The sequence below is a fragment of the Pectinophora gossypiella genome, chromosome 22 (genome assembly GCF_024362695.1).
Source record: "Pectinophora gossypiella chromosome 22, ilPecGoss1.1, whole genome shotgun sequence".
Classification (NCBI taxonomy): domain Eukaryota; kingdom Metazoa; phylum Arthropoda; class Insecta; order Lepidoptera; family Gelechiidae; genus Pectinophora; species Pectinophora gossypiella.
In genome coordinates this window covers 6,720,681-6,792,769 of record NC_065425.1, presented here as the reverse complement: position 1 = coordinate 6,792,769, position 72,089 = coordinate 6,720,681, and the positions used below count along the sequence as shown (strand labels likewise).

Genomic DNA, 72,089 nt, shown 5'->3' with positions numbered 1-72,089 from the left:
ACGTAATATATCCCTCACAGTATTAATTAATCCTATTACGGTACAAAAATTCCAGCGATAATCGCTCACACGGCCTTAGAGAAGCTTATTATAAAAACATACAATCGTGCGGTATCTATCCATTAACAGTGGTAATCTCGAAACTGAAACCGCTTCGTCAGTCTACCAGACAGCCGTTTATACATAATTAATTAGCAGTATTGTTTATTACGTGCGAATATATACCACTCCGTATTAAGGAGTAGAATACGCTTTATAAAAAACATGACTTTAATACTTTGTAATAAAAAAGAAAGAAGCCGGCTCAGGCTTCGCTTTTATAAGATCGAATTCATGTTTGGTACATAGGTACTGGGTAGCCTCAGGCCTGTTGTCTTAAATTTTGTACCGGGTGAGAGCCCTCAGCGCTCCCCATTTGTCCGGCAAAGTAGTTAATGCCATCTGCGGCAAATCTGCAATAAGTCACGTCAAAAAAAAGCTGCAAAGTTTATAGCAACTTCTATAGGGATAGCATTCCCCTTAACCGCGAGGCAATTAAACAGAAATCAGGTAAGTAACACGATATGTCAGTCAGCAGGAAAACATTTTAACAACTGCACTCTTACGCAGCAATTAAGTGCATTTAGCAGTTAATTACTGCAGTTTTACTCTTACATGTGCACACTAATTTATTATTATGTATATCAAGCAGTTTTGGTTTGAAGAATTTTTGGTTTAAGAACTGGTTCGCTACCTGCATTTTACACGGTAATTAAATATTGTATGCGGTTTTTTATTTAGAAAATCAGCGAACATTGGCCCCGATTCCTGCAGACACCGCCTAATTTTATTTTAGGTTATATCCGTCATTTTCGTATCCGTCGAAAAGGAAAGGGACGGATGATTCTCAGCTCTTAATTTTAGGAAGAATGAGTAAATGAATGAATAACCCGGGCGAATCAAAAGGTACGTCGCTGGTATGCATTCCGTTTGACGTGCTGTCTACTTAACTGTGTCGGGTTATTGACGGATGTAAAATTTTTAGACGGTTGGTTTAGATTTGTGCTTAAAATTGACGTGTGTTCCATAAATTTTATGCTTGTCGATTACCCGTCCCTTTCCTTTTCGGCGGATAAGAAAATGACAGATATAACTTAAAATAAAATTAGATGGTATTTACAGGAATTAGCACCATTATGTAACGATACATCAATTTACCTCATCATCATCTCCCTAGCAGCGTGAATCTGTTTTCACAGAGTTTGCTTACCTAACCTGAAGATTTGACAGGTCCGGTTTTTACAGAAGCGACTGCCTATCTGACCTTGTAACCCGCGAAATGAAAACCAGTCAATACTGGTTAGGTTATATACAACCGAAACGCATTTCTCGGGGATTTGGATTTCCTCGCGATGTTTTCCTTCACTGTTGAGAAAGTGATGATCATTACGATCCAAACATGAATTGGATCGTAATGATATCACTTTCTCAATTACCTTAGTCGTCCTTTCAATAGAAATGTTTTTATTCAACACCACGCATTTACGAATAAAATGGACAGATTGGCTAATGACGTTACATCATACATAAAACACATTATAATTCAATATCCAACATCTATACAGATTTATGGTCCCCTACTAATTATACAACGGTGCCTTATCGCGACTTTTATAGCTTCCAAAATATAGAAAAAAAGAAACATTTCAGATCCGGTTACAGTGAGACACAAAATAAACATAAATTCGAGAGAGCGGTCCCGATTCCTTTACAAATTGAACACAAGCCGTCTTTATAGCTCGTAAAAATAATGCGAGATAAATGGCTGAATATATAATTATACATTAATGGATTTAAACTATTAACGGCTACCGGAAAGTCGAATGAAGACATAAAAATAAATATATATGTTGATACGCCGATAAACGTTTATTTGGAATAAAACGTCACTTTCAAAGTGCCGTCTTAAGATCAAGTGCTTCTGGGGAAATAAGTAGATAGTTAACCAGCTTTTTTTTATATATAATGTATGGCGTGTAATATAAGCGCAAGCATGTCTTGCCTGATTGAAACGTTTTGTAAACACAGACAGTATTATTACGGAACGAAAACTAAATATAAACTAGGTTTAAAATAATAATCTGCGCCACGTTAGAAGTCTACAGATTTTAATGAAACCAATTCACAAGTGATATAATAAATCTTCTTGAGGAGCTCGGTGGCGCAGCGGTAAACGCGCTTGGTCTGCGATTGTTGAAGTTAAGCAACTTTCGCAAAGGCCGGTCATAGGATGGGTGACCACAAAAAAAAAAGTTTTCATCTCGAGCTCCTCCGTGCTTCGGAAGGCACGTTAAGCCGTTGGTCCCGGCTGCATTAGCAGTCGTTAATAACCACCAATCCGCAGTGGGCCCGCGTGGTGGTTTAAGGCCCGATCTCCCTATCCATCCATAGGGAAAGCCCGCAGCAGTAGGGACGTTAATGGGCTGGTGATGATGATAATAAATCTACGCAAAGTCTGCGAGAGTGGCGCTGCGGCGGCGAGCCACGAATGAAGCGAGAAACGGACTTTTTAAGCCTAGTTTATCTTTTAGTAAGTATTTCCTTTAGTAATAACATCCACTTTCTGATTCTTCTGTCGTGTGGACTGTGGGTTGTGAGGTGGCCAACCCCATCAACCCAACAGGGTTACAACAGTGAAGGTTATTATTAGGCCGCTATAGGCCCCTGACATGACTCATGTGACAACTACGTACTTACATCAGTAAGTAATAACCAGGATCAACGGCTTAACGTGCCTTACGAAGAACGGATCGTCTTACTTTCTGGACAATCAGGTGATCAGCATGTAATGTCCTAACCAAACTAGGGATCACAAAGTGATAATGTATGAGTTTTTGTGGTTTGTCCTTACCGGGATTCGAATCTGGGACCTCCAGATCGTGAGCATAACGCTCAACCACTGGACCACGGAGGCCGTTCTGATGGAACAACACTATTCGTTATATCGATTGTATGTAGCGTGATTAAAATTGTGTTTTGAACTGTAAGTACATGTAAATGACAGATGTGATGTCAAGTAGTCGCCGTTCGGGGAGTCGCCGTCAACGCTACAGTTCGAATTTTCCAAATGCATCTCGACTGAACCTTAAATCGGTGTTCGAGATAAGACATTTGGGTAGATGCCTCTCAGTTAATTGGTATAAAGAGTCGGTGTGATCAGTTGGTAGCATTCTCATTTGGGTGGCCGCCTCACGCACCTAGCTACTTATACCTACTCGAGATTAGAAATATTCACATAATTATACATACTAACTGGTAGTGGTATCACTTTACTTCATTTCACCCAGTCATTTACATATAAGTACAAAACATCATCCCATAAAAAAGTAATTAAAAAGGAATATGGCGACTTGAAAATCTGTTAAATAAAAAGTAAGAAATATTTTGTTGAAAACGTTGTTAGATAAAAAATTCTCAGTCGCATCCAGCAACCTTCATTACCTGTAAACCTTGCAAATGCTCTACCGTGGTTACTTTACTAATGACAACGGGTGGAACATGCAACCATTTTTCTATTGGAGTAGGCAAAGACCAACGTAATTGAACTTGGTCCTGACAAAGAGGTGAGGAGGGTTTTTTTAGTATCATCAAGGTTTTCATATCTGCCTACCTTTTCAGTTTAGAGAACTCTTTAAGTTCTCATTTTGCTTTAAATCTTCCTTCCTAATTGATACAAGGATAATACTTGTCAAGCCGGGACCTTCCTAATTGATACAAAGATAATACTTGTCAAGTCTGGACGAGCGTGTTAGGTAACCATTACACCACCGGGTCCTCCTCCCTGTCCATGCGAAATTCTTTAGATCTATGTATCGTCATTAAACCTAAGTATAATACTACATATTAGCCAATATATCGGGTTTTTATGTGCCTTTCGAGATCCACACATTACATATAATCAAATTCAGTTATGTGTCATCTATAAGTGTCTTCTAAAACAACCCATTACAACTTAATATTGATAGATTCGGAATAAGAAATCTGTGGATTCAACCGTTCATTTAAATATATAGGCTTAGTGGTCCCTATAATATGCGTCCATTTTTCTAATGCCCTCTCTAATTTCTAAGTAATTATTAGTCAGCTGCTTAGAAGCACCTATTAAAACGCCTCAATCATTAAAGAAATAAAAAAAAAAGTTAGAAGAAATTAAGATTGGTTCGGAATTAAAAATCTTCGGTTACGCTTGAAAAATTGTGGCTTACTATCAAACTAGTACTTATGAAATGTTGATGTAGATTAGAACTGGTTCGGCGGGGACGCGGTTGTGTGCAATTGCGTTCCCGTATCCCCGCCACACGGCGGCAAGGAGGAACACCATTGGGTTTTAGTGGGTATACCGGGTGGCGACACACGGGGAGTCCCACAAAACCACGTCGTCCCCCCGGGCGGCGTGTTATGCGTAACGCATTTCCCAACGTTAAAAAAACAAGATTAGTACTGGTGACCTTTTTGCCGCTAGCTGTACTATAAAGATTTCATAATTATACTCGTCACAATTCATAACCATATCAACTAAGTTGGACTAAAGTAAGACCCAGAAGGGGTGAGGTAAAAATTTAGCTTGTCGCCCGAAACGAATTGGTGGGGGGCGAAGAGTTACCGTTCTGTACGCAGTATTATTCTTTATTCAACGCTAATAGTTACAAAAACAAGCCATTTCATTCATCGAATTCTTTTTAAGTATCCATAAAAATAAAAATCTAAGCGTTTTTTGATCGTTTTTAAAATTCCGTAGGTCACGAGTGCCTTAGAATGGCGGTCGTAAAGTTTTACTATCCGTTTTATGTTGGTTCTAAGCCCAATATCGGTTAACCCTCCGAGAGAGCTTTGATTGCCTGGTATTGAGGAGAAAGTGTTTGGTCCTACTGAGAGCTGTTATTCCTATAATCCTCGTAAGGTCTTTTGTTCGGTGTGTCAACTTGGATTCTAGATTTGCCTCGCAAAAATGCTAAGAAGGCAAGTCTACAATAAGTTACGTCAAAAAAGAAAAGAACAGCTTGTTAAAATCCGAATCCCAATGTGTCAAGAAATCTGAGCCGAGCCGTAGGAGCTTAAAAGAATGACAGAAACAACCTATGTATATAGGCGATCCCTCAATATACTCCGCCACGCTGTTCTACTGCAGGTTGGTGGAGGAATTTGGACTAATGGCCAACTTATACGCAAGCCTTAATCCCGAAGACCTTCGACTTGGCTTAACGATATTATCATGTATCCGATTGTCGATCGTCGAAATGAAAGTAACCCACTTCTTCTTATAGTGTGGGTTGTGAGGTGGAATACCAGCAATATCATCAACCATGGTGTCAGGGTTATGATTGAGCCGCCAAAGGCCCCTGACATGCCTCGTGTAACGATTACTCACTTACATCAATAAATAGTAACCGGAACCAACGGCTTAACGTGTCGTCCGAAGCACGGACAATACTTTTGGACAATCAGGTGATCAGCCTGTAATGTCCTAACCAAACTAAGGATCACTAAGTAAATTTTGTGATATGTCCCCACCGGGAATCAAACCCGGGGCCTCCGGATCGTGAGTCCAAGGTTCAACCACTAGACTATAGAGGTCGCCACCCACTATAAGTGATAATGATGATGTTGATCCAGCCGGTTTCGGCTACGGCGACTGCTTCACTCGACGTTCATGTGCTCGTGTGTGGCTTGGTACACACGTTACAATTCGACTGAGGTCAACCTCTGCCGTGCTGGATAGAACAACCAAACAGCTCATAATAGTAATGGTTCTTGCTGAAACTGGGGCCACACCTTTACCGGTCAGGTTGACAAAGGGACCACGGTATCAATACGTGTTAGGACGTGCCGGCTTCAACCGCGGACCGTGGAGAACCACCTCACTACCACTAAATAGACACTGACTTTCACTGATACTGTGTTTTGTTGCTCTAAGTGCAATATTACGGTTACTGTTTACTATTTTATTGAGCTGTAAAGTTTATCAATACTTTTAATGACAACATCAAAATATTTGGGCAACGCGGTTCTTTGCTGGACTGGGAGAAAACTAACCATAGATGGTGTTCTATCGTGTGGGTTGTGAGGTGGATGGCCAACCTCTTCAAGCCTGGTGTCAGGGTTATTATTGACCCGCCAGAGGCTCCTGAGAGGGCTCATGAATGTGAAACTGAACGCTGTTGAGCTGCTTAAATGCCCGGGATATTTTAAAGTCTCCTAGTGACATAGAATAAGGAATAATACTGCGTATAGAACGGCAACTCTCCGCTCCCCTACTCTGAGCTAGGTTTACCTCACCCCCCTCGAACATAGTTTAGTCTTCAACCATATATGGCGTCAGACGTCACACACACAGATGCGCGTGTACGATAACGTCAATATGTGGTGTCTGTGCAAAACTAAGTGTTTTGTATGAAGTGTCCGGGATGTGGTAGTGATTACCTTTGTCCGGCCAAGTAGTTAATGCCATCTGCGGCAAATCTACAATAAATACAATACAAATACACTTTATTGCACCAAAATAAAAAGAAATAATTACAAAAAGTCTCTTAACTAAGTACATGGCAAATGGCGGCCTTATCGCTTAAAGCGATTTCTTCCAGACAACCATAAGGTGAGGAAAAAGGTAAAAAAAAAATTGTAAGATTGCGGGTACAAACTATACATACAACTTAACAATAAATACATGCAAATAAATATATAACATACTTACAAATAAATTACGTTAAAAGAAAAAAAAGAAAGTGATTACCTCTGTATGTCCTATGCATTATGTTATGTTGGATAGGACATAAGGTTACAGTCAGAATGAGAATCAGTTATCCAACGTTATCCAACAAAAAAATATTATCATGGATAAACTTGATGAAAGTCAATGTAACATTTTTGAATCTACGTCACTTCGCAAGGTGTTATTATGGCTGAGGAGAAGAAATGACATGAAACTGCAACAGCAACACATTTTTTAAATCAATGTATACGATTTTAGGAATTACATACATTTCCTAGGAATTGTATACAATGACGTATACTAGTTATTTAATAAGTAGAGACAAATTACAATGGAACTTCAGAAACTACCTAGTAACCGTATCAACAAGACAATGTAATATAATACATAGCTAGAACAAACCACATACCTACAGTATCCAATCATTGAGTGATCCATTCACGCACTCATTCACTGAAATAGCTTTATCTAGAGGAAGTCATAAACCAATCAGCTCAGTGCCATGTCACGTTCCTACTCTCACTCTAGGACTGTACGGATAACAAATAAACATGTTTGTACAAATAAAAACATAATTCATGATTTTATCCTATTATATAAAATTTTGAATTTAATATTAAGTACTTAAATAACAAGCCACTATTTAAATGCTTCCAACAGGCTGAATACAGAGATTGCAATAACTTTATATAACATCATTTTGTATACCTGTATTCACAAATAAAGATTTTGATTTGATTTGGTTTGGTTTGGTTTGGTTTCATTTGATTTGATTTATTCGCTTAAAAATGGTAGGTACAGTTTACAGGTGGTCAGCATTTAGCATTAGGTCAACATTTTTAGTTATGAAAATTATAACATAACATATTGTAGTATTTGGTTCGTGTACTAGGTTAAAGATAAACTATAAAATTCTGTTTACTAAATAAAGACCGATCCAAAACTAACGAAAAACATTTTCTTTGGATCTATTTAACTTATTTATGAATTTAAATCAAGAAAAACGTAACACAATCCGACATTTTATCACGTTTTCTATGACGTCACAGTGTGCTTTTTCATACAAATTCCGAAGTCATTTCGTGTTTTGTCGTTTAGAAATAGTAACTGATTTGACTAGTTGGAAACTAGCCCTTTGCTACAGCTACTGGACCACGGTAGGCTGTTAGTTCTACATTTAAAAATGTGGACTTTTTTTTTTAAATCGCTAGGGAGGTGACGATGGCGACGGTTTTCAGCTTTCCCAAAGATACTCATCACTATGCAGGTATCACGAGGTGACATGACTGGGTCATTTCTCTTATCAACAAAATGTGAACACATGCTTACCGGTGAAGTATGCTCCTATGACCTTACCGACTTTGATGCTTCACAGATGATGCAATTAAAATTAATTACTCTTTTAAATTGAATACCGTTTAGAGATATTTATAGCATCAATAATTATATTGCTACACATTATCAATCGATTGCATAGTATGTCTCGAGCAAAAAATTAAAATAAGTAATCAAATGAAATCATAAAATATAAGCAACAAATATAACATAAACTTAAGACTACATCTCAATCGGGGTACTCAGATGTACCTTCATCATCACCAGCCCATCAACGTCCCCACTGCTGGGGCACGGGCCTTCCCTATGGATGGGTAGGGAGATCGGGCCTTAAACCACCACGTGGGCCTAGTTTTCATCTCGAGCTCCTCCGTGCTTCGGAAGACACGTTAAGCCGTTGGTCCCGGCTGCATTAGCAGTCGTTAATAACCACCATATGTACCTTAATTACCTTAAATTAAATACATATCCGAATAACCTGCGACTTAAAAGTTGATCTAAACGATTACTCCTTATGCTAATGTGATGGATTATACACTGTGGAAGGGGAAGACCAAGAAGATCTTACTAAATATAAATCAAAAAGAAGGCGAAAATGCCCAGATAGACCAAAATCGAAAATGCTAAGATTAGACTATAGAGTAGATGACTGGGTGATAAAAAAATATAAAAATTCTAATTCATAGAAATAGAAGTTAGTATAAGATGATCTGTCCTATGTTTGGCAAGGACTTTACAGGCTTGAATCACCTGATTGTCTGGGGTCCCGGGTTCGAATCTCGGTGGGGACATATCACAAAAATCACTTTTTGATCCCTAGTTTGGTTAGGACATTACAGGCTGATCGCCTGATTGTCCGATTGTAAGACGATCCGTGCTTCGGAAGGCACGTTAAGCCGTTGGTCCCGGCTATTAACCGTAAAAATACCTCCACCAACTCGCAGTGGAGCAGCGTGGTGGAGTATGCTCCATACCCCCTCCGGTTGATTGAGGGGAGGCCTGTGCCCAGCAGTGGGACGTATATAGGCTATTTATGTATAAGATGATCGATAATCAAACCGCGTTCTTCGTTATGACTTATTTACGAAGACAATTTCTTGTCGCGTAGGTAACGAAACTTTTTTGTTCGTAATAAAACTGAACTCGGTATGCCCACGTTACCCAACCGCCGATACGTTTATCTTAATGTCTCTTTTACGGAACAATTATTGTTACAATATAATTATTATGATCAATAAATTATAGCGATCCATTAATTACGTATGATTGAGAAATGTGTCTGCCGATATGGAACGGAGTGTTTTTATTGCGAGCCACAGATTATTAATAAAATATATTATGCTCTTTCGTGGAATTATTAATTTGTTATTCGAAATGGTGAATAATAATATATAGTAACTAAGAACATAAAATACTTTACAAGATCGTAGAGTAATTACTCGCGTAGATTTTAAATAAATACTTGCTCATATTCAAATTGATTCAAAGTGTTTACTTATATTTTTTTTATTTGAGCTATTCCGTATGGCCAGGACGACACATTCCTTGAGCTTGCCAACTTCGAGAAACGGAGAAGCCAGCCATAAAAAAGAAGCAGCTTGATATCCGTTATTTCCTCCACGCAGATTTAATTTGGATATCGCTGTTAGTATACTAAGTCCGTCCTTGAAAACTGCTCTACCTATTAACCCATACTCGGTATTGACTTCATTCTAATTGAGGCGTGAAAAGGTAAACGTAAAACCAGAGGCACCTTTCGCATTATAGTACTTTCTGATATGATGTATCTATGTGGTATAAAATGTATAAGTTATCGTATCGCGGTGATCAATGTATCCAGTGTGAAATAACCCTTAGTTTATATATTTCCCGGTACAAAGCAAAGTGATTGGCACGCGATAGCCACAATAATCTACTACAAAGTAACCATAGAAAACAATAATAGAGGAAAATACAGTTTCTTCATTTCAACTACTAAGCAATAAAAACCTCATCTCCTGAAACTAGGTTGGCCAATGTAGCGATAAATGAAAGCCCTTTGCACCCACAGTGTGACCATTGACCGGTAATTTCACCATTTATTTTCCCATTTGCATTCCAATTCCGATTGCGATTTGTATTTTTATGGCATTTTCTTTGAGCACTGGCCGTTAAAGTGCTTAGAAAATCAATAGAGAAAAAAGTGAAAACGTTCGGTTCTGCCTATTTGGATTTGGAATGGTGCAGTGCTGCCAACATGACAGATCACTTTGGCATCACTCGGCGGCTTCACGCGCGAATTGTGGGTAATGAGCGTGGTTGGTAGAGCTTTGAGATTGCTAAGGCGTGTGCCCGATTGATGGCGAATAGCGAGCCGACTTTAAATAACATACTCTGAAAAGAATAATTTTATCGGCAATAATTTTGACAATATCGTGAAACCAAAATCTGACAATAATTCTCCGAGAAAGTAGTGAGTAACATCATAAAGAAAAAATCGTTGCCTTCAACAAACAAAAAGCTTTTTGCCATTGTAAAAAAAAACCTAAGTATTTGACTATTAAGAGAGATAAGTCCTAATATCTCCCTTTTTGCATTTCATAGCCGTCTACGGCCTTCAATGATAAGTGCCGTAATCTGATATTTACGGGTGCTAATTATACATACCTATGTGAAGAAAATCCAAATACTTTCAAAATTCTCTATAAGTACCATAGAAATTTAACTACTTATCGCTAAGTCGCTCCAATTTGGCTCCTCCTTACTCGGTGGCCCTACGAATTCGAGGGCCACGGGTCGTTTAAGGCACAAAGCGGCCTCTGTGGCCTGAAAATTAACTGGCACGCAACATTAACGTGATTAATTTCGGTAATTAAGAGCCAGAGACGCGGACTGAGGTCGCTTACTCACGGCGCGACTAAATCGGTACGATTTGGTTTTGTAATTGTGGAATCGTAGGAAGTATGGACATACAAACTTCTGCTTAGAAAGTAGGTATGCCTACTGGAAAGAATCATAAAAAAGCATAGTACTGAATAGTTTAAATATTAATTACAAATTATATCTGCATAATTTAGTTATCTACCTAAACGATTACGTTGTCTTACACTGCAAATGTTGTGTGGCTTATGTTACAGATGTAACTTTTATTTTATTTAGTGTTTTATTATATAAGCTATTGGTGAACCTTTTATAAATAAATTAATAATTAATATTGTATATAATGTATCTGTTCCATTTATTTAGCTGTTCCTAAATCTAGATACAATAAATATTGTATTATAACCTAACCTAATTTTATTATATTTCGTCATATTGAAAATCTTACAGAAATTATAATTCTGTCATGAGATAGTTTCAAATTCATAAAGCACAAGAAACAAAAAGAACAGAAAATAGACAAATAATATGAGAAACTCATAACAGATGACCTTATTGCTCATACTGCATTCTTAAACATTTTAGTGCAATATAACCCTACCCTATTATCTATGCTTAATTACCTAGGTTCTATTATTATACTTACATGTCTTTGTAATATCTCATAATACGACCAAAATTGGCTTGTCTCGCTAATCGTTCTCTTATGAGGTGTAAGCAAACATTGTCGCTCCGTCTGTGCGCACAGAGTAGCGACTAAATGAATAAGTTATTTTTAATTACAGAGTAATTGCGAGCACACGATGTTGCCACAGAATAGAAATGTCCAGTAGGTTCACTATGTATAAACACCATATTTCATGCCGACAAATTTAATTTAAATATCCTATAATCACAGGCACAAGCTTTATGGAATCGAAAGGAATTGGAAGCGGCTATCCCACTGTTTAGTAAAGAAACACTCAGACACAAGTCAATTTAGAAAAAAAACATGAATTGACTCCGTCCTTTACCAAACCTCAGGTTTTTTTTTCTATACCTCATAAAGACCTTAAATAAACTCGAATTCGGGAAATTTCTAGAAACATAATATACGGGTGTTAGTGACATCGTAACAAAAACTTTGAGGGGTGATTGAGGCCATGATTCTGAGATGATATCAAGTGGAATTTTCCGTCGCAAAAGTATGGAATTGAAAATAATTAAAAAAAACACAAAAATTTTCAGGAATATTCAGACTGAAAATTCCACTTGATATCAACTCAGAATCATGGTCTGAACCATCCCCCTCAGTATTCGTTACGGTGTCACTAACACCCATACCTACTTGTATGGCTACCGTATGTACTTGTGTGGGGTGTAAGTGACATCGTAACGAATACTGAGGGGGATGATTCAGCTGATTATTCTGAGTTAATATCAAGTAGAATTTTCCTTCGCAAAAGTATAGAATTGAAAATAATTTAAAAAAGAATTAAAAAAAAACATGAATTTTGCGACGCAAAATTCCACTTGATATTAACTCAGAATTATGGTCTGAATCATCACCCTGAGTATTCGTTACGATGTTACTAACACCCTGTATGTTTTCAGATACTTTTAAATATTTTTTGTTTGCGGCCTTATCGCTCTTAGCTATAAAGTTGCCTTTGCCCAACTTAGAATAAGTTTATCCTGGAAATATCTTGTAAATTTGTGTGCAATAAAGTGTTTAATTATTATTATATGCCTATGGATTCCCGGACTTTTGGAAGGCGTGTGTAGAGGCCCCTCAAGACAATTTAATCTAAATGTTGTGTGACACCAAACAGCAATAATCCTGGTTATTATTATTATTATTAAATTTCGAGAAATTTTGTTAGAAACTAATAAGTTTTGATTTGATTTAATGAGTGTTGCTACTGAATTAACTGTACATTTGTACACTGTGGTGTATCTCACCAGATTAATTTGGCTGTAATGATGCGACGCGGCAATCGCTGTTTCGTTTCAAGTTAAATGGGTCGTGAAAGAACTCGGTAAGTATTGAATTAGTTTAGAACAGTAACACTTGTGCGTTGCATGTTTTTTTTCATATCATGTATGAATTTTTACAGTGTCCGGTTACATACTGTCTGTTGGCGTTCTGGCAACAACCGTTGCCTAGGTATTGTTGATTATATGGCGCATAGCAATAAAGTAAGGTATTTTACATTACTTATTCGTGCGGGTAGCGGAAGTAAGACCTGCGCGCAAACTTGCAAAGCTGGATCTGACGCCATAGCTTGGTAAGACCTTAGCTTGGTTCTTACCAGGGGCGAGAGATGTTGGCGTCAGATCTGGCAACTCCCGTTGCCTAGGTATTGTTGATTATATGGCGCATAGCAACGGGGGTGTAAAGTTAGGTTTTTTACATTATTATAATTTTGTGATCTTTTACTCTTTACTATACGTTAATACTGAGTTGTTCATCTTTGATTTCGCTCGCTAATACTGTCTTTACACTCAGTACTTAGTTTCAATTGTTTTAGATATTTCAATGCAACCATTTCATTTAATGTATTGTTACTAACATAGCTCTTTAAGTATCCATGTTACTAACAAATTATTGACTACATAACATAACATAAACAACCTACGTCCCACTGCTGGGCACAGGCCTCCCCTCAATCAACCGGAGGGGGTATGGAGCATACTCCACCACGCTGCTCCAATGCGGGTTGGTGGAGGTGTTTTTACGGCTAATAGCCGGGACCAACGGCTTAACGTGCCCTCCGAAGCACGGAATCATCTTACATTTTCGGACAATCAGGTGATTCAAGCCTGAAAAGTCCTTACCAAACAAAGGACAGTCTCACAAAGTGATTTCGACAATGTCCCCATCGGGAATCGAACCCGGACCACCAGATCGTGAGCCTTACGCTCTAACTACTAGACCACAGAGGCTGTTCTTATTCGCATATTTCCCAGGGTATAACTGCATCATATCTAAGAGTTTTACAGTCACAATTCTTTGTCATACCCTACCCTAAAGGACTACGTGTCTTTATGTCAACTAAAAGTAGGTAAGATTCGAATTTGAGTCAGCACTAAAACCCCGATACCGACTAAGTAACAACCGGGACCAACAGCTTAACGTGCCTTCCGAAGCACGGATCATCTTACATTTGGACAATCAGGTGATCAGCCTAAGCAAACTAGGGATCACAAAGTATTTTTTGTGATTTGTCTCTACCGGGATTCGAACCCGGGACCTCCGGATCGTGAGGACAATGCTCAACCACTGGACCACGGAGGCCGTTAAAGCCTGTAAGTTGTTAAGACGGGTCCAGGATAATAGCATGCGAAGACAACGCCTGGGACTGCCGTAGTATCAAATAAATGATTATTATTTGTGGTAGCTTGTAATTGGCCTTTATTTACTACTAAGTGTAACATTGTGTGAATTAAGCTGTAAGCTCCCTAAACAAAATAAAATAAAAAATAAAATAAATGATAATGATAAGAAAATGAAATGACCACCTACGAACAAAACAACAGAATGCCTACAGATAAGCGTAATCATCATTTTACATAATCCAAAATTTTACATTTTATTATAGAATTGTTGTCATTACATTATCTTGTTAATTGTCATATTTATGTTTGTATGTAGGACAAACAAATCTTCGATGTAGGTAAATCGTTTGCCATAAATTATTGTGATAAAAATTGTTTTTGGATACATAATGACTGAATGTTACTTTGGAACAAATTTTGTGTTTACAGGATGTTTATAAAATATGATGTGTTCAATTTAACTTCGTAAGGCACTATAAGCTGTTGGTCTCGGTTACTACTTACTGATGTAAGTAACTAGTTATAATCCAAACATGAATTCGAAAATCATTGGTTTAGGTCCATCTTAGGACTTCGTATCAACAGTGGCTGCAAGTTGTCTTTGATTACTTGTGGCTCTGCCCACCCCATTTGGGATTACGGGCGTGAGTTTATGTATGTATGTATGTATGTTGGTTTAGGTCTGTGCTGGATTCGAACCTGCGACCTCAAAGTGAGAGGCAAGCGTTCTAGCAGCTGGGCTACCACGGCTCCCGTTTATAATATATTATCATAAAATTGTCTCTGTTAACATATAAACAGTATTTTCTAAGCTTCTAACGGATGACACCCTCTATATCGCTATCGATACATATCTCGCGACCCGACCCCGTTATCGCGCAATTAAGTTTAATGGATAAATTTAAATTAGCACTCCACACTCAATTGGCTTATCTTCCAGATACTGATGTAAGCAAGCCAGTAAGCACAGTGTTCATATACTTGCTGATAGGTATACTAACAGTATGTCAACACACGTATCATAAACAGCCTATATACGCCCCACTGATGGGCACAGCCCTCCCTTCAATCAACCGGAGGGGGCATGGAGCATACTCCGCCTCGCTGCAAAACCCGCAGTGGTTTTGGAAGTGTTTTTACGGCTAATAGCCGGGACTGTTAAGCTTGCCCTCCGAAGCATGGAATCATCTTACTTTTTCGAACAATCAGGTAATTTAAGCCTGCAATGTTCTTGCCAAACAAAGAACAGTCTCACAAAGTAATTTCGTCATGTTCCCATCGGGAGTCGAATCGTGAGCCTACGTTCTAACCACTAAACTACGGAGGCCGTTGGCGGTGATTTCCCTCATTCAGCGCTTATCGCTATCGGCCCACTAGGGTCGATTAATACTTTCAAATATAATCTTTTTAGACGACGCCCTAAGCTGAGGTTCGCGCCCAACTGGACCTGTTGTCTTAAATTTTGTACCAGATGAGACCCCTCAGTGCTCTCCCTCTGTCCGGCCAAGTATTTAATGTCATATGCGACAAATCTACAATAAATCACATAAAAAGTTTTACTTAGGTTCGTAAATATTGTCCCAAAATTATGTACGATAACCTGCAAAAGTCCAATCAGTTACTTGCAATGTAATAAATTAACTGGTTGCACTTAAGTTAAGACCTCCTGGTTACATGTCGTTTCTGTAATAGACCAAAAACACCTATAAAAACATATTATTTTTTTAATTATGACAACTAATGGTTCATAATAAAATTTCACCACTGTTTATAAATAATTCGCTGTGCTCAGTGACTGAACTTTTGCTCTTTGATTGTACTTGTAATGTAATATTCTACGTAGATGGCGGACTGCCTGCATTTATTTACTGCTCCATCGATTCGTAGCAGTTGATAAGAGTATGAAACAGCGTCGTTGGCTTGGTTTGACCTACCACAGGGCGTATTGTGTATCACTTCTAAGAATGATAGCTGATCCTAGAGTTCTTAACTTGCTAATTGGGCATATAATTATCCTAGTTAGCAGTTGTACATACAGTCTACTTAGTAAGATCGAGTAATTATAGTAAGTAATTATAGAGATGAGTCACTTTAACAGGCCTAAACCAATTATTGTCGAATTTGGTTTCAAAATCATGCTTGGATCATAAATTATCACGTGCTCAGCGGTTAAGGAAAACATCGCGAGGAAACCCACATTCGCGAGAAGTCCATTTTCGGAGGTATGTGACCTAACTTGGGCTGGTTTTCCCTTCGCAGGTTGGAAGGTCAGACAGGCAGTCGCTTCTGTAAAAACCGGTCCTGTCAAATCTTCAGGTTAGGTATGCGGACCCTGTGAAAAACGGGATAATGCTAGGGAGATTGCGATGACAGAAATGAGTATTTGCTGTTTTTGTTAAAAGTGGGTTTCGATGTATCCTAACTGTATGTGTGATGTGTAATATTATAGAGAAATTGGTTAATAATGGCTGAGTTGAAAAGTTCAGATGAAAGAACAAGTGAAGATAGCTTAGATTGGTAACTACCTACTTTCTTTTAGAATAGTTTGTCCTTTACACACGGTTGGCTTCAAGTGTAGATTTATGATTAATAGTTGCTTATCGACCATTTTTATGCAGGAAAGTGAAATAAAATCGCGTGTTCAATGTGAAAGAAATAATTATATATTTTTACTACATAAGTAGAAATAACAATGTACAGATAAAAATTCTCTACACAAAATATTTTACATTCCAACACTGATTCGAGTCCTCTGATCTGGTTAACACAAATTTTGTACTCACATCTATTACAAAATTTCGGAAAAACAAAAATTATTTGGTAAAAGGTAAACTTCTAAATAATATTTAATTTATTTATTACAAATATTAATATCTAATGCAATTAAAACTAAAATGTCTTAATACTAATATTTACAAATAATTTACAGTTCGAATATTGAATTTGTGACGTTCGGTTACAGTCAGCATGACAAACAATATCGCAGGGTATAAAGTTTTTTTTTTATTTAATTCAAAGGACTAAGGACCACCCGTATTCCAAAGCCGTAAAAATAATCGAAATAAGTTTTTATTGTGTTTATTTTTTAAATGTTGCGTTCACTGTTGACTGCTAGTTTGGGTGCTAGGCGAGGGTGATCCGCCGGAGACAGGTGGTTGGACCATGAGGTGCGGCGGCAGCCCCATGGGGGGGAGGGGGCGCGCCCCCATCAGCGGGTGGGGGTGGAAGTACTGCTGTAGCGCAGGGTGCGGGTACAGATGGTGGGGGTGGCGGGAAAACTGCGCCATTTTGAGCTTCTCGATCTCCGCCTCCTGCACACGCTTCGCTTTCGCCCGCCGGTTTTGGAACCAGATTTTCACCTGTTGACAAAAGAGGTTTCTATTAGCTTTTGTTTTACAACCCAAGCCAGTTATTGGCTGCTGGCTAGCAGAGATTGATAAAGTATAATAGCCAAGTAATGAGGAATAATTGAATAATTGACTGTAAATCAAGATTTTCACTCTATACAACTGACAACAATGGATCACGTCAATCTTTTTAAGTACCGTTTGTTGAGAACTTTTGTATTGTATTCAAAGGTGTTACTGATAATCTGTAAAATATATCAGGATAAAATACTGTAAGAAGTTTTGTTATTGGATGGGAAAAAACTTTACGAGAAATTAACGTTTTTTCTCATAGTTTACCGATTTATGAAAGTTAATGTACTTAATGTAAAGGCGTAAACCTTTTTAACTGCAAGTAAAAATTAGAATATCTAAATAAGACCAGCTTCCTCCGTTAAAAGCAGTTTACGTCGATTCTTAGTATTATTGGTTGCAAAATGTTACAGGCGTTTCTTCAGAACATACTTTAGTGACAGCAACTTGACTTAGCTTTCATACCACAGCCCAGTGTGAAAGGTACAATAGAAAATAAGAATAGGCTTATGATAGAATAAGTTTTTCTTGTATCGTGTAGGTTGTGAGACCAGCGAGCTTAGCACCGTAAGCGCGCGACTCTTCCGCGCGCCGACATACGTCACCCGTCACTCTCTCACAGTACTGCACAGAAAGAGACAGATGATCTCTGTCGCGGCGAGAAAGAGTCACGTGCTTACGGTGCAAAGCCCGCAGCCTCACAAGTTCCTAACCCTCGCCAGTCGCCAGTCGTCGGTGTCAGTTACTGGTAACTGACGACTGAGGATATTATTGAACCCCTCACAGAACCAAGATACGGCTCATGTAACGACTAATTGCTTAAATGAAAATAGTAGCTGCGCAATAGTTCCCTCCAGCAACTTAACAAGCCTTCTAGAGCGCGGAAATATCTTCCTTTTCAGACAATCACGTGATTCAAGCTATACCTAATATCGTAAACAATCAAGATTCAAAAATCTTCTTACCTGGGTCTCAGATAACCCCAACGATGAAGAAAACTCGGCGCGTTCAGCGATGCTCAGATATTGCTTGTCGACGAACTTGCTCTCTAAGGCCCTGAGCTGCTGGGCGGTGAATGGCGTCCGAGGCTTGCGGTTGGGCTTGTGCTTCCTCAGGTTACACTTCAGTTTCGGAGGCTCTCCGTTTGCATCTGTGGGCAAAGGAGAAATTTCGGTTATTTAAAACCATTTCAGGTCGATTTAAATTATACAAGATCGAGAAAAGTGCTGTAAATTGATTAAGCTCTAAATATTGCAAACGTGGTTAAAGAAGACGAAATTCTTAATCATATATATTTAGCATCCTTATTTTCTTTTAGGAGAGCGGAAAAAATAAACATCTCTTTCATTATTATTTAAAATTATATTGACTGATTTTATGAAGAACTCTTTGACGGTGAAGCAATATTACTCGTATGTGTCGTTGTCGCCTGGTTGATGAAATGTTGTCATCATGTCATCATCTATACAATGAACCACGAGTCACAAATATTGTATTGAAAAACAAATTAAGCTCGCAAATTGAAGCGAGTCACTTCAAAATTACGCTCTATCATATTTCATTACTCTCTTTCAAAGCTAATAAAGTATTGAATATGTATGAAGAGGAGGACATTAAGAATACTGTCCGAGCTAACCATAACAACTCAATACAATAAAGGATACCGAATGGTCGGAATGCCGATTCATTCCTCGACACTGGTTTAATAAATCGCAATAATAAAACTCATATAAAAATAAAAGGCAGAAAGACGCGAACTCGGTTCGAAGCTGATAAAAATCTATAAGAGGCTATTCTTTACTTATATAGCGATGAAAACAAGCGTATTAGTACGCAAATTGATTGTATTTATGGCCACATTTAGTTGGAAAAATTTGATCGACACCCACGCATTGTCGATTGGAGATGTCGACAGAGATAACGCTTTCGTCAGTAGCTTGGTATGCTCATCGAATGGGCTGCTGGCCATGTCGTTGTGGCTTGTCACATATATCTGTTATCGTGAAATTTTTGTCATTACCGATACCGTTTTAAGTATATTTTGATTTCATCTTTAGCTTCTTCTGTTATTACATTATTATTTATTTATTTAATAAATCTTAATACTAAATATACAATTTAGCAATGCCCTGCAAAACTGTTTAAATATTTTGCAGGAGTCTCTAATAATATATCAAATAGTAATATGTAAGTATATCACAATAAAGTGTAAGTAGCAAAATAATTAACTCAATTAACAATTTAAAGGTTTTATAGTAGCAAGAATTAGGACACGAGTCTAAAAGGTATAAGGGTATTTTTTTTATATTTTTGTTGATTCAAGACGGATGTCTTCAGGCAAACTATTCAGAATATAGGGTAGAAGGTGTGTTACTTATATATGTTGTTATATTGTTCGTTTGAGCGACGTTGAATGATAAAGAACATTATAAAATTAACCACTAACAAGATTATATCTTTGATAGTTAAATGGAATGAATGATTTTGATTTGGCTCATCTTCGGTTATCAAGTTTTCTACATTTTTTACGTTTCGTCGTTACGTAAGTCGTGCATTATCTCTAATCACATCTTAAGGTGCTCATTTGAGCTGTTGTTAATCACAAACGTTAATTACTAATGCTCGTATTAATGAATCTATTAAAGTGTCCAGTAAACTTCCACGTAGCAAATGAGGTCGTACAGAATGGTGCAATCCATATTAATTTCCCTTCTTAAAAGGAAATTAAGTAATTACAACACTGTAATTTGTTCCACGTCCGTGTTTGGTTTGATTATGGTCGGTAATTGGATCGCTTTGTGATATGATAATGACCGAACTTTATTAGGTAATCAATCAGATTAAGAACTGGCTGAATTTTTTTATCTCTTTTGGACAGTTTTTATTAACGTGATCCCCTAAAGAACAAACTTAGAATGAAAATGTAATATGCGTTATTCATATTTCAAGCGTTTAATAACTAGAAAGGGTTAAAACACATTAGTCGAAACGTATGAAACTATTGGCTGGATTTCAGGATGTGATAATCAAGTACTATGATAGTACCTAGTAATATCAGCAGTCACATTTCTTTCAAATGTATAAGTTATGGCTAAGCCAGCAAGCCAAGGAATTATGCGCTTGAGTGTATGTAAAAGTACTTAATCAGAGCTGACAGTAACTGTTCTGTTCCTATCTCTTATTTTGACCATTGAATCAAAAGTCGAAATCGACTTGAAATATACGACGTCTTAAATTGACCGTTTTAATTGACTATAACCTACATAATTTGCTATCAGCTAATTGCTATTCTGAGCTAATTAACGCTTTTCATCGTTGATTGATGGACGGACACGTGCTCGAGAAACTTTCGAGAAAATTAAATCAGATTTGTATTTATTTACGCAAATCATTCAGACCATAAAAGTAAATTTAATACGCTATTCAAAAAGATAAGTAATTTAATTTATTATTTTTGAAATGATTTATTGTTATATTTAAAATAATTTGAAAATAATCGCTTTAAATCAATTTAGTAAAGTTGAAAGTGACATAAATATATTTATGACTCATAATTTAATTTGTGAATTATAAATTAGGTACTTATATTTTATTTTAATGTTTAGTAATAGTTTAATTTCTATTTTTCTAAAATCAAGTTTGGAATCGAAATATTCAAATTCTGAAAATAAGTATATATAATTTGCAGTGACATGATTTTTTTTGATAAATCGCCTTATTACTTCTTTGCGGTCATCCAGTAGCGGACTCATCAACATTAAATGCATTAGCTATATTATTATCAACATCACAAGTGGCGCTAGTAACATATTAATCCTCCGTCACCGTACGAGTCGCTTAATAGCTAATGGGCTAAAAAAAGTTAAAAGAAAAAAGTAAATTATGTGACAGTCGAAAAAAGCTAAAGTGTATTAATGTCGTGTTTAGCGGACGTCAAAGCGGGTACCGACGACATGGGAGACGGAAATAAAATTAAGAACGCTTACACACTTAGGAAAATACTTTCACACTAAAAGCACTTTAAAAAAATCATACCTTATTTGTGGTTTAAATTAGGTAAACCTACCGAAAAAATATAAAAAATAAAAGCCCATTTAGTCTTTAAACAAAATTATCCTGAAAATGTCACTAAACAATACAGCTCTTGTAAACGTTGCTTTACACGCAGTAGCTAAATTATCTCCTTTTAAAAATACTTATACAGACTTTCTGCTCTCGTCTCCTTGTTAATTGTCCAAAGAGATATCGGCTACAGATGTTTAACTGGTAAATTATGCTCGCTTTGTTAGTGACGAGAGAAATATTAAGTAGACGTTAAAGTACATTTAGATATACGGACTTCATTTCAAAATAAGAACTGAAGGGAGCGAAATCAATAAATACAATTTCAATTTGTAATTTCTAAGTCGGGAGTTTTGTAAATTGCAATTCAAAATTAAATTACAAAATTCCTAAAAATGTGTTTCAATGGAACGCGATCAATGTTTCTAATAAAAATATATTATTAATTGAATCAAATAAATTTAATTTAAGTACATTTTTTGTGATTCTAATTGAACCTCGTTTTGCTATCGCTACTTAACGTGGCACTGCTGCTAAAAAGACAGTTGATATATTAATGAGCATGTTTGCTTTTTGTATGCGCACAACCATTAATCGTACGAAGCGTGGTATGTCATTCATTCCAATATTTTAAACGTTCACTGTATACTTGACATTTTTGTTGTTCAAACAACAGAGGCACACATTCCTCGCGTCTGCGGCGTATTTGCTTATGTTTACTATATTTGATGGAATTATTTTAAATTATGTATTGATTTTAAGGTTCAGTCGGAGGAAGTACTTAGTATGACATAAACTTAAAAACAACAGGGACAAGAGAAGAACTTAAAAACAAGAGACAACATACATTACAAAGAAAAAAATAAATCAAAAAACGAATTATAAATTTGTGAATTTTCCAAGACACGGGGAGTGCTATAAAAACAAAAATCGTACGACAACATTGTCGCCATTAAATGCTAAGAATCAGATTTAAAAAATATTAATTCAGTAGACATCGTAATTGTGAAAATTCTGAATACTTTCATAATCTATCTGGTCTACTTCTCCTACACAAATCCTCCTATGTTATAGTCAATGATTTCCTAGAATAGTTTAGTACCTCGCATATATATCTCGGCCATCTAACTCTATAGCCTCTTTATTTCACCTTCAAACTCTTAAACTACATAAATATTCAAAAACAAAGAAGCGTTTGACTATTAACAGATCGTCCACAATATTTATCAGGGATCAAAGAGAATGTCTGTAAAACAAGACATTCATCAGTTAACGAATCTCCTCGCTCTATGAGGCCATTCAGAACGCGGAAGAACGCTTATGAAATCGAATTTATTTTTTATTTTCTCTTAGGTACTTAATTCTTTTCTATCCCAACATATTCTATAAGGTGAATGATATCTCTATGGTGCAAAAAGCAAAACAAATAAACCTGCACTAAATAAAACCCTATACTTCTTAAATGAGTCTTGTTTATTGTGGCCTATAATAATATTTTTTACCCTGGAATAAAACTAGAATTTCCGTATGTAGACGAAGATTTAGATTACCTTAAGAACGGTGATTGAAATCGAAATATTTTTGTTTTGTTGTAGATTAATAAAAAAACCGACAAACAGAACTTGATCATTGCGCATTTAAAGAAAAAAAACATAGACACCACTAAAAATAACAGCCACAAACGGTGCACAAACGGCTTAAATATTTCAATAGCCCAGCTATTTCTATGGCCTTATACTAAATGAGCTATTAAGAGCATACATCCATTTATAAATATATGGTTCCGTAGCAGTTTACAAATAGCACTATTCAATGGGACATTAGTATTTTGGCTCGCAGCCAGCGAGTGACAGAACATTTGACTGCCACTTAAATTATGTTCAAGTTTCGCTCGGATTTCACTATTACGGATTTTGACAGCGTTTAATTTCGCAAATTATTATATTTTCAAATCGCTTTAAGTGATTTTAAACCCACAATCAATAATAACCCTGAAACTAGGGTTGATGAGTCCACCTCACACCCACACGATAAGAAGAGAAGATATCAAAGCGATCGTAAAAGTTTCAAAATAGCCTATTATTTTAGTTCATTTGTGGCTGAAATTAAATTTATGACATGTCGAATTATATTATTATAAACTTTTCAAAATTCTTCTTTTCTTATTCATCTATGTAATTCCATATTCAATTCAAATGCAAATTAAATCTAATTAGACTAAATTATAGAATTGAAATGTATGTCTTGTATTTTTTTCCATTCTATTCTGTTCCTTTAAACTTAATTAAATTTGGCATGCAAAATCTATTCAAATTAAATTCAATTGCTAAAAATAAATTAAAATTTAATTTATTTGCTGACGCTACCACAAATGAAGTGGTCGCGACAGTCTTGTTGTGCGGGTAATTGATTGGGAATGCTTCTATAATTAGGAGCGTGACTTGCTGCTGACCGTACATACCCGTACTTATACTTACAGTACTGAAAAGTCGTTCGGAATATTGTAGGCACATACATTTATTTTACTTCAAACAGTTTAGTCTCTACATACATCACGCCCGTAATACTTAATGGGGTGGGCTGAGCCACAATGAAACAGTAGACAAATAGCCACCACTTTTGATATGGAATCCAAAGATGTACATAATCAGATTAATGAGCCATATGTTGACAGAAGACGGGAGGTCACCCCATCGCCCATGCGAGGTCTCCTATAGTAACTTATATATTATACATCAATGGATAAGTCACTCAGTAAATCCTGAAAAGATATCGTAAAAAAAGTTAATAATTGAGTGAAATTATCTGTATGTTTCCTACCTAGCTTTCTACCTAGGACTCCGTCCTCGTGGACTTCGATTAGCGCAAATTTAACCCATTCTTTTTCATCCCCTTAGGAAGTGATTTCTGGAATAAAAACTTTGTAATTTTGGTCTAATCGAAACCTCAGTGAGGTTTGGGTACCTACTTAGTTCATTTTGCGATGGATGTACAATCAATGAACAAAAGTTCAGTCACTGAGCCCAGCGAACTATTTGTAAACAGTGGTGAAATTATGAACCATTAGATGTCATAATTACAAAAATTATGTTTTTGGTCTATTACAGAAACAACATGAAACCAAGAGGTCTTAAGTGCAACCAGTTAATTTATTACTTTTCAAGAAACTGATTGGACTTTTGCAGCTTATCGTACCTCTGACTACCCCATTGGGATATAGTCGCTCATGAGCTTGTGTGTGTTAAATCTAACAGGCGAAGTCACGGGTTAATTCTATACTAACTAAATAAACTAATCAAGCTTGGTGATTGTAATAGAATATTGATTGCCGAGTGTTAATTGATTTATTGGAGACATTTTGATTAGTTAATTCAGCTGTGCACGCTTTGGCTGAGTAATACGAAAGTTTAGGTTCCTAATGTATAATACCTACTAGTTTCGAGTAGTATGTAACAGTTAAGTTGAGTACTAGTGTCTATCGAATTCATAGACTCTATATTAGAAGGTATCCTTCATCAGCATTGTGATTTCTTTAGAATAAACTTTCAAAGAATAATTACAATACAATACAAAACTCTTGTAAGAATGCCAATAAACACACAAGAATATATATATAATAGGTACATTGACAGATATGGCAAAATAAGTACTATAGGCAAAGTAATAATTCAATATTGCTGCGGCTTTAAAAGCCACTAAACACATAGTACATAATTCAATGACTACCCTGAAAATAACTATATAAAAAAATTAGATCAGATGAGTTTAGATGATCCGATCCGTTCGGAAGGCACGTTAAGCCGTTGGTCGCAGTTACTACTTATTGATGTAAGTAGTCGTTACATGAGCCATGTCAGGGGCCTTTAGCTGCTCAATAGTAACCCTGACACCAATACAACTCTAAATAAACAAATACAGTAGGTACCTACGCAATATTTAAATTGAAATCAGTAGGTAAGTACCTACCTAACCTATTTTGTTTTCTTTATAGAAGTCATACTTGTTATTACTTTTCTTAACTCACAAACTGTACCTACCCCTTGGGAATTGCGAGACATTCCCGCCACAAGTATCCTAGGATTACTTAATGGGAGGTCTCGGCCACGATGTAACTAAAAATTTGTGAAATAAAGAATATTTTTATTTATTTATCTAACAAATTAGTACGATCGTCAATGTGGGAGTTACCGAAAATTATCACTCCTTCCTATTTACTCTATCAAGGACTAAATAGAATAGCGCTGTGATTCGTTATAAATTAATTAATTCACAAGATTAATTTATAAACTAATACAACAAACTACCAATTATGATAATTATCAATTTATAAACACATTATAGAAACTTTGATTTCATAATTTGTATTTTAGCATTTTATTTATATTCATAATATTAATTATCGAAGGTGATTACACCATAAAATGTCGTGACTGTTTGTGAGTTATTATGGCACATGGGTGAAGGTGTGGTCACACTATTAATAGTGTTTTACTGATATTACTATCAATCATTTATTGTCATCTTTATGATATTTATTTATATTGAACAGTGTGTTTTTCTATTAGGTAAAAATAAACGCAAAGGAACGATTTTTTCATGCCATGTATGTGTGTTTTATGCGCTTGTTCAGAATTCAGATTTTTTCAATCACTTCCTTACCTCAATGATGTATTTTACTCAAACAAAACAATACTGTGGTCATAGACGTATAATATGTTAATAAGTATAGTAACTATGTCACTCCAAATTGTTTTAATGTATTTGTCTATTTATTAATATTATGGAATAAAAACATTTGAAAGTTTTGTTCTATTATTAATCATATCTAGGTCTGTATATGATTATGCAAAAATAATAATAAAATTATGGTCACCCGATTTGATAATAGGTCTACATGAGTCTACACTCTTGTATTTTAAAGATAAATGATAAGTAACTAAACTATATTATATAATTTTATTACTTTAAGACCCCCAAAACCCACCCTTTACTGCAAACGGGACATCTAATACCTTTGACATTACAAGGGAAAATATATTATATATTATATAATAAATATATTATTATTATACGTAAAATAATGTATATACAAACATAATAATATACACGTAAGTAAAGATATAATTAGTATGAATAATAATAATTATAAAATCGGAATAGTCACCCGACATAAATACCGTTTGAAATGATTCACGCAATAATTAATTAAACATATTCATTAAACAATTAATTAAGTTCTTATGGACAGTTTTACGTCATTCGAATACAATGTTTATTTATTAAAAGTATGTAGTTTGTGGCTTTGCTTACCCAAATAGGGATAATATATGCATGTACTACTGTTTGTATAGGAAAGTTTTTTTTTAATTAGAATATACATAATTTTATACCTTCTGTTACTCTATGTTCGAGGCCAATAAGTCGTGTTTACAATAAATAATGTCAAAAACAATTGAGCGTTGGATATTGGATAGCAAGCGGAGACGCGAATTTTTGTTGGTAGTTTCATCATACATCACCAATCCCCAATGTAACCCTTTCGCGGACAGAGACCATGGGTCATTGATGGTTCATATTAGGTAGTATGACACCTTGGAATCGGAACGTCCGTAGACGTTCTGTCCTTGAAAGTGTTAAGAGCCACACTCGTGTCGGTGTAGCATCCTCCATCAGAGATAAGGTAGAGACTTTTTAGGGAAAAATAGGGCAGTAGTTTCACTCTTGCCTTCCGCCCCCAAAACAAAAATACAAAACAAAAATAGTTACACGGCAAGTATACGATAAACAAAACTTTTGTTACAGGTATGCTAATCTTTTATATAATAATTACTTAGAAGCAAATAAAAAACCTAGAATTCGTTCAGCTGCTTATCATTCCAGGCATGTCCAAATAAATTATTAAATAAATGATTAGGTAAGTATATTGCTTCTATTATCTTTTATGTCAACAGATAATCATCGAACATTCGAGGATAAACGAATGCTTATTTCAAAATGCATTCATTATTCGATTTATCATTTGAATTTGAATTCAGAACGAAACAAGTACTTATTTTGTTCTGAATTCAAATTCTGATTGTTGTTTTGTTCACGCTCAAAACCAAACAAGAATAGTATTTATAGTTCTGAATTCAAATTAATTTAAGAAAATAAACGCTCTGTACCTACTTATGTACCCACCTATCTCTTTTGCAATATTACTTACAAAAATTTAAACTGAATCTAATAATTTACTAATACACAGTAATGCGATTAGCAACAAGAAATGCCAAGTCGCCGACAGGGACGGTATTAACGTATATACAGAACACTGATAATTACAAATAACAATGTTAAGCTCTTTATAATCTATTGTAAATACCGCTTACAACCTGCCATAGACGCGGGGAGTCCGGCGAAGTGTAGACTTATGAACGCATAGACAGCGAGCTTGAATAGTCCACATAGAGCGTTTCATAAAAATAAAACAAATATTGAGAGACTTAATGAAATTTTGCAGCACATTGCATTTATACTAATGTTATTTAAGGCCTTAATAATGATAAATAAATAAATAAAATGCAATCCACGCACAAATCTGTCACATGTAACAAATTGTAATTAACAAATTCTAAAGTATAAAATTGTGTGTCCTAAACGTAAATTTGTATTAATATTTGTTATTTGTATTGTTGTGATAGAAAACTTGTTCTTTTTTTTTTAGATGGAAAATACTCAATGTATAAACTCACGCTCGCGATTCCCAATGAGGTGGACAGAGCCATAAATTATGACAAGATGATCATTATGCAGGCACTTTTGATACGAGACCCTAAGAATGATGTAAGGAAGAGTATGGTGACAGGTGATCAGCCCATAATGGTCCATCATGTTGGATAGGACAAAATCCTTTTACGACATGCCCTTGAAGATTAGCAGCTGAACTTATTTTGTTTTTTTTATTCGTTCCCAGTGGTACTGTCATTAAAAAAAAATACACATTAATTGTTGTTTATGCTAATGTTATCCGGTTTTATTTAATGATAATTACAATTCATTGACAAAAGTATGATTTATGAAATTTAACCGGTTTGTTAAATAAATTAGGTTATAAATTGTTAAATATTTAAATTAATATTTTTTCCTGGAATTTAAGAGCAGAATCGGATTGATTATTTATTTAAATAGCTTAAACTATTAGTTAAACATGTACAATTAATACTTTCATCGAAACAGTTAATTTTTACCACGAATTGATTAGGTGATTAATCAATTAAAAGAAAACACGTTATTTTTAAGTGGAATTTTATTTAATAGCTCTATTCATAAAGGTACTAATCAATAAGTAAAATTGCTTTCTAAACCACAAAATTGTCAATTTGATTCCCAACTAGGAAAATAATTAATTATTGTAAAATCTGTGATGTCATTTGAATTTTCATATAATGTCTCGCCTTCTAGTGGAAAACACGTAAACGCCTTGTCGAAAAATCACATTTGTATGTGATTTGTTTTAAGTTGCAATATAATCGTTGCAAAAGACACGCTTGATTCAATTCAGGTCAAAATTTGTGGTTTCTATTTTTACCCAAAATGAAATTAATTGAAAAAAGTCGAGGTTTTATTGAAGAACATCACATTAGGGGGTTAAAATGGCCACATCGAAGCAATTCATTTAAGAAAGCAATATTGCTGAAGTAAGTGCCAATGCTAACAAATCGTGTCAAATAGCAATACTACTTTCTTAGATGAATTACTTGGATGTGGCCATTTTAACCCCCCAGATTACGGTTTTCACCACAAAAAAGCTAAATAGTTACGCAGTCAGATCGACATATATAATTCTAAACTTATGTCGTAACTAGACTAAGGTCTGCCCATCCCATTAGAGATTACGAACATGACTTTATGCACGTGTAATTAATTAAAAATTCTTGTGAGAATATTAATGATTATGTCAAATATACCTGCAGTACAATTTCTTTTCACTAAAGTTAACGGAATGCAAAAGTGAACGTTGTAACGTGCAACAAATGGTCATTAATAATTGTCTTAAAATAATGACCTTGTGACCTGATATTCTGTGTTTCTTCATGCTTAACAATTGGAATGTGAACGACATAGAAAACTAGAAAACAACGATTGATGTTAAAGGTTACTTCATGCATGTTTTTTGTGTTCATAAATATTCATTATTATTTTGTTTATTTCATAACTTTCGCTATATAATAGGTATTTTAAGTATCAATAAGTTCATAAAACTTGTTACGAGTTAGTATGCACTTTTAAAATACTCTGTCATTCTATGATCATTTTACATTTCTCCAGAAGGTAACGAAAGGTCTCGACCGTATAGCAAAAAAAAAAACGATAGCTATAACTTTCTTTTAATAGTAAAGTCAAATCGTAATTTGTCTTTTCAACAACCTATCCACGAAGAAACTCTGACCACCTAAATGCTTTATTTAAAAAAATATATTAGTAAGTACAAAAAGATACAATCGAAAATTCCTCGCATTCCTGTCTATTGGAGGAATGTGTCTGTGGCGCATTATTAATAAATGAACACGTTAATACAGAGACGTCCGTTCGCCGCGGGGTTCGAGTGTGGACTCCCACGCCGCGCCGGCCGCCGAGGTGCGCGTACGCACATAGACGCACAATTTGCACGGACCATGGCTGTTTTATTATAAATCACTGTGGCAATGTTACATTTTGAAGTAATTCATATATCATTAGCGACAGTAAGGAAAAATTTTACAATTTCCAAAAAAAATGGTTGGGCACCGGTTGTTAATTGTCGCGCACCGCATCAGCATTGTTGTAAATGTTAAACTTAATATTCATGTTCATTATTTCATCATAAATGAAGTATAATACTAAATGAGTATTATATCATAACACTCTACTGGAAGTTTCTTATAAAAACAATGGTTGTGTCATAATCTTTGATCCATAGCAGAATGAATTTCTCATGCGGATGCCTCTACACCTGTTATCGTGAATGGATATCAATGTTGGTACCGTAGGCGAGAAGACAAATATATTGTCATCTTTCTCATCATCATAATATTAAGTTTGTAAGTAAATAAAAACTTCGTAAGTAAACCTTAGTGTAATAACATCTTTACAGATGTCAATTGCTGATAAGATGCATCTGTCCCTTGACAAAGTCCCAAATTCGGTCATCCCATCTCTTTGGCGTACCGCAACAGGTTTCGAAATCAGTAAAAAGATTATAAATATTTCAATACCCAAAATTATTAACGAAATTAGTTGGAAATTATCGCGTAATTTATTCGGATGGCCAAGATAGCACCACGAAACGATATTAATAAAGCATTAGCAAATTTATTGCCACTATATTATTAACGAGAATATTTAAATTTGAACCCATAGTTCGAGCTTCCAAGAAGGTCGGACACGATAATTTATGTCACGAAAACAATATGGACGTGCCCCGCTCGCCGATGACAAATTATACAATTCGCCACGCTTGATTATTTTAATTAACTTCGCCCCAAACAATAAATAATAAAAGAAACTTATTTTTTTCTAAATTACAACGCGTCTGTCCACCGTAATTTACAACCTTACGTCACGTGTACTTAATAAGATATTTTATTAGCTCTGAGATTTACAAGCGGTATCAACTCAAACAATCTCGCATCAACAGTAGCGAGCTTAAGTTTTATTGGCGTCCTAAAAATCAAAACTCGACTAACATAAACTTAAAATTTTATTATCTGTCTCTCCGAATAAAATTAAAATCAAGTCCACAGCGGCTACTTAATTGAAGATAAAATCTTTTTAATTTCCTTCAAAATTGCTAGTGTTAGTTTTCGTTTGAGTATAATATTCAAAGATGTTATCGGTTTACGAACGCACCGCTAATGATGTATTTTTAAATTTCTGAATGCCAAATCGAGTTCTTTTTTCAAAGCTACCGGTCGCAATTTTGTCGGTGCAAATTGACGAATAAAATCGCATGGCTTGTTTTCGTGAAGGAATGCACTTTGCGAAGAGAGCGGGCATGGCCGAATGTTGCCGAATGTTTTAATGGGTGTTTCTAATTGGTCAACGCGCGGGTCGAGGCCACAATCCGACACATTCCCCAACTACAAATGGACCCTAAAAATTATACACCATTAAACCTAACCGATATGTTCTTCGCTTCTAACCCTACTTAAAGGAAACGTTCATTTCAAACTCATAATTTTAGTATTTGACCATAACTGGACGTTAACTAGGCAGTAAAGAGACTTCTGTTCATTGTCTGCCTTTCATGACCCAAGTTAACTCTTAGCGCTTCTGCGAAACACTAAAAATAATATTCAGTGTTTTACGTTGCCACTTTGAAACACTTAAATATAAGAGGTTTTCAAAGGAATGTGGTCTTTAAAATTGAGGTAATAAGTCAGTTCGCAAATGTAGGGGAAGCAAAATTGTTTGTAAAGTGTTTAGCTAATTTGTTGGTACAGGAAGCACGGATGGCATGGTGGGGCGAGCACCACCGTGTAATCTTCACCTCTGATGTTATCGGAAGATTTATTATTTACTGTCATCGTCCGAGAGATGGCAGCACGCGTCACTAAAGACGCTACTGGACTTATCTCTTTGGCGTCCGGCATTTAAACGAATCTGATTCTTGTTTCCTCACGTTAAAGGTAATAAATACATCCCGTTGAAAACGTTATCTCGTAAGACCTCCCAGAGTCGTCTTAGACGCTTACATTAGTAGCTTTAATTATTTTCCCGCACAGAAATAGCAGAAGTTAATGAAATTTCGAATTCCTGAACGGAATCGGTAAATGCGAACCGCGCCCGTATATGGAAGTCGAATAACGAGAGAACAATAAAACGCTACCACTAATGAAATATTTGCTCAAAACTCGTATAATCGATCAATTTATTCGCGATCCACGCATTCGATCGAGCGACTCGCACGCAAACGAATCGATTAATCGGTCCGTTACGCCGCCGATCGCCAGGCGGAGCCACGCGTCAATAAAATACTTGTAAAACTATCGCGAAATGAATTAAAACAGATGGCGAGCCAATTAGGAAAGGCAATCGTGCGAGTACTGAACGAAAAAAGACCTTATTCTGCCTGCCAAGTCAGTTCAGACCTTATAAAGTGCACCTTTGAGCTTTCGATAGCAAATTCTTACACTACAGTAATAGGGGTTTCGAGTTTCAAGCGCTAACGAGTGCACTTCGGACGATAAGCATTTCCAGTTACTCTGATAGACAAATATGGACATATTTATCTTTAAGTTTGCACTCGGCTGTACGTTTTAGGCGTGTTATGTCATTATACAGGGTGTAACGGAACGGGGGTATCAACCCGAAGTGTGCCTACTCTGTCACTATCTACAAATCACATGCGAGAGTATTGGCCGCCTAAATTCATATTTGCATTAGTTATGAGCAATTGAATTCCAGGTCTTCATGTAATAAATTCAAATTTGCACAACACTACGTAGCAATCAGCTGTTCAAGGTATTTAACTTTTGAGTGAACAGCTACCACCTCTTTTATTTATGCCTGCCCTAGTAAAGGGTAAACGTGCCAGTGATGGCCATATTAATCAATATTTTTTAAATTGTTTTGTTTCATCCTTGTGAGGCCAAGATTTCCAGACACAATAGTTAAAAAAACAATGGGCATTGGTCCCGGTTACTGCTTACTGATGTAATAAGTAGTCGTTACATGAGCCATGTCAGGGGCATTTGGCGGCTCAATAATAACCCTCGCACCAGGATTGACGAGGTTGGTTATCCACCTCACAACCAATAGGATAGAACAAGATGTGAACATACATAAATCACGGCTTTATCCCTAATGGACCAGACAGAGCTACAAGTAATTACACATATCTAATATCACACTTACTGCGCTACTGAGATGGGCAGAGTCACTTTGTTGTACAAGTTTTGTCCAAAAATGTAGTCGATTACCTACATTAATAGTTGATAAAGAAATGTACTTTACAATGCATCTCGTCTCCTTGTGTAGTATGCTTTATTTTATGATTACGTAATATCAGGCTCCCTTAACACCGTCATCCAGGTCAAATGGGCATCACACTAGCGGCGAATGCGTTCATGGCTAGCTAGGTACGGGACAGTTTCATTAGAATACTTTCAGAGTTTTGCAGGCCCTAAACAACTACTACTACTCATACACAGTTACCACCAATCACTGACTAAGGTGTGCAAATACTAACACCTCACCTTACAATGGATCAAAGGACACAGTGATTCAAGAGGTAACGACGCGGCGGACGAGTTGGCCAGAAGGGGAACGGGAGGTAACAGCCATCGGTCCGGAACCGATATTGCCGATCTCATTCGGACAGGTCCGCTCGCTGCTACGAACGAGAGCAGCCAACAAACACACCTTTTTTTGACGTGACTTATCGAAGTTTTGCCGCAAATGACATTAACTACTTGGCCGGACAAATGGGGAGCGCTGAAGGCTCTCACCCGGTACAACGTTTAAGACAACAGGCCTGAGGGTGCCCAGTTGGGCGCGAACCTCGGCTCAGGGCGTCGTCTGAGAGGAAAAATATTTGAAAGAATTAAACGACCCTAGTAAGTCGATAGCGATAAGCGCTGATTGAGGGAAGTCGTCGACCACGCCGGCGGTGTCGGTATCGGGGTCCTGAAATGTTTGTTGTCGCGAGCTGATTGGCTGATTCTATGGCTAGAGTAATCGGGTCGTCGGGATCGTATTACATACTTTGGACGCCGATGCTATTCAGTACCGTTCCTAAGCGGGATGTATTCGGAAGCCGCAACTACCAGGGGATTTGGTTGGTGCGGAGCAGAATCAAAAAAACTAATTTGAGCCATTGGGCAATGGTTGGCAGACTTAGGTCAATGTGCAGATTTTCATTGCGATGGAACCACGAACGATTTTGTATTTCCTGTAGACGGTGGATTTGAGAGAGACTCGCGTGAGCGAAAACTACCCCTGCATAGGTCATGATCGGACGGATGCAAGTCGTGTAGATTCCAAAGGGATAATTTACTACGCTTGTTAAGGAGACAATGAACACGGCCCATTACAAACGTGGCGCGATCGCGCACACGTTTGATATGGGCCTTGAAAGTAAGACGTCTATCTAAGACTACGCCGAGATATTTGACTTGCTCCTCCCAAGGGATCGGCTTGCCAGACATCTTGATGACTTAAGTTGACAGCGTGACCGTGACGTATTATAATAGCCCTTTGAAAAGTACACCGCTGCACTTTTCTCCGGGTTTACCTTGATTCTCCATTTGCGAAACTACTTGCCCAAGGCATTGGCGCGTTGGAGAATTCCGGTCATCATAACTCGACCACGGCACGAAGAATAGATGGCTGTATCATCCGCAAATAAAGCTAGTTCGGTATTAGGGTATTTGGGAATGAACAAACACACCAGACTATGAACCACCGTAAATAAATGCAGGCAGGCTAAGTTGGCACTACCCAACATCAATAGTTGTCTCTCCAAAAGAATTCTAAATGTGAAGAGGTCTCCACTAATACAGGTAACAGCTGCAGGTAGCAGGTGTAGCTGTGTGGTCACGGTGATATCAACAAACATCTGTTTACACTAGGTGTCACCGACAAGCCCCTGTGCAGAACCTGCATGGACGAGACAGCGGCCCATGTGCTACTGGAGTGTGAAGGAGCCGCCAACTACCGGGTCCGGCACCTTGGCCAGACGGGGTGCCTCCCTGAGGCGACCGGCAACGTCAGAGGCTTCTTAGAATTCCTTGGGGATTTACAACATAGTAAAAGCAAAATAAATTTCTCAAGTACCGTTGTGACTGCCTACCCCTTAGTGATACGGGCGTGATATTATGTTAGTATGTTCTGATTACTTATGGCTCTGCCCACCCCATTAGGGATACGAGCAGCTGCAAGTGATTGTGTATCTTATTAACGAGACATTAATGTTACGTTTACAACATAGTAAAGACAAAATCAATTTCTCAAGTAAAGTACCTACCTAACATAACTTTACTTTTACTATGACATGGTAAAAGTAATCTTAAAATAAGTACTTTCGTACAATACAATAATACTTTATTGCGTACAAGGAATTAAAAACACATAACAGTATTTTTTTAAATCTTTCTATCGTGTGGGTTGTGAGGTGGATTACCAACCTCATCAACCCTGGTGTCAGGGTAACTATTGAGCCGCCAGAGGCCCCTGACATGACTCATGTAATAACTACTTTCTTACATGAGTAAGTAGTCACCGGGACCAACCGTGCCTTCCGAAGCACGGAATTGCAAATTGCATTGGGACAGTTAATGGGATTTATACCCTGTACCAGGATGCCAGGGCTCGCGAATAGAAAAAGGCACGCTAGTGTTTCAAACTATCGATAGTTCAGTATCGATTATCGATCATAATCATTTTCAACTACGATTTTGATTGGTAGAAATAAAAAAATAGCTTTTCAAAAAATCTAAATCCATGGACTTTTGAGTTATTGAAATTCAGTTTAGACAATCAGCCCACTCAAAATAACCATACTATCGGAGTGTAGCAATACTACTGACTGAGGGCAAAATTATCGATAGTTTGTTATTAATCCGCAACGATACTATCGATTGTATTGCACTTAGGTAATAAAATCGAAAATGTTCCCACTTTCCGAGTTATCAATAGTCTTGCTATCGATCGACTCTCGGTCGGGATAGATTATCGATAGACATTTTTTGATCGGCAAGCCCTAGTGCACCCGAAATTCAAAATGGCGGTGCTGTTAAGGGGAAGTTATCATTAACCATGATAAAAAATATTTTTTTTTTTTTGTATTTTTTTTCCTTCCTAAATTGTAGTCGTGTATTATCCAACAGTGAACAATAACATCACGCCTTTTTCCCATTGGAGTAGGCAGAGACTGCGGAATTTCACTTACCACTACACGCTCGTATCGCTACATGCCCGTACCAAACATACATACATAATATCACGCCTTTATCTCTTATGGGGCAGACAGAGCCACAAGTAATCATAACATAGGTACATAAATAATTATCATGCTCGTACCGCTAATGGGATGTTCTTGTGACTCTGCCCACCCCATTAGGGATACGGGCAGAGTGATAGTATGTCTTATTATTGACAGATTAATTTCGCCTTCTGCTATTGCGCGGGATATTTGCGAAGAAACGTGGCAATTCTGTGTTAGTGCCAGAGTGTGAGCGCGGGTGATCCTTATTAGATAAACGACTTTTTTACTTTTCTAGGTTCAAAGTAAAATACGTACCTACTTTCATAAAATACAATACATTCATTCATTCATTCAAACAATACCATAAAAATATTTTATTGCGCACAAAGAAATAACACACCCTTAAGTACCAGGATACTAGCATTCCAAAAGAGATAGAAACATGCACACGAAAGTAAACTGTCAAATTATTTGTCAGTGCTTGTTTACTATCTGTGGAGTGAAGTTCGAAATTTGGATTTGTTGTGATAACTGTGATCAGTGATAGTTCGAGGTGTCTTTGAGTAATGTAGGTTATTATGAAATGATGATGTGTGTGGGTGCCGGCGATGGCAACTTAAGTGAAGCACGGAACTTGTATCAGCGATTCATAGAAGGTAGACCAGCTGATGAAGCCAGGCAACTGCCTTCACTGCATTGCTTCAGGAAAATGGTCAATCGCCTACTGCATTTAACGGGCTCTTTCCACGCGTCATCCGAGACTGGCCGCTCGGCGACCCGTGATCCGGAGTTTGAAGAAGCCGTACTAGCCGTGCAGCCAACCCAAGGACTACCACGCGAACCTTACCACATGCAACGTACGCCCGAGCTAATTCCTGCTGATTATTTACCTCGTGTGGCATTCTGAGAATGGTACCGAGTTCAAGTGGAAAGCTCACCAGACTTTGCTTCGAAAGTGTTGTGGACAGATGAAGCGGCAGGTCTGTGCATCGAACGGGGATGACGACATTTCGAACCTTTCTTGTAAAACGTAAGTCTAATTATTAATTACCTACCTACTTACCCACACTTTCACACTTTTTTTCCTATTTACTATTAAATTAAATACCTTACCTAAACAAGTAGGTAATTTTAACTTATTTTACACGTCATAAAATAATGTGAGAATAGTTGTCAAAGCAAAATGACTCCAATTATTAGATGCTTTAGTGTCATTCTTGTTTGTTACAGTCGCCGACGTGCCGCCGACTCGGATTGTTCCAATCGGCCGCCGACTCCTTTTGACGTTGCCGCCAAAGCCGCCGCCCGCTCGAATTTCGTACCTATCGCGGCCGTGCGAGCGCTACGAGTACCAGGCGACCAGGACGCGCTAGGAGATTTGTGTAGTGCCAATATTTGAGTGGATTAAGAACAGTGACCTCAATAGTGCTGTGCCGTGTTTTTTACATGCTGGAAATATTAAAATATTTTTTTAACTGAAATTGAAAAAAATATCAAAAGTGTTTTTTTTTAATTGAAATTTTGCAGATAAGATCTACATAAGGTATAGTTTTGTCCCCTTTCGGCTTGATACCCCCCTTCCGTTACACCCTGTACAATACTAATTAGCTAAAAAGGAAGGTTCGAAGACAAATTCGACTAATACTGATGTGTTATCGATTTTACATAAGTTTTGCAAATGTTTTGTTGGATTATGCTATAGCCGATGTTCTTCTGAAACGTGTTTGTTAAATCTGAGTAGCGTAAAAAAACGATTAGGTAAAATTAAACTTAAAAATAATTGATTTCTTTAATTTTCTCTTATTTAAATTAAAAATTTAAAACAATTTTTCACAATGCTACCTACCTAATTAATGTAAACGTGTAATAAACAAAAAGAAAAAGGCCTTACATATAACGATTTAAATAGCTTCTAATATGAAAATTCAATTTATAAACTAATAGGCAAGTTTTTCATTTGCAAGTTATAATTCTAATATTATTTTAATAGTTCCCATATAATGTACTAGACTATTTACTATTATCGTTAGGTGGAATAAAGGAGAACACACACCGCTGCATAATGTAAGTACCTACTTATGTAACGCACACAGGGTCGAGTTTTCAATTTGTACGTGACTGTACTACTTATGCAATTTTGTAGCCTTTTTATAGGATAATAATGAAAATACCATTTTATGCTTTTGTGTGATCGTTAGGTATAAGTACTTAATGCTTTTTAAACATAGAATGACTTGTATAAGATAAAGGCAGCAGGAAAAAAAATAAAAACAAATGATTCTACGTAATGATAGCAATAACATTTAAGTAGAAAAAACGTATACATAAATATATTTTTTTGCATTAACCAAAGTCCGTATTAAAGATAATCACGCGTTGATATGTGGAATTGATATTGCATAAACAATAAGCAATTTGTATCGCCAGTTAGACTTATACCAGTTTCGTTCCATTGGTAGCACAGTGGCACAAAATGTACATTTGCTGTGTACAATAATTATGAGATTAAACGAACTTACCTGTAAGTGAAGTTCTATCTCAATTATACGAAGCTCCTTGTTCGAGAGGACCATGCTGGAGCATAAGACGTAGACTACACTGTTAAATACCTCTCGAACAAGGAGCGAGTATAATTGTACTGTACTTTCCCGTATGTCCTCCCTTACGTAGTCCTAATCAATACATGTAGGTAGTAATAGGATCTCAGGAACTGTGAAATTAAAAGGTTTATTACTTATTAAAGTAATAAATCCAGGCGAGTGCAATGAACAATATGGGTATTATTCTCGGCATTTAAACATGGCACACAGTTTATAGGCTGACCGTTTGACACAATGGAGTAACTATTTTCTAATAGATGTGGCTATTTATTATATAATAATATAATGTAATTATGTTATTTTTATTCTATTGCATTTTGATTTATAGTTTTATACTCAGTCCGAGTTAGACTTTTAGTTATTATTAATATAAAAAGCGACAATTCGTCAAATGTCAAAAACTACGCTATTATAACAACACACGTATAATATCAAGCCTACACTCCCAAAGGGTCGGGCAGACGTATGCAATATACACCCACTTCTTGCCAGCTGTTTGCACTAACCATACATGTAGTATTAGTAACCCTGACCAGGGTTGAGGAAGTCGGTCATGATCTCACAACACACAAGAGAAGTAGAGACTGTGGTCTATCATTAAAAATATAAAATAGTAGTATGACCAGTGGGTCACAACACAAGTGGCTGGGGTGGGTGTCTAGATGGATTTTTTTTTATACAATCGGATTGTAAAAATCTAATACCTTACTTATAAAAGCTAATATACACAGTTATTATTTTATAAGTTTCAAGATGTTTTAAAGATAGGTTAGGTTAAGAGAACTCTAAACCGGCGAGCATGCATGTCTTTGATGACAGTGGAAGAAGCGAAAGTGGTGTGTCAGGATCGTAGTAAGTGGATTCCGTAGTCTCTGCCTACCCCACCGGGAAACAGGCGTGATCTTATATACAGGGTGTTAGTGACACCGTAACGAATACTGAGGGTGACGATTCAGACCATGATACTGAATTAATATCAAGTGAAATTTTCGATCGCAGAAATCACGATCAGGTCTATACTTTTGCGATGGAAAATTCCACTTAATGTTAAACTCAGAATAATGAGCTAAATTATCGCTCTCAGTATTCGTTACGATGTCACTTACACCTCGAAAGTGTAAGTACAGAAAGCTATACAAGTAGGTATGGGTGTTAGTGGCACCGTAACGAATATTGAGGAAAATGATTCAGACCATGATTCTGAGTCGATATCAAGTGGAATTTCCTGTCGGAAAATTCGTGAAAATTTTAGTGTTTTTTTTTTATTATTTTCATTTTCATACTTTTGCGGCGGAAAATTTAACTTGTTATCAGCTCAGAATCATGACCTGAATCATCCCTCAAAGTTTTCGTTACGATGTCCCTCACACCTTGTATGTATGTATTAATTTTTCCATTCAAAGCCGTACATAAGGACGTTTGCTTCATAAAATCTTTCTTATTTATCATTATCGTTAAGTGACATCAATCATAGGTCGTGTAATGTAATTAAAGTGTTTACAGTTACAAATTGAACTCACAGTTAGACGGTTTATTACTAATCAACTTGTCATACTGCATAATGAAAATGATAATCAGTATACCAACGAATGGTTTGCAAAAACCGCATCTTTGTTATTAGTGACTTTTTTTTGACGTGACTTATTGCAGATTTGCCGCAGATGATATTAACTACTTGGCCAGAACTAATAGTGACTGACCGTGAGGCGAATTACCAACCTCATCAACCCTGGTGTCAGGGTTATTATTAAGCCAACAAAGGCCCCCGACATGGCTCATGTAACGACTAGACACATCACTAAGTAGTAACCGGGACCAACGGCTTAACGTGCCTTTCGAAGCACGGATCATCTTACTTTCGGACAATCAAGTGATTAGCCTTTTCACTCATGCAACTGAGGCCTATACCAAGAATAAGTACTTACATCCAATATTAAAAAACGTTGTAATTATAACTATTACCTAGTGCACTACCGTATTCGTTAAATAATAAAGACCTCATTATGGCATTAACTTGCGTGAACTTTTTGATTTTACATTTAAAATAACCTACGATTAAAATAATATACGACGAGAGGACAAATTGCAGCCATTTTTTGTATGACTGGGTGTGTTGTCTAAGACAGACCGTATCTAAACCAAAATAAAATTATTTTCTAACCCAATCAAACTGCCTACTTAATTTAATTCGTAATAGACCATTATGCGGGTTCATAAACAAATAGGAAAGTGGGAGTAATGATCGTATTAACGCATATTATGGCTTGTGAATGGCTTGCGTTCGGACCATTGTGCGCGATAAGCAACCTGTTGGCCGAGCGTTTATTTTTCAGTGGCCGAGCCGAGCCGAGCCATATTCGCCGCTATCTCGGCAGACGACAGTGTCACCGCACCTTTAGGTCACCGTCTACAGGTAATACAAAATCGTTTCATGCGGAAAGCTACGGGAGCTCCATGGTTCCTTTGCAATGAAAATCTGCACATTGACCTAGGTCTGCTAACCATTGCCCAATGGCTCAAATTAGCTTCAAAACGTTTTTTTTTATTCTGCTCCGCACCACCCTAATCCCCTGGTAGTTGCGGCTTCCGAATACATTCCGCTTAGGGACGGTACTGAAAAGGCGTCCGAAGGACGTAATATACGATCTCGACGACCCTATTACTCTAGCCATAGAGGCAGCCAATCAGCTCGCGACACCAAACACTTCAGGGCCCCGATACCGATCCCGCCGGCGTGGTCGACGATTTCCCTCATTCAGCGCTTATCGCTATCGACCCACTAGGGTCGATTAATTCTTTCAAATATTTTTCCTCTCAGACGACGCCCTGAGCCGAGGTTCGCGCCCAACTGGGCACGCTCAGGCCTGTTGTCTTAAACGTTGTACCGGGTGAGAGCCTTCAGCGCTCCCCATTTGTCCGGCCAAGTAGTTAATGCCATCTGCGGCAAATCTACAATAAGTCACGTCAAAAAAAAGCGCCTTTAGGTTTTAAAACTGGGACGTTGTTTTTGAGAATCAGGTTGTTTTAAACAAAAACAAACTCAACAATATCTACTTTTAGTATTCCGGGGAGAATATAAAAAAATTACTGAGCAAAAGTGTTATATTTTTTTAAGCGGGAACGTATCTTTTATTGTACTCGTAATAGAGTTATAAACAACTACTTACTGAAAGTTCATCATCCCCCTAGCATTATCCCGTTTTTCACAGGGTTCGCTTACATAGCCTGAATATTTTGACAGGTCCGGTTTTTACAGAAGCGACTGCCTGTCTGACATTCCAACCCGCGAAGGAAAAACCAGCCCAGTACAGAGTAGGGGTGTAGGGTATAACTACTTACTGAAAGTTATTTATACTATCTATAACACTAAAATAATGTAGAGTTATAATAATAGGTGTACAGGTTTACAGGGGTATTGGTAGCCTCTGTAACCAATAAGTCTACGTTTTAACAGCATTTTTTTGATAAAATATATACGATAGACGCTCTGAATATTTTTATGGCAATATAAAGTTAAATTATGTTTTGTATGATGGGACATTAATATATTCATTTAATTTAGCTAAATGTCGTGAAGTACCTTTAAAAATATTTAATGAGGTGCTTTCATGCTCACCTCACATTATACCCGTTGCATGCTTTAAAACATTCCGTTTTTCATAGCAAATTATTTAAGTAGTTGTTTTTTTTGTTACACATTATCATGAATTTATATATACATAGTTAAATGGTGATTTAGTAAATTTTATTGCGTGAGAAATTAAAGTTATAAATAAAAGTTATTCCTGGCAGTCTCTTCTGTGAGCATCATCATCATCTCCGTAGCATAGCATTATCCCGTTTTCACAGGGTCTGCTTACCTAACCTGAAAAATTGACAGGTCCGGTTTTTACAGAAGCGACTGCCTGTCAGACCTTCCCACCCGCGAAGGGAAAACCATCCCAATACAGGTGAGGTCACATACCTCCGAAAATGCAGTCTCTTCTGTGAGCATTTTGTAGAAATTAGTGACTGTCATTTCTATTTAAATAAAGTACTGGAATAATAATGAATAAATTATCTCCACCAACCGCAGTGGAGCAATGAAGGACAGCACTATTTATAGAACCGACAAAAATATTCGAATCAACACTTTGCGTCTTTTGTACATCTTTAATTCAAACAGTTTAAATTTAAATATACGCAAGTAATTTACATACATCGGTTAACAATAATAAAACAATTCGTTTAAAAAGCAATTTGACATTTGCGCGTGTAAAAATAAGTGTATAATGTCGAGAAATGTCAAATAGCAATAGTGCTTTCTTAGATGATTCGCTTCAATTTGTTTTTTTTTTTTTTTTTCGAACACCCCCCCCCCCCCCCCCCCGTATTTAAGTGTATTGTATAGTCCGAAGGAAAAGTAAAATATTCTGTCTATATTTTTATCTCATTAGGTACTTGTTTTAAGTTTTTCCTTAACATATTTTATCAAATTTAAATATCTATATTTCCTCAACGAATTCGAACTTAATTCGATGCCTATTTCGAGTATTGAAAATTATTTATTTTAAATTGAATGCTATCTATAAAATGCAAATTAGTACTTATAAATATTTATAGTGTAAGAACTAACATTATAAAGGGCAGGTGGCATATAGTTTTAAACACTAATTACTGAGCAATATTTATCAATTAGGTTAATAGTTGCTAACAAAGTCTAGAAAAGGACACTTAGTTGCAGACATGGGTATTTTTAATGTATGGTAATTATATATAATGTCTGTTGGTATTAGTAGTGGCAGTGGACTTTGCTCTACCATGCTGGTATAATATATAGCCGGGTAACACTCCCCATTTGTCCGGCCAAGTAACTATTATTAGTCCATAGCCAAATGATAATTGATAATATGATTTATATTAATAACGAAATGTGAAAATAAAATCAAAATTAATTGAAAAAATAAATAGAAAGAAACGGTAATGAAGGACTTTATAGATGATGCTGTACTTACATTTTTTTTTCATGTCCTAGTAGATATAATAAAATAATAATAAAAATAAAAATAATATATAAACAATGACTATTTTTCTTCGTTTAATCTAAAACACAAATCTAAAACAACCCTATAAAAATTTACCATTGGCTAATAACCCTAAAGAATTATGTTGATAGCACACGTCAAACGGTTTGCATACCAGCGAGATACATTTTTGATTCGCCCGGGTTGTTATTCATTTACTCATTCTTCCTAAAATTAAGAGTTGTCAATCATCCGTCTCTTTCCTTTTCGGCGGATAAGAAAATGACAGGTATAACTATTATGAGGTGTCTGTAGAAATCGGGGCCATTATGTGCCTATGTGGTTTAAATAAGTGACTTATCTGACGCTTTTCTAAAAGCATGTTACCTACACAACCATACCATACCTTTACCGTTGTTGTTCTAGGAACTACATTGTACTGCAGTATACTATTATTGCTTGATGTCAAAGGTTGACACGCAATACAATTTCTATAGGAATTAAGTATAATACCTATGCGTGCATACGGTTTGCATTGCAAGACTAATTGCATTCCAAAAGTGTAATTTATTGCTCAATTTACGCACCAAAGACTTACGCTCATATTTTTTACAATTACATATATAAACTCACGCCCGTGCTCCTCGATAGGGTGGGCAGAGCCACAAGTAATCAAAGGCAACTAGCAGTGACTGTTCATACGAAGTCCTAAGATGGATAAGATGAACCTTATGGTGACAAGGGATCATCCTATCGTCCATAACAATTGTCCATCATGTTAGAACTGACACAGATACTGTCGGATTTAATAACATATTGCATGGAAGCATGGAAGATAAGCAGCTGAATGTGTTCTTGAAATGTGTTTCTTGTATTGATGCCTAAAGCCTAAATTATAAGGCCTAACTTTCCCATAATGTAATACAAAATATTTATATTTAGAGCATCCTATAACTTTGTTTCTGTATATCATCGTAAACATGATTATTATTAAGTATTTCTTATGTAAGTGACTGTAAGTCTTTAAAAAAAATAAAGATTCTATAAACCTATAATGGCGAACTGTTACTGTTACTGCATCGTCGTTAATAGAGATACAGGTGTTATTTTAGAAATTAATAACTGCGAATATACCGCGCTAAAAATAGTAATAATAATAATAATTATTATTTATTTATATTTCTAAGAATATTTGTACAGGAGTGTAGTGGTGCATTTGGCTTGAGAACTGATATATATCAAAGCCCATGACAATAGATATACTACATTATGTTTATTTTTATTATTATTTTATTATATCTACTAGTGCATCTATTTATCCGAGTAATCAATTCTGCACTTTTATAAATTAAGCGTGAAAAGCTAACAGACAGACGGGACGGGACGGCTACTTTTGTATTTATAATAAAACCTGTATCGACTACTTGAGTCATGTCAGGGGCCTTTGGCGGCTCAATAGTAACCCTGACACCAGGGTTGATGGGGTTGGTAATCCACCTCACAACCCACACGATAGAAGAAGAATAAAACCTGAAGATTGTCATAAATATAAATCCATCTGCGTACCATACAAGGTACAGTAAGCCACACAAATTCAGTGGTAGCGAATATAGAGCGATTAGCAATCGTTAATTGAATAAACATGTACTTTGTACAGTCGGCAGCATGTTACTTAATGGCACCGCAACACGCGAAACTGTGGCTTGTAATAAGTATGGCTACGACAAGCCCGGCCATAATAAACTATATCCTTGTAGTCGTAAAACGGATAAAAAATCGACGTAGCCGACCATTGTACATTGTAGCAGAAAAATTGTTTATGTTAAATGTTTTATTAATAGGTAAGTAATGTCTTTTCTTGAAATGATATTGAATTATATGCATCCTTGAAATATGTAAATAGCATGATTATATTGTTTTATGTTTTATTATGGATTAGTATTTTAGTAAGTCTATTTTAAAATTATATTGAAATGTATATTTATTTTATTTTTCTTTCTATTGATTCTTAGGGTTAAATAATAATAAATTTGCATATCGGCTTCTGGCGCATCACGCTTGTGCAATGTTGTTATATTATTATAATATCTTACTTATTATAACCGTGTATGCCTGCAAATAAATTTCATTTCATTTCATTTCCCCATTCATATAGGTACTTACCAATTAATTTTTTTGTACTTAATATTTTTTTAATATAAAAATAAACTCTGACTGACTTTAAATTAAAGGTATATAAATAAAGAAATGAATGCGAAAGGCTAGAGAGAAACCACTGCCCGATTTTTCCCTAAAAAAGAAGCATGGAGAATTCTATACTGACAAGAGCGTGGCTCTTAAATTAGTGGTGATGATATAAATGACGACAAATGCAGAATTATTTTTAAGTTAACATGAAATCCCAGTTTTTTATTGACAAATATTGAATTTAATTTTTGTAAATTTAATTGATATTTTTATTATTACGGAGCTGTTACCGACGCATTTTAGTCTAAAAAATATCAAAATCAGCGTGTATTTTTTGCGAACATATTCCACTAACTAGGCAAGTAGTTCGTAATGCATCCTCAAAAAATACCAAATGAGTGTTAATTGATTGTTTTTTGTAACCGTTTACAAATTGGCTAAGCTTACAGAACGTAATCATTAGTCACGGATATACCTACACACACACTAATAGAGGATGTTTCGTACAAAATATACTAACATAATTATAATTACCACTGAATTCTACTTTTTGAGTTTGATTGTAAATAATTGATATCAAGTGGTTTCTAAAATTTGTACCCTGTTAACTTAAACATAGCTGGCGAGGAATGGGAGTATTTGCCAGCGAGATGCCTATTTGATTCGTCCGGGTGATTGTTTCATTCACTCATTCATTTCAAAATGAACAGCTGTCATTTATCCGTCTCTTTCCTTTTCTGTGGCTAAGAAAATCACAGGTATAACTTAAAATAAAATTAGGAGGTGTCTGCTGTAATCAGCACCATTTTCTTAAGCAATTTCATTGTTATAATAACAATAATTTCTCAAATGCGGAACATATTACGTAAAGAATGAGTGTAATTATACGTTTTAATTTTGTGGAAACAATTCTACAATAAACCTAATTACACAAACTGAACCAAATAACCGCAGGATATCCGAAATCCATTTATAGAAAACTCGACTTATCGATTTCCGCATTGAAATCGAGCATGTCGGGTAGTCGTCGTTGATTAACTAAATCGATCGTTTAATTCGCACCTTAACACGTGATTTCCCGGATATCGATTCACTGTGAAATTAATATTAACTTAAAAGTAAATTAAGATAGTTTGATATGCGGAAGAAAGATACGTTTTAGGTGTTAAATAGATATTTCATTTTTAAATTTATATTCAAAATAAACGGATCAATTAAGTGGAACAATAATTAAGTAATCCGTTGGAAAAATATTATACCAATACGGAAATGAATCTAATTGGATCACAATATTAGGTAGAGTCACAATGCACCATACTACACTTTATGCCTTAGTAGTAAAGTACTTAATACGTACCTACAATACAAAGGTAGTCGACTATCAGGGTTGATGAGGTTGGTAATCTACCTCACAACCCACAAGATTCTTATGCTTTTAGAAAGAAAGAAAGAAATTTTATTGAGTACCTACAACAAACAAGTAACAATTATAAATAAGGCCATGACTCCTAAACTACTATAACTGTATTTCAGGAGCCAGTGTCTTCCCAAATTTACATACTTCATTATTATTTGAGGTACATAATAAACTTTTTCTTTATAACTATGGTAATGAAAACGAAAACATAGCCTTTTGTTGTTAATGCCATGTGCGGCAACTTAAGTATTGTATAATACTTAAGTCATACAAAAAAAGAAAAAATACAGAGGCAAAATCAATAAAGAAATTGCGATACTAGGTATATCGTAAGATCTTATATAATTTAATACCCCATATATGTATTGCCTTATTTATAATTCAATGCACAACAATTCCAACAAGACGGTCTTATAACTCGGCCAGTCCTAAGTCCTAACAGGAGTAAAATCGTATGCAAAGCCCGCCATATTTTCGCCATGCTACCATCCACCATCTTGCATTGTTTTCGTATTGTTTCGAATTTCGACAGATCCGTTATTTATGTAAGGCTTACAGGCTTTGTTTGCTTGTTTGCTCTCAACCGGTTCTCAAGGGGTTAAGGGATTTGTGTACGGTTTTGTTAACCCATTTTTGGGTCTACCGCCTCGTCGGAAAGGGCCCTTAATTTGATTTTGCGTCGCGAATTTCGATTGCGTAGATTGTTTTAATTATATTTTTATGATGTTTTGTCATCATATCGTCCCCCTATCACACTCTATGTGGGATCGGTGGTGGCAACACCTACTAAAATATTGGTTTTATATTTTTTAAGGTGGTAACAAGTTTTGTAATCTCTCTTTCTGTGCAACAAGATTATAGTGTGCATGGTTTCATGACTGCCCGGCGCGCTAGCAAGGGCCTCTTTCAAGACATTACACTATTAGGACTCGTTCAGTCGGCACTACTATTCCTCTTCCATTGTTCTCTGTCAGATGTATTCTCAGTACTCATACCTTTCACGCACATATTCTTCTTCTTCATATTTGTATTATTGCGAAATTATTTTCTTAATTTACCTCGTAATGCCCAGATTTTCTGACACAATAATAGTAAAATAACAACACAGCACAATTCGTTTTGTACAATACAATGTAAATTAAACCTTTTTCTATCACTGACGAATGGTAGGTATTTAATGCAATTTCAGTGTCTAATTTTAATGAATTTAAGGCAGAAAAGCAGTAGAGTAGGTGCGTATCTATCAAATGTTTTACTATGTAGGTATGCAGGCATTTCAATAGAAAAAAATATTTTAGGTACAAGTAGGTAGGTTATATATTGAGTTATTATTTTCATGTTCCAAAACATTTTAGGTAATTATATAGTTCCGTTCTATTTATCGGTATGTACTTTACCATTGCTTTATCATATACTTATTCAATCGATAGACTTAAACACGTACGTAATAAAACCTCATTAGGTACATGCATTTCAATTAAATAAGTCAATCATAACAGGATACAGTAATTACAAAAAAAATAATAAAAATAATTATACAATAGATTTGTGGCGGTCAATTATTAACCGCATACCTATTATTTTCCTTATTGTTAAAAATAAATTGGGTTTCTTGATAAAATAAGCAATAATGAGTCCATAAATAACGGATATATATACATTATACATTTATATATATTATTTTAAGTAAATTAATTAGAAATAAATACATAAAAAATAATATATTCTAGTTTTACGCATAGTATCGTTTAAGTACCAATATTGTATAAAAAACCGATACATTTTCCAATTAATTGCGTAATAGAAAAATTATAATAGAAAAAATATTCAAGAATGAAGTATTTGAAGATTAACCCAAAAATATGCATATACAATCAAATTTTCAATATTAGTTAAACCGATTTAGCAATTTACAATTTATTTAATTCGCTACCTACCTATTAAAAATTGAAACAAGGAAAAAATAATCGGGTTGCGGTTGATTACCTCACAAATATATTAACAATAGCGTATTTATTGATGCAAATTATGGTCACCAACACAATACGTATGATAACAACTCGCAGTATAAAGAATTGCATCACAATATAACGCCTTCACCGATTTCTATTACAAGGAACGGAAAACCCTCTAGCATCACAATTTCATGGAAATTCTAATCAATATTTAAGAACAATGGTGCCCGCAACGTATTATTTATTAAAACAAGTGCATATTTTTTATCAAAAACAACAATATTGTACAATTCCGAAGTCAACAAGCAACAAATGCCTATTTTCTTTAAGGAAACTCTTAATAAAAACCTATACTTGCCTACTAAAAACTCTTCTAATTTGTTAATGCAATTTATTTAAATAGAATCATAGAAACGGTTAATTATGTACGTAGATGACGTAGACATATAAAGGAATTCAACTAAACCCAAAATGAGTAAACAGTACCTACCTAAAGCGTAAAGCGTTCAATTAACATCATTCACTTCCTTAAATTTGTATTCGTAGACACGAATACAATTTCTTACATAAACATTTAAGATTTTTAACGACATACTTATGAAAAATACAGAAATATATATTCGTAATTAATTTTTGAATCAATTAAGTACTGTCAATAACTGATTGACCGCAATACTAAATTTAATTTAATTAAACTAATGTAAATTAAAGACTAGAAAAACTACATAACAAATGACACTACTAAAGTTAATGATTACACGTGTAGACGCACCATCAAAATAAAAGACATTCCAAAAGGGAAAGCAAAATTTAAGCATCGATAAACGGGAAGAAACATTCCACAAATAAAATGATTGATGACTTGACAGAGCTCCGGTTAGCTGCCATAAATTATGACGAAGACAACAAAAAACTGTAACAACCGTGAAGTGTTAAACAAGAAGGGAAGAAAGCTGACCTTAATTCAATAAACGTTGATTCAGAAAAAAAATACTTATAAATTATAAATGAGTTGATGAGGATAATAAATTGATTAGAGACGGAACAGGTAAATATCAGCTCTGTGTTAACATACGTAAATTAAAACGTTTTTTCCTCTTTCGGTCAAGCCAAACAAAATGTAAATAAGGTAAATATATTAAGATCACTAACCTGTTAAGTGTCCTACAGGAAAATGCGACTGGAAGAGCGGTCCGAAGGAAGGCACGACCGAGGGAGGTCCCGGCCAACCGAGCCCGTGGTACGCCGCCGCCGCCGCCGCCAGCGCGCTGAACGGAGTCGGCCGCACCACTCCTAACCTCTCCTTCTCCATTGTCGACGACCTCTCTTCATCTTCACTTTGAGTCCCGTTTTGTAAATCCTCCACGTCAACTATCGAATCCTCCTGGTTGACCGAATCTTCATACTCTTCGTCAGACGATGTGACCGTTGCCGATACGTTTAAATTTAAGGGAGGCGTTTGAGACGACGGCCTCGGGGACAAAGATTTACCACCGGGCAACTCAGGCTGGGCTGAAGGCGACTGTCTCAGCGGAGACTCCGGGATCGTCCTGTGATGCCTGATCATCTCTTCGGTCTCATCGATTTGGTTCGCCTTAGTATCCGCCAAGATAGACGCCACGCTGAAGCTGATCCGAGAAGTCTTCGGGGGCTCGGTCGCTTCGGCCGGGCTGCTCGGGTACCTCGAGACACTCTGTATCGCCATGTTCACTTCTTTCGCAATGTCCTCGCAACTTTGTTTCTTTAACATTGACTGGTCAGTTCCATTTAGCACAGTTGACACTTGGTCGCGATCGTGGGATCGTGCACGCATGCGGGCGCGGTCGGAGGTTGACTGCCGGCGGCCGGCGCTCGGGGACCCTCACCGGCGCGGAGGCGTGGCCCGCGGGCGCTCCGCCCCACTGATGAAGCCGTCTCGCTCAGCCAATCGACCGTTCGGTACCGAATTGATCCGAGCGGGGGCCGAGGGGAGAGCGATTTAGCACGCTCTTATCTCGTTAGTCTCCTTTGTGATACTCGATTTTTTTTGTAGGAATCAAAACATAATTACCTTTTGTAGGGGTTCGCGCGTTTTGATCGCGCACTTTATGTCCACCAGAGGTATAAAGTATAAAAATATAATGAGGAGTTGTGAATGTCGCTTGTTAAATCCTTTTGAGCGGCGTTGGTTCCCTTTATGAGATTACTGAGGGGCATTCTTGGTGAATTTCGGCGCTCGCTGCGGATCCGTTTCAAATTAGTGTTCGTGATTTAGGACGACAGTAGTGACAATAATTTTAAATGTGATTTATTTATATTTTATTTTTCTCTGAAATTTTGCTTATTGATATTTTTGTACGATGTTTTGTTGAGATTTTATTTGTTACTGCGATGATTTCGGTAGCAAGGAGAGCGTTAAAAATGTTTCTAGATGTTATTATGAGTTAAATGATGTTAACATAGACGAATTCGCAAATCAGGTATCGCAAGCGCAATACCAACAGATTCTTTACTTTATCTTTAACTTAAAATACCTAATTAAAATTAAATTTTAGTGTCAAAAACTTGTGTCAACAAAAAGTCATGATTTTTTATTCCAAAATTGTTTAATTGCGAACTAAGCTAGTAAGTATACCTACATAATATTTCTCTTTTCTCGTTGTTGTTTTAACCGGCAAACGTTTAGTAGCACTAAAGTGTGATTCTGTTAAGAACATTTATATACTTAATAATAATAACCTATCCAGATTATGAATCTACTAAATACGAGTAATAAATTAAAAACCTTTTTTTCTACACGCCAAAAACGAAGCTTATGTTTCTCATACCGTCTCCCCACTGAAATCCAATCACGACCCTCCAAACGATTAGATATACTCACTTAAATCTATAAATAAACAACTTCCTATCACTTTACACTTGGTTTGTCGTCCAAAAATACCCTTACGAGGGGGCCGTCTACGAAGCGACGCCGATATAAAGAGAAAACTTAGGGTCTCTTACACCAGTAGCACCCTTATATCGTCTCACTCTTTCTTACTTATAAAAATCATATTTCCCTCTCACGTTACAATAGATAGTTGGTACTAAATAGGTATTTAGTATTCGGAAGGGATGCAGTTAATTACGTAGGGTGCGGAGAAAAATTGTCTGCGACAGAACCAAGTTATTTTGCAGTTGTAACGTTGTTCTTTTCTTCGTGTTCAAAAGGTATTTTGTTGTTTTAGGAGTGTAAGAATGAGTTGGTAACATAACAAACTTATTTTGCAGTTGTAAATGGTACTTTTGTTCTTGGGCAAAGGGTGAGTTGCAGTTTTTGGGGTGTAATATAAAGTTGGTAATACAGACAGGAGTTTGGTTTTCCGATATTAGACGATGAGGAAGAAATGACGGGAATGCTATGTTATTAATGATGGTGTATTATTGGCTTTTGGTTATTGCTGAGGTGTTTTCATTGCTTGCCTATTATTGAAATGATGGTTTAGTATAGGTAGTATGATTTTGGTTCAATATGGCATACCTAACTATAAATTTTTATTATCTATAATTACCTTCTTACTTAGTAACTTAAGTACGTAAAATAAAATGTGTCTTAAATCAATCAGGATACGGTTATAATCGATTTCTCACTCTGACATAGCATCACGCCTGTATGTCTGTAGGGGTAGGCTGAGTGTATAATTTTGCACCCACTCTCGGTCTCACTCTGCCAACCCCTTCGGGTACACAGGCGTGATATTATCTTCTCTTCTTCTGTCATATGGGTTGTGAGGTGGAATACCAACCTCATCAACCCTGGTGTCAGGGTTATTATTGAGCTGCCAAAGGCCCCTGACATGGCTCATATAACGTCTACTTACCTACATCAATAAAGTGATACTATGTTATGTTAACATACTCTACAGTGTCACTATAGAACTATACATATACATAATTAAAACACATAATAACGGGTTCTTACCGCGTTTAAATGGGGATATGAGACCATCCATCATGAGATGAGGTCATCCCGTGATCATGGCACTTGCAACAGTGTCGAAATATCGGGAGTCTCATATTCCCATTTAAACGCAGTAAGAACCCGTTATTATGTGTTTTAATTATGATAATAACCGCGTAAACTTAAAACAATGTATATACATATACAGGGTATTAGTGACATCGTAACGAAAACTTTGATGGGTGATTCAGACCATGATTCTTTGTTGATATCAAGCGGAATTTTCCGTCGCAAAAATATAAAATCTAAATATATAAAAGGAGAAACTGACTGACTGACATATCAACGCACAGCCTAAACGGGTAAACGTAGGCACTTGAAATTTGGAAGGGACGTAGCTTATGTACCGTAGAGGTGCACTAAGAAAGGAATTCCCGAAATTCCCATGGGAACGGAAATTAGCGTAAAAAATCCTTCCACGCGGACGAAGTCGCGGGCAAGAGCTAGTTGTCAATAATTTAAAAACAAATAAATCATGTGTTTTGCGACGGCAAATTCCACTTGATATCAACTCAGAATCACAGTCTGAATCATCCCCCTCAGTATTCGTTACGATGGCACTGACGTAATGTAAAGTTTTTACGCGGCAGCCACACTAAGAATGATTTATTTGTTCGCTTTGGATTTACGATCTAATTTAATAAAGGTGGCATTTCAAACGCTGTCAAATTCCGTTGATACTTTTATGACTGTCATTTTACTCAAATTCGACACTACTGTTAGATTATAAAGCTCAGTCTCACTGGGATAAGGAAGTGAAGGCATTGGTCTTTGATAGACAAGAATGGAGAATGCTACACCGACAAGAGCGTGGCTCTTAAATTAGTGATGTGTGATCTCACTGGGATACACAACATAACATAACAAATACTTTAATGCTCACACAGAAAATACAAAAATGTGAAACAAAAGAGAAATAGAAAGAGAGAACAACAGGCGGCCTTATTGCTGCCATGCCAATCCAACTGTGTATGCCATTTTTGTATACCATGGTGGCGTGACCGTGGTTGCTTTCCTTACATTACGGTTGCCCGGAACGGCCTCGGTGGTCCAGTGGTTGAGCGTTCTGGACTCTTTGTTATCCCTAGTATGGATAGGACATTGCAGTGTTATCACCTGATTGTCTAGAAGTAAAATGATCCGTGCTTCGGAAGGCACGTCAAGCCCGGTTACTACTTACTGATGTAAGTACGTAGTCGTTAGTTCAGTCACGTCAGGGGCCTTTGGCGGCTCAATAATAACCCTGATACTAAGGTTGACACTAAGAAGACGGTTGCCCGGAAGAAATCGCTTTAAGCGAACGCCAATTTAATAGTCTAAATCCATTAATAAACTTTTTTCAATCATGTTTATTTCAATTACCTGCAGGAGATAGTGAATAAATGAAACTTTTTGTCGTTATAATCATATCCATAAGTCCCATATAACGAGGACACTAATGATTTCCTTCTACAACTAACAGTTTTTACTCTGCCCACACCAGACTAATGTTGAGGAAGATGTCAATTAGCAGGCAGTTTGCCTCGGTGTTTTTTTTTTTCAAGAAAAAAGTTATGATTTATGAGACACCCTGTAACTCGAGACTCGTTATGCTAGATACAAATTGTTCAGTTCAAAATGCTATTAGAATCAAATGTGGACGGGATTTTAATTAAGTAAGCTATTAGTTTTTGTGGACTATGGAAGGGAGATAGATCATTATTTGTGCCTACAACAAAACTAGCGTCGTGTAAAATTTTTACCCCGTAAAACCGCATGCAGTGGTTCCTTCTCAACGTTAGTGCGAATTATTTAAATATAATTATTTTTTTATATATTTATTCCTTATTACTACTTATTACAAAATATAAAATATTTATTTTTCATAAAAGTACAAAATTCAATAATCAACACATTTTTAGACGATGAATTTGAGTAAAACACGTTTTTAAATCCAGACCTTAGAGAACTTTTATAGTAAGCAGGCACCTCGAAGACGCTTATTTCTGGTTACTTTTTGTAGCATTTAATAAATTAGTTTTTAGAGAAAATAAAAACATTTTTAAATACAAAGTTACCCCAAAGCTCTTAGCCCGTGTGCAGTCATATGGCTAATTTACAGTGTAAGGAAATATTTTAGTTCGGAATGCTATTTTGACATTCATGTTAAACGCGCGCAGGTGTGCGATGGTATTTAGAGAATGTGATATTGATACTTTTGCTTGCACGCTAATTAACAAGTAATGGTTTTCAGCTTTACAGACGTTTCGTCGTCGAATTTTATGTTTATCTTACATGAAAATTAACTTTAAAAGATCTAGAAGAGCGTTAAGAGAAGCTTAGTCGAAAATTAAATAGACAAGCGTAGTATGAAGATTAAAGGATCAGATAAAGCAACATCTGTTCCTAAAAACAGATTTGATATAAGACACTGATTTCACTGAAATTATAGAGCTCATAATTTTATTTATCGCTATGATTACATTTTGATAAGTACCTTCTTAAGTCTATGCTATAAGCCAATAAGTGTGTGATTTAAAAGCTTCTCGCTGGCTATCACATACTTACCAACAGCAAAACCATCTAACTGCCCTACTCCAACTAACACCAAGAAGGTATGGAGCAAGAACATAATTACCACAGCATTTTGTCCTCGTCCGCCATATCAATAGCCCGAGTCAAGGTGTCTGTGACAGGCGTAGCTCAACAAAAAATACTTATTTGTTCCATTTCAACCCGGCATTTTAATCGAGTAGAGATAAAAACTTTTTGCTCGAACCAGCCAGTGTTCGTTCGGAAATTCCGCGAAAACGTCCCTTTAACGTTCCAATTAAAATATTGAACGCAAAATGGCTTCTTCGATCGGCCATCTTGTCGATGCGCAAAAAGCGCGCGAATTGATAGTGTTCCCTTCATTTGATACAGCAGTAGCACTGTTTTATGTATGACAGTTTCCTGTTACTACTTGCCTGGTAGAAATTGCTTTAAAGCAATATGGCTGCCCTTTTCTGGAGTACTTACAATATTTTATTTCACGCCAAGACTAAGTTTTTATGTTTTATATTTGTGTAATAAGTAGGTATTTGATTTGTTTTTCTTATTTTTTGTTTCCTCTCCAAGAGACATTGTAAATATATTGAATGACTAGAAAAAACATATACCTAACCATTCACCATTGTTAAATATTTCCCCTTTATATTTTGCATAAGACCCAGCCAAATCTTTTATAAAACGGGAAGATATTTATGAAACGATGAAAATCTCCTTTGTATTATTACGTCGTTAACTTGTGTAGAGTTCAAACGTTTCAGTTGTAAGTAAGTATATCAAAAGTAAGATTATAATATTACCAAAGGAAATACAATATTGCCTTTAGATACGTTATTCTCATTAGAAAATAAACCGCTTTTTCCTACTTAACAATAACGAACAGCTTATTCTAGAAAACGTACCTACTGTTAGGTAGAAAAGAATCGACCGGCCTAATCTCGACTGATACATCACTATGCCAATAAACGTCACAACACTGGCTTCCGTACTTTGACAGATCTAATTCATACCGCGCATAGAAGCTATTGTAAAATGTTATCTATACATATATTGGAATATAATCACAAATTTAACTGAACCAGTCGTTCTGTCTCATAATGAAAATGACAAAAAAGAAAGAAAAAAGTTGGTATATTTTCTTAAAAAGGTACGCACGTTGGAAAAAAATTGTTAAATTTATAAAAATTAACCTAGGTTACCAACTGACTAAACATATTTTAATGTTTGAGTTTGTTTAAATTTATTCAACTAGAGGTCAATTATTAATTAGAATACTGTTAATTAATGAGGGCCAACTTGTACACTTGATTTTACTATAAAATAAACAAATTAATTGAATTCAATGTTACACTTTGGTAACTTTGAATAGGTTTAATTTTGACTTACCTTTTTGTTATTGAACTTGAGGTCACAGATTCCAAATTTATCTGTACGGATCGATTGAATCAATTTAAAACGTGACAGATAAGCGCTCTCCATTTGTCTAGTCAAGTAGCGAATGCCATCCAAGCATGGAGATAGCATTTATTCTAATATAATTAATATAGAGAATCAGCTGATCATCCATCACCACGATTCATCATAATTATTCATCTTTTTTATTATTTCGTACTAAAGGTTCATGAAAGAGGCTCTGCCCACCCCATAAAAGTTTACGCGCGTGAGTTTATAATGTAAGTATGTAAAAAAACTGGGGCTTTAGCCAAGTTGCAACAACAGGAAAGATTCCAACTAGTCAAATCAGTTACTTTTTACTAAACGTCAAAACACGGAATGACTATGGAATTTGTATGAAAAAGGAATCTGTGACGTCATAGAAAAACGTGACAAAATGTCACACTTATTATTACATTTTTCTTTAGTAAGATTCGTAACTAAGTTAAATAGAAAAAAAAGAAAACGTTTTTTGTCAACTTTAGATCTGTCTTTATTTAGTAATCAGAATTTTATAATTAATTTTTGACCTAGGAAACTTTAGGACATTCGACAATGACAGTAACGATCTCTATGGTCCAGTGGTTGAGCGTTGGGCTCACGATCCGGAGGTCCCGGGTTCGAATCCCGGTGGGGACATATCACAAAAATCACTTTGTGATCCCCTAGTTTGGTTAGGACATTATAGGCTGATCACCTGATTGTCCGAAAGTAAGATAATTCGTGCTTCGGAAGGCACGTTAAGCCGTTGGTCCCGGTTACTACTTACTGATGTAAGTGAGTAATCGTTACTTGAGCCATGGCAGGGCCTTTGGCGGTTCTGTAATAACCGTAACACCAGGGTTGCTGAGGTTGGTAATCCACCTCACAACCCACACGATAAAAGAAGAAGAATGACTGTAATAAAAATATATACGATTGACTGTCACCTATGTCACCTTATGTCAATCTCATACATTTTTATGTCACCTTATGTCAATCCCATACATTTTTATCACTGTCACTGTCGATTGTCATACTCGTTTGCAACTTGGATAGCCTCCAGTAGGTACACGAGCATCAGCATGCATACATTTTGGTACCATGTCACATTATTTATTTTGACAAATTGCACTGTAAATCCCACTAAATGCCAAATATGTTAGTGCGACAGAGTCCTAAAGTGGCTCGTATTGCTCATGACTGTACCTAGTGCCGGCAAATGCGTCATCACAAAGGACAAAGAAACGGGGGCGTGTCCGTGATTCATTAACAAATTCGTCTATTGTATAGTTTCACGGTGTCCGATGCCGCGCTATCGCCGGACTGTCTCGCAAGCGTAGCCACTTCAGCTGGGATAGTAAGTATATGCGAAAGAAAGAGAGTAATTTCGGATGTTGATATACGACACATTGATGTTTTCTGGGGGGTTAAAATGGCCACATAGAAGCAATTCATCTAAGAAAGCAATATTGCTATTTGACATTTGTTTTGCATTGCACACTTACTTTTATATGCGCAAATGTCAAATTGCAATATTGCTTTCTTAGATGAATTGCTTCTATGTGGCCATTTTAACCCCCTGATCTTTTGATTACCGGAGTGTATATGTATATATGTATGTGAGATATATTTTTTATATCCAATGAGGGCGAATAGTCCCATATTAAATTCCACCCCCTCTTTGACGGTGTTGGGGGTAGATTTCCACAAAAAAATGATGCAAATTTTTTTGTTAGTCACACATAGTCCGCATACCAATTTTTAGTTTTCTACCTTAAAACGGTGGAATGCTCCATACAAAATTCCACACCCCATTTTAGGGAAAGTAGTAAGTTGGACAGAAACAAAAAATAGCCCATGTCACTCTCCAACACTTCAACTATCTTCACTTAAAAATCACGTCAATTCATCGCACCGTTTCGCTGTGAAAGACGGACAAACAAACAGATACTCATACCGCGCCTAGCACAATGTTGTTTTCATATACTTGGCAGATATATGAGGAGGATCCTCTTTTACTTTTGTTTTTGATGTATTTAGACGAAAGTGAATAAACTCGATATGTTGTCTTTACCAGTCTCCATCATTTATTTCTAGTTTAGATACTGTAAAAGCTTTACCAGGTACCCACACTAATATTGAAACATTTTACTAGATTATCCGTCATATAAAGTAGGTTTGGTTAGTCAATTCTTAAAGTTGAAAGACATGGATGTTTTATCTTTCCTCAACCCATATACAAAGCGGCTTGAACCAAAAGCTAGAAAAGCAGTGTTCTCAAAGTTAATGGGCCACCACATGGCGCCATTTTACGGTGCCAAAAATTATGACACACAATTGGACATTTCACGCCCCCAACATCAATGATAGTCCAAAATTGTATAGAAATCTGTTGCGAATTACACGCCTAAGCTTCAGTGAAAATTTAAATTGAGTTTTATGGGCTTCAAGTAGTTTATAATGGCTGGCAATGAGCAGCTGAAGTGGGAAAAAAATTATGAATAGCAAAAGTACACAGAGTCATAATGTAGATAGAGTCGGAAGATACCTGGGGGGTTAAAAAGACCACATGGAAGCAATTCATCTAAACAGCAATATTGCAATTTGACATTTGCGCATACTTATAAAAGTTTGTGCGCAAAGTCAAAAAATTATAAATAGCAATATTGCTTTTTTAGATGAATTGCAACTATGTGGCCTTTGTAACCACCCTGGTAAGAAATTAACTTGGTAAAATTTAGGCGATTCTAACACGACGCAGCGTCATCAGCTGATGACATACAAGTCAATGTGACCTTGCCAACCCATTCACTGCCAACCGCGGCACTATAGGTGCGCAATGTCTTGGGAGAATTGCCTGGCCGGATCAAACTTAACCCAAAGCAGCAAGTAAGCATGTATAAAAACTTTGAAGAGAGTGGAGACACCGCTAAGCGTGTGAAAATTGTTATTTTTATTTGATTTAATCACGATTTTATACATTATTTATTATAGGTATTTATGTAAAGTAAAATGTAAAAAGATATGATACTTATAATATATTTACCAGCTGTGCGATGTCTATAATTTAACAGACTTTGTTTCTATGCCAAAAAAAAAACCTAAAAATATTATTACAAATTCACTTAAATCACTATCTGTAATACAAAAGGCACATTTAACGGACCCACAACATTGCGCAGAATTTCAAAAGCAACGATTGACTTTCAATTGCTTCTTGAGAAATTTATGTTGCGTCTTTAAGTGTGGCCTTTTATGTTCTGTGACCACAATAGGAGTATTTTGGTCAGTCGTCAAGGTGGGCTTATTGTGCGATTTCACAGAATACGCAATATAAGTCAAATTAGCCACTTTTGTGTGGAGGCAGGTGGTGGCTTCGTAATAGATAGCACGGGTCAACGGTAACTTAGATTTAATGGAGTTCGTGTTAGGTTTTAAGATGAAATTATACTTACAAATGGTGATTTTAAGTAGTTTTGATATTGGTTCAAGATTGGATATAGGTGTCTCATTAGTAGGTTTGCTGTATTGTATTTCTGAAAATGCAATCAATTTCAAAACGTAACGACAACTAGGACTACATACTGAGGTAAATATTAGCTGGGACTGACTGATTAGTGTGCCCTGCGAAATACGGATCATCTTCCTTTCAGACAATCGAGAAATCAGCCTGCTCTAATCAAACTAGGGATCTCTAAATGATTTGCAGTCCCCACCGGGCTTCGAAACTGCGACCCAACGCTTAACCGCTGGACCTCGCAGGCCGTTGTACCTAAGTACCCAGGTAAGTTATGAAATTCAAAGAGAATAAGGTGACTTGACACATCACACACATCATCATCACATTTGGTGGTGAATTTGACACATCTTAAACCCATTATGGGTTTCAGTGTCGTAATGTAAGAATTTTATAATATCTTTTGTAATAAATAAATAAATAAATAATAATACTTAAAAATGAAATCCAAACCTCATCTAGTTCAATACAAATTTCAAAATAAACACAAAAGCTTCTATGCACGGACGTGTCAGATCTGTCAAAGTACAGAAGCTAGTGTTGTTCGTTCATTAGCATAGTGATGTATCAGTCGAGATTAGGCCGATCGATTCTGTTGTAACAGTACCTAGGTACCTAGGTACCCAGCAGCGACAGTTATACACCGAATCGATGTTGTTTTGGTACCTATAGGAAAGCTATTTGCTCGAAAGACAAGAACCGTTCTGTCGTGTTCGCTAGCAAGGTAGCAAATTCCAATATTCAAGCCCGATGCGAGAAATTTGACATACATGGAGCATCGAAGGTACAGATTGCTTTTATAAACAACCTGATCTCCGAGAGACAGCTTATTTACTTTACTAAGGGTTAGGAACAGAATGAGATTCTGTACATATGTCTTTATTTCAGTCATTTTGAGGAATACCAAAGTATTTTGCCTTGAAACGGTTTTGGAGTTAATAAAAATGGAAAAATAACATTTTGCGCTATTTATTTTGAGAATTAAACACTTTAAGTGTAATTAAAACACATAATCCCGGGTTGTTACCGCCATAAAATCAGGGATATTTCAACCCTGTTTCAAGAGCCATGATCACGGAATGACTGATCAAATTGGAGTGGAGTAGGTAGGTAGAAGGTGGTAGGTCTCATATCCATGAATTTAACGCTGTAAGAACCCGGTATTAAGTGTTTTAATTATGATAATAACCGCGTAAACCTCAAACAATGTATTTTATGTGTAGTAAATAAAGTAAAGTACTTAAATGAAGTAAATATAATATATGTACTTAGCGTCTTTAATGCATATTCTAGTATCTATGCGTCTGAGTGATAAATAATATCACCTTCTCCATCGATAAACAACATCTTAAGGCAAAAATAAAGCCAGCTTATTACCCTAGTTAAAACCACTGAGAAATACTAATTGTGTTCAAACATGTGACCGACCGTGAAGCTACCGATCGCAAGCCGCGGCGCCGCTTGGCAAACATCCTTTGACGCGGCGTCTGCGCCGAAATTTGTCAAACGATCTTACTGTTTGCTCACCGTACTGTCTTGAAAGTGGCCGAAACAGAGGCTTTTAAAATATTTGGAGGAAAAAACTTTTTATTTTGTAATCGTAGAGATAATTGTTTATTGTAATGTCACTGTCAGACCAGGTGAAAGTCGTCAGAGTTTCCCATTTTGCCGGCCAAGTACTTTGAGGGACTTTTCAGGCTACCATGGTATAGCAAGACCAGGGGGTTAAAAAGGCCACATCGAAGCAATTCATCTGAAAAGCAATATTGCTATTTGACATTTGTTTGCATTGCGCACTTACTTTTATATGCATAAATTGAATTGAATTGCTTTGATGTGGCCTTTTTAACCTCCCTGTTATTTACTTATACCTTCATCGTCGAGTCGAATGGAATATCACGTAAGTAAGTACTTCGTAACACAACTCGCCATTTTGTTTTGATAGTAAAACTATTTTATATTTGCGCAATTACTCAATGTGAGCCAGACGTAACCGAGGCATAAGACTCGAGTCAATCGGGGTCACTTCTTCTTTCAATCTTGTGCATATATTTATTTGTACACTATAGAACTAGAACAGACAAAAGAAACATACGAAGAAAACTGTATAGGTAAGCTTACCTCTAAGAAAAAGATTTCTTACCGCTGACCTACCTACGTGACAAAGACATATATGTTAAATAATACTATAGATAGACATAGTACACACACGTACAAATTATATGAAATTACAAGAACAAATGTACCTACCAACTAATAATCTTGTCAGAGGAAAGTAAGCGCGCTTGATTTATTATAGATCCTTCTCTTTTCGGTAGCTTACACAAACTACCGGCAGACCTCACACGGTTCTAAATTTCCAAAATCCGTAGTGCAAACGTCGGCAGCAGGTCAGACAGCGAGATTTAATCTTATGCTGTTTAATTGATGTCAAATATTGTCTGTCATGGCAATTAGGCGCGGCTAGACACCGTGAACCGACGTCGCACTCACGCGGATACCCATCACTCTTGCATGGTGGTGTTAGGACATTTTTGTCATAACATAAGCTGACGGCTATATCACAACTGGGGTCTGCTTCAATCGTGTGGGTTGTGAGGTGGATTAAAGATCCCATCAACCCTGGTGTCAGGGTTATCACTAAGCCGCCATAGGCCCCTGACATGACTCATGTAACAACTACGTACTTACATCAGTAAGTAATAACCGGGACAAATGGCTTAACGTGCCATCTAAAGCACGGATCTTCTTACTTTTGGACAATCAGATGATCAGCCTGTAATGTCCTAACCAAACTAAGGATCACAAAGTGATTTTTGTGATTTGTCTCCATGGGGATTCACAACGCGTGAGCACAACGCCGTTAATTGGGGTTGTAGAGATACATCCATCGCAAGATGAACTTATTACTCACACCTCACCTAACTATCTGTTAGTCACCAACAGACAACACACGTCAAGTTTAAGCATACATTGGTGCTAAGTCCTGTAAATACCATCTAATTTTATTTTAAGTTATATCTGTCATTTTCTTATCCGCCGAAAAGGAAAGGGACGGGTAATCGATAAGCATAAAATTTATGGAACACACGTCAATTTTAAGCACAAATCTAAACCAACCGTCTAAAAATTTTACGTCAGTCAATAACCCGACACATTAATTTACTCATTCTTCCTAAAATTAAGAGCTGTGAATCATCCGTCCCTTTCCTTTTCGACGGATATGAAAATGACGGATATAACTTAAAATAAAATTAGGCGGTGTCTGCAGGAATCGGGGCCATTTAATTTGTATTCGCCAGTAACCCGACAGAATTAAGTTGACAACACACGTCAAACGGGTTGCATATGAGCGAGATGCTTATTTTATTCGCCCGGGTCGTTCATTCATTTTTTAAACTAACAGTTGTCAATTATCCGTCCCTTTCCTTTTCGGCGGATAAGAACATGACAGGTATAACTTAAAATAAAATTAGGATGTGTCTGTAGGAATCGCGGAAAGTATTTATTTATTTATTTAGTGTGTAGCGTACCAGTTATATTTTTACATCAAATAAGTATTATTTATATTTCTGCGCTTATTCGTCGAAGTTCAAAGTATCAGTGGTTTAGTGATGTATTTTAACCTAATGAATGAACACTTGGTGATCAATAAGCAATAATTCAAGATTTATGTTGACTCGGCCGTTCAAGAACAACATAAGCACATCCTTTTGGCAAAACACGTTGTCAGACTACTGTTCGGTGTAAGTCGTTGTTCGGTTAATGATCTACTGTGTGGTCTTGGTCACTTTTATAATGCTTACTTCCTTAATACATTCATACACCCACGCGTATAATCCATATCCCAAGACTTCCTTCAGTAAGTCTCTGGGGTCTTCCCAAGACCTGTTTATTTTATGTGACTTATCGTAAATTGTATTTCTCTGTAGCTCCTCAAGTCGAGGAGCTCGGTGGCGCAGCGGTTAATGCGCTCGGTCTGCGATTTTTGAAGTTAAGCAACTTTCGCAAAGGCCGGTCATTGGATGGGTGACCACAAAAAAAAAGATTTCATCTCGAGCTCCTCCGTGCTTCGGAAGGCACGTTAAGCCGTTGGTCCCGGCTGCATTAGCAGTCGTTAATAACCACCAATCCGCACTGGGCCCGCGTGATGGTTTAAGGCCCGATCTCCCTATCCATCCATAGGGAAGGCCCGTGCCCCAGCAGTGGGGACGTTAATGGGCTGATGATGATGATCTGTTTAGTCGTCTCTACACCGTTATCCCGTTTTCACAGGGTCCGCTATATACGTAGTTAAATGGTGGTTCCGTAAATTTTATTACGTGAGAAATTGTCTAAGTAGAAGTTATTCCTTAGTATATCATAAAACTTTAGGCAGTCTCTTCTGTGAGCATCATCATCATCTCCCTAGCATTATCTCGTTTTCCACAGGGTCCGCTTACCTAACCTGAAGATTTTACCGACCCGGTTTTTACAGAAGCTACTCCCTGACTGCCCTTCGAACCTGCGAAGGGAAAGCCAGAACAATATAGGTTGGGTCACGTACTTGCCTCCAAAACGCATTTCTCGGGTACCTGTGTATGTTTCCTCACGATGTTTTCCTTCATATTCGTATTCATTTATTGCATGTCAAAAACATAAATTAAGGTGAAACATAGTAGGAAAGTACATATGACGCCCTGCAAGGACATGGCAAAATAAAAGAGGCGACACGAGGTGCCTTATAATAATTATATTATAAGATATATTATTATCTAACTAAATATTACTTCACCCCTGACCATGTGAAAATTAAAATTTGAATTTGTTAAATTCCAACATTGGTTGTTGATATTATTGCTTAGAATACTTGGTCAGAGCCGTGGTAGCCCAGTTGAAAGAACGCTTGACTCTCACTATAAGGTTGCAGGTTCGAATAATATATAAATGTACAATACCCAAGTCACGTCAACTAGGTTAAACCCTCAGCGCTCGTCATTTGTCCGACTAAGTTTTTAATAATATAAATCTACAATAAGTCACGTCAAAAGAACACTTGTAAAATCGGCTTTAAGTGTTACAGAAAGTCTGAAACCAACAACATAACATAAAAACATAAACGAAAAAAAGGGGGTATGGAGCATACTCCAACACGCTACTGCACTGCAGGTTGGTGGAGGTATTTGAGCTAGTAGCCCGAGACCAACTGCATAGCGTGTCCGCAGTACGGAATCATCTTACTTTTTCGGACAATCAGGTGATTCAAGCCTGCAATGTTCTTACCAAACAAAGGACAGTCTCACAAAGTGATTTCGACAATGATCCCATCGGGAATCGACTCCGGACCTCCAGATCGTGAGCCCGCGGAGGCTGTGTGTGTGTATGGAGACTGAAACCAACAACAGAAAATTTTCAAGCACTTTCTTAGCTATAAGGTGCTGCAGCATTTAATATTTAGTAAAGGGTTAAAAGACTCAAGCACGGTGTGACATCGAACATAATTATAGGACATAAGGAACCGCGCGATAATGTCTTAATACATGGCGATAGAAAGGCTGCGTCATATGGAGGGTCTTTTAAGGGTTCAGCCGCGGAGCAAAAAAAGCGAAAATTACGGAGCAGAAAATTTTGAGTACAGAATGAAAAGTTCTTTTTATTCAAGATAACATACATACTGATTGTATAAAATAGTTTGTTGGCAGAGCAACAGAACCCCATTTTAAACTTATATGTTAATAGAAATTGTTTATTATAAAAGGACGCCACACACAAAAACAAAACAATAACATCACTTAAAATTTCCGTAAAACAATTACAAAATAGCAAAAAAGATGTGTGTGTGTGCGCATGTGTGTGTGTGTCGTATGGATGTGTATTGCGTATTGATCCTTTTCAAAACGAATATAAAATTCATAATAAGAACATTTCATAATTATTGGTTATCCCATTTAATTTACCAAACGATTATAACGCCAGGTCAATAGTACTCTAAACCGGCGAGAATGCATGAAGTATTTGATCAGAGTGGATGAAGCGAAAGTGAAGTGTTACAATCGTAGTCAGTGGAACTCCTTGGTATCTGCCTACCCCAACGGGAAATATGCGTCATCTTATGTATGCCTGTGTATTTTTTTTTACATGACTTATTTTATTTGCCGCAGATGGCTCTCACCCGGTACAACGTTTAAGACAACAGGCCTGAGGGTGCCCAGTTGGACGCGAAACTCGGCTCAAGACGTCGTCTGAGAGGAAAAATATTTGAAAGAATTAATGGGTCGATAGCGATAAGCGCTGATTGAGGGATATCGTCGACCACGCTGGCGAGGTCGGTATCGGGGTCAAGTGTTTGATATCGCGAGCTGATTGGCTGCCTCTATGGCTAGTATGTCTGTATGTAATGTTATTTAGTATAAAAGCGCCTTTATACCGTCGCGATGTTCGCTTATAAAAGGAGCAATCGCGCGCAACGAATTTTATGTCCGCTAACAACCACGATGAGTGTTCTAGGAAATTAACTGCGCTTCGTTAACTTAATAGTGTTGTTATAAAGCCACCTTGCGTTCACCGGGTCGCGGGTTCGATGTCACGTTTTAGGGTAAATTGCACGCGGAAAGCTGATTTCGTACGGACAAGTCAGTGTCTTCAGAAGTAATTTCATTTACACTGTTTATTTAACTGTCAACTGTACAAAATATAACATTACGTCATACCAGAAGCGCGACTAGATCCCATGTACCCACGCCTCATCGAGCTTTCTGTTCAACCAACGTGATAGGTGGTAAGCCGTTGCGCCGTCTGTAATGGTCGAACGAACTGTGTTAGTGAAAACTCCACTAAAGATAAATTAATAACTCATTGGTGCAAGTCCTGTACCGGGGTTCGAACCGGGGTGCCCCTTTTGAGAAGCAATCCGCTGTACCACAGGACCACTATCAATAAAGTAAATTCGGTAGTCGTGAACTTATGTTATGTATGATACATTTTCTTCTTATAAAAAAGGTCGACATATTTTTAGAATGTTCATCGAGTTCTTCACCACATTTTCAACGTACTTGTTGTAATTCTCCGACAATTACCAGTTAAAGCGCGAAGTGACAACGCGATGCAATCTGCGCCAGCGCATAAACGCATTGCAGGCTCGCCAGGGCCGCGCACGTTCTAGGGTTAAGACCTCGGGTGATTCTGAGGAGGGTTGTTTTCGATTTTGTATTTAAACTCAAGCCAACATAATTATCAACTGTAGGACTCTAATGACCAGTCCCTTGATTTATTTTTAAATCATAATATCATTATCTTTTACCTTTGTAAATAGGTTTGTGTTTACCCTAATTTACTTATTATATTTTATTTGCAAACCCAAAAGTATAATTAACTCATCATCTCTCTAGCATTATCTAGTTTTTCACAGGGTCCGCTTACCTAACCTGAAGATTTGACAAAAAATCAGGTTTATTACAGAAGCGGCTGTCTGACCCTCCAACCCGCGAAGGAAAAAACAGCCCAATACAGGTTAGGTCACATACCTCCGAGAATGCATTTCTCAGGAATGTAGGTTTCCTCACGACGTTTTCCTCGCTGAGCACGTGATAATCATTTATGATCCAAACATGGATTCTAAAACAAATTCGACAGTCATTGGTTTAGGCCTGTGCTGGATTCGTCAGTTATAATTAACTACTTACTAAATACTTAAATATAATTTTATATAAAAAATAATTAATAAAAACATTTCAATTTTGTTACAGAATGGCCCGCAACCTATCTGCGCTATAATCGGCGAAGTAGACGCCTGCCTCTAATTTGTAATTACTGTACACAGCCCGGCTATGGCCTTATTAAGTTATTACGGCCCAAGCGACAGAACTAAATAATTTAATGGCTATAATAAGCATACCTAGATACATACAGTCTCGGCCGTAATAGACAGAAATTATAAGAAAATAATTTGCACAACAACATAAAAACACATATGCCATAAAAACATAGAACACGTTCACCTGTCTTCCAGGGCATGTCGTAAACTCCGACAGAGGAACTGTGTCCTTTCTAACATGATGGATAATTGTTATGGACGATAGGATGTGATCCCCTGTCACCATAAGGTTCAACTTAGGACTATATATGTATCAACAGCGACTGCAAGTTGTCTTTAATTAAATTTGGCTCTACTTAACCCATTGGGGATTTCGGGCTTTATGCATGTATGTATGAATGTTTGTGATTTTGTGATAAGAGTACTTAAAACACAAAAAGCCAGGTTCTTACCGCGTTAATATAGGGAGTCTCATATCCCTGATACATATAGACGCAGTAAGAACCCGGTATTATGTGTTTTAATTATGATAATAACCGCGTAAACTTACGTACTTATAACATGTTTTTTAAGTTGAAGTTGAAAATAAAGAATTTGGGTATAGCTCATAGGTATGAAAAAAGAGTTTCAGTACAGAGAGCCTTCGCGCGTCCCATTAATTTGTCCAGCCAAATAGTAAACCCCTCTGGGACGTTTCACAAGGCCTTATTCCACCTAAACTCTGAGCGAGACAAAAGCACATACAAAAGATAAAATGAAACAACAAACAAAATTCGACCTTACCGTATAAAACTCTCAATACACTTTCCAACACATTAACTTAAAGTTTCCCCACTAAACGTCTACCATCTCAGTGAGCATCTATTAAACATAATTAAGCTCTTTTCTCTATCGAACCATTAGCTAACTGCAGTTAAAGTTAACTAGGACCTGAGTCCTAACACGTTTGGTTCAACCTAACCACCTATTGGTTTACCGGCACGTTTGTGCTGCGTTTAGATTGTTTTATTAACTAGTTAAGTTAACTAAACTGCAATAGCGGAAATAATTGTTTTGCGATTGCTTTGTATTTGGGTACAAAAGTTAAGCTATTTTTAATATATCTACGAAAATAGTAATTGGCAGTAGGTAAATAGGTTTTATATTTATCACTTTGGATAAGTAAAACAAAAATATGTCAGGAACATATACCCTTCTTCTTATCGTGTGGGTGGAATACTAGCCTCATCAACCCTGGTGTCAGGGTTATTATTGAGCCGCCAAAGGCCCCTGACGTGGCTCATGTAACGATTACTCACATCAGTAAATAATAAACCGGGACCAACGGCTTAACGTGTCTTCCGAAGCACGGATCATCTTACATTCGGACAATCAAAAATTTACTGTCGGAAAACCAAACTAGGGATCACTAAGTGTTTTTTTTTATTCCCTTATTCTTTAGTTCACTCTGTTTCATTTTGGAATAAGTTTACAAAATTGTTTTTAAAAATATTCTACATTGTCTTAAAACACATTTGCATGCTTCTATGTTAAAATAGCGGAATGTTATAAATTATGATGGAATTTTACTGTCCAGGTAAAATTTTAAAATTACTGTAGGCAAGTAGCTGTATAGCCAGTGGCTCGGTTGTTGCCCCGTTCAGGAGACACCATCGTTCGTGACTCGCCGGTTGACTCTCTAATGAAGACGTAAGATCCACCACACGACCCGCAGTTTGATACTACGGAGAGAAACATTTACTTTATCTATTTTAAACTGTCTGTCTGTCTATTTTAAACTATGCCTCGTTTAGAGATCAATAATAATTCATGCAAAAATAATTATTTCTAATTCAGAATAGACGTACCTATCTATGTTAATTTTATGACAGGTGGTAAATACTATTTTATTTATATTCCGCCCGTCTTTACCTAAAATTATCTACTTTTTTTAGTTAATATCCAATAAATAAAATTTACTTTGTAAAGTTTTGTAATCTCTTTTTTTTTCTCTTTATTTTTAGGAAATTTTGTTTTTAAAACATGCCAGCTCCATCGATCCTTAACATGTACTACAATCTATTATGAGGATGAATATCAAAACGTGCCAAGCCCGGCAGCTTTTGTAATCTTGTTTTAAGAATAAGAATAAGAATAACGATAAATTTCTTCTTCATACATACTCATACAGACTTAAATGTATAATACGTCTTTTAAGCTAAATACAGAAACAAAATAGACCAAAGGCGATTCTGAAGTTAGTTAAATAAATCGCCAAAGGATTATACATAAAATTTATTTAAAATTTGTCTTTTTGAACTAGTGTACTCCATACTATAGAGCCTCTTCTGCAGTATCTGGGTGGCGGCCATTATAACTTATTAGAGTGTGGCCCTGGCGCAGTAATAGTCGATACCTGGTGAGTCAACTCATTCCAGACACCTTCCTGATGTTTCTGATAATAAACAATAACTACATACATAAATAAATTCGCACCCGACGAAAGAAAAAAGTTTATTTCAGGTAACGTGTTTCGTGGTGGAAAAATAATGTCATATAATATTATGTTGGATTTATTTAAATAAAAGTAAAAAAATCTATTTAATAATTGTATGTCAATTCTATAATGAAATCGAGTAATAATGTACGATCGAGAAGCCATCTACCTTCACTCTTGTTTACTCTGTGCTAGGAGTCAGACGTTGTGGCTTCCTTGTGAATATTAATTTAGTAGGATTATACTAAATAGTTGTTTTCTTTTGGCCCATATCCAATGATATATACCCGACAAGAACACTTTTTAAATCCTATGTGACCTAATGATATTTTAATTACTAAAATACTTGATAAAATTTACGTCCTTGGAATGTTGAAGATACCACTTTAACGGTAACATTAACGTCATCAAAGGGCTAGCAATGCTTGTCATAGGATTGAGCATATCTGGGGGATTAAAATGGCCACATCGAAGCAATTCATCTAAAAAAGCAATGTTGCAATTTAACATTTGCGCATATAAAAGTTAATGCG

At 36.5% G+C, this 72,089-nt stretch overlaps 1 protein-coding gene across 1 annotated transcript; it reads right to left on the bottom strand.

The window, feature by feature from the left end:
* Positions 1 to 16,900: 16,900 nt before the first annotated feature.
* On the bottom strand, positions 16,901 to 51,698 carry LOC126377140 (muscle segmentation homeobox-like). Its single transcript, XM_050024819.1, has 3 exons — positions 51,000 to 51,698; positions 18,645 to 18,829; positions 16,901 to 17,619 (listed from the first exon to the last, which is right to left on the bottom strand). Exons 1-3 carry the CDS (start codon positions 51,658 to 51,660, stop codon positions 17,359 to 17,361), a joined length of 1,107 nt encoding a protein of 368 aa, XP_049880776.1. The 5' UTR covers positions 51,661 to 51,698; the 3' UTR covers positions 16,901 to 17,358.
* Positions 51,699 to 72,089: the final 20,391 nt, after the last annotated feature.

Bases quoted from the DNA above. Each gene is read 5' to 3' on its own strand.
- LOC126377140 (XM_050024819.1), bottom strand. From the start codon at position 51,660: ATGCGTGCACGATCCCACGATCGCGACCAAGTGTCAACTGTGCTAAAT. The intron at 18,830-50,999 runs GTTAGTGATCTT...CTTTGCCCACAG, and splicing joins TCCTGTAGGACACTTAACAG to ATGCAAACGGAGAGCCTCCG. The intron at 17,620-18,644 runs GTAAGAAGATTT...TTTTGTCAACAG, and splicing joins TGGGGTTATCTGAGACCCAG to GTGAAAATCTGGTTCCAAAA.